The sequence below is a fragment of the Trichomycterus rosablanca genome, chromosome 10 (assembly GCF_030014385.1).
Source record: "Trichomycterus rosablanca isolate fTriRos1 chromosome 10, fTriRos1.hap1, whole genome shotgun sequence".
Taxonomy (NCBI): domain Eukaryota; kingdom Metazoa; phylum Chordata; class Actinopteri; order Siluriformes; family Trichomycteridae; genus Trichomycterus; species Trichomycterus rosablanca.
The window spans coordinates 20,383,216-20,455,304 of record NC_085997.1 but is presented as its reverse complement, the minus strand read 5'-3'; the positions used below and the strand labels follow the sequence as shown (position 1 = coordinate 20,455,304).

Below are 72,089 nucleotides of genomic sequence, written 5' to 3'. Positions count from 1 at the left end.
TTTGATAATGTTTTATAATATTATAATATATTATATATAATATTTTTCTCTACTGTCTACTAAGGCTTCCAATTGCTTACATCACCAAAATTCCTTTAATGGTGAAGGGAGTTAAATATTGTCCATTCTTAAGGGATACCAATTGGTCTTATAGTTCTCAATTTATATATGTGTATATATATATATATATATATATATATATATATATATATATATATATATATATATATATATATATATATTAGGGCTGTCAAACGATTAAAAATTTTAATCGCGATTAATCTCAGAATTTCATATAGTTAATCGCGATTAATTGCATTAAAAAAATCTGTGTAAATGTTATAGAAAACAAGGATTTTTAAGTGAAATGTTACAATTAAAATGGTGAACACATTTTATGCTAAATGTTCTTATGTTAAAAACTGCTGGGACAAGAGAAAACTGTAAGGGAGTTTTATTCACTCACATACTAGGCAGTAATACTATCCAGCAGAGACCCTTGACTGTATAAATGTCAGATTGTAGGTTAAAATTTATCCATCAGCAAACATTGTAGATCAGCGGTGCTTCAAGGTGGGATAAGGCGTAGTTATTGTAACAGACTTTTCTGTGGTTGTATCGTGACAATAGTTTGATGGACGTTTCTACACAAAGTGAGTGTGTTTTGACCCTTTGGGGCTTCCATAGTGCATGGAATAGCATGCTTGGCTAACGCGATGACTCTAGCTGTCCGCTATTCGGTACCGTAACAGAAAAAGTAATAAAGTGTTTTGCTCCCGACAATTTGTGAATACCGTGTATTTATTTTTTATTAAGCAAGTGCATCACTACGACGCTCGGTTACATTTGAGAAACACTGTCTTAATGAGAGATGCCGTGCACGGTCAAGTCTTAACACGAACTACGGATGACTCGCAGAGCCAAATAGAATTTGCGTTAACGGCACTATTTTTTTTTATTGCGTTAAATTGAGATTGCGTTAATGCGTTATTATCGCGTTAACTTCGACCGCCCTAATATACATATATATATATATATATATATATATATATATATATATATATATATATATATATATATATATATACAGTGTATCACAAAAGTGAGTACACCCCTCACATTTCTGCAGATATTTAAGTATATCTTTTCATGGGACAACACTGACAAAATGACACTTTGACACAATGAAAAGTAGTCTGTGTGCAGCTTATATAACAGTGTAAATTTATTCTTCCCTCAAAATAACTCAATATACAGCCATTAATGTCTAAACCACCGGCAACAAAAGTGAGTACACCCCTAAGAGACTACACCCCTAAATGTCCAAATTGAGCACTGCTTGTCATTTTCCCTCCAAAATGTCATGTGATTTGTTAGTGTTACTAGGTCTCAGGTGTGCATAGGGAGCAGGTGTGTTCAATTTAGTAGTACAGCTCTCACACTCTCTCATACTGGTCACTGAAAGTTCCAACATGGCACCTCATGGCAAAGAACTCTCTGAGGATCTTAAAAGACGAATTGTTGCGCTACATGAAGATGGCCAAGGCTACAAGAAGATGCCAACACCCTGAAACTGAGCTGCAGCACAGTGGCCAAGATCATCCAGCGTTTTAAAAGAGCAGGGTCCACTCAGAACAGACCTCGCGTTTGTCGTCCAAAGAAGCTGAGTGCACGTGCTCAGCGTCACATCCAACTGCTGTCTTTGAAAGATAGGCGCAGGAGTGCTGTCAGCATTGCTGCAGAGATTGAAAAGGTGGGGGGTCAGCCTGTCAGTGCTCAGACCATACGCCGCACACTACATCAAATTGGTCTGCATGGCTGTCACCCCAGAAGGAAGCCTCTTCTGAAGTCTCTACACAAGAAAGCCCACAAACAGTTTGCTGAAGACATGTCAACAAAGGACATGGATTACTGGAACCATGTCCTATGGTCTGATGAGACCAAGATTAATTTGTTTGGTTCAGATGGTCTCAAGCATGTGTGGCGGCAATCAGGTGAGGAGTACAAAGATAAGTGTGTCATGCCTACAGTCAAGCATGGTGGTGGGAATGCCATGGTCTGGGGCTGCATGAGTGCAGCAGGTGTTGGGGAGTTACATTTCATTGAGGGACACACGAACTCCAATATGTACTGTGAAATACTGAAGCAGAGAATGATCCCCTCCCTCCGTAAACTGGGTCGCAGGGCAGTGTTCCAGCATGATAATGACCCCAAACACGCCTCTAAGACAACCACTGCTTTATTGAAGAGGCTGAGGGTAAAGGTGATGGACTGGCCAAGCATGTCTCCAGACCTAAACCCAATAGAACATCTTTGGGGCATCCTCAAGCGGAAGGTGGAGGAGCGCAAAGTCTCGAATATCCGCCAGCTCCGTGATGTCGTCATGGAGGAGTGGAAAAGCATTCCAGTGGCAACCTGTGAAGCTCTGGTAAACTCCATGCCCAGGAGAGTTAAGGCAGTTCTAAGAAATAATGGTGGCCACACAAAATATTGACACTTCAGGAACTTTCACTAAGGGGTGTACTCACTTTTGTTGCCGGTGGTTTAGACATTAATGGCTGTATATTGAGTTATTTTGAGGGAAGAATAAATTTACACTGTTATATAAGCTGCACACAAACTACTTTTCATTGTGTCAAAGTGTCATTTTGTCAGTGTTGTCCCATGAAAAGATATACTTAAATATCTGCAGAAATGTGAGGGGTGTACTCACTTTTGTGATACACTGTATATATATATATATATATACAGTGGGGAAAATAAGTATTGAACCCATCAACATTTTTCTCAGTAAATATATTTCTGATGGGACTATTGACATGATATTTTCACCAGATGTTGGTAACAACCCAAGTAATCCACACATATAAAGCAGTCAAAACAAATAAGTCCATTAATTAAGTTATGTGAAATAAAGTGAAATGACACAGGGACAAAGTATTGAACACGCTTACTGAAATTTATTTAATATTTAGTAGAAAAGCCTTTGTTGGTAATGACAACTTCAAGACGCCTTCTGTATGGAGAAACTAGTTGCATGCATTGTTCAGGTGTGATTTTGGCCCATTCTTCCACACAAACTGTCTTCAAATCATGACGGTTCCAGGGGCCTCTTCTTTGAACTCTTTGAACTTTCAGTTCTTTCCATAGATTTTCAATTGGATTTAAGTCAGGTGATGGACTGGGCCATTCTAGCAGCTTTATTTTCTTTTTCTGAAACCACTTGAGATGTGTGTTTGGGATCATTGTCTTGCTGAAATGTCCATCCTTGTTTCATCTTCAGCATCCTGGTGGATGGCTGCAGATTCTTATCAAGAATGTCTCGGTACATTTCTCCATTCATCCTTTCTTTAATTATATGAAGTCTGCCAGCACCATATGCTGAGAAACAGCCCCACACCATGATGTTCCCACCTCCAAACTTCACTGTTGGTATGGTGTTTTTTGGGGTGATGTGCAGTGGCTTTTCTCCTCCAAACATGGTGTGTGCTATGACATTCAAAGAGTTCAATTTTGGTCTCATCTGACCAGACTATATTCTCCCAGTATTTTATAGGCCTGTCCAAATGCTGTGTAGCAAACTTTTAAACGAGCTTTAACATGCTTTTTCTTCAGTAATGGAGTCTTGCGTGGTGAGCGTGCATAAAGGCCATGGCAGTTGAGTGCATTACTTATAGTTTTCTTTGAAACAACTGTACCTGCTAATTCCAGGTCTTTCTGAAGCTCCAGGTCTTCTGATTATTCTTTTGACTCCTCTGTTAGAAATCTTGCGAGGAGCACCTGGCCGTGGACGGTTTATGGTGAAATGATGTTCTTTCCACTTCCGGATAATGGCCCCAACGGTGCTCACTGGAGCATTCAGAAGTTTAGAAATACGTCTGTAACCAATACCCATCAGTATGTTTTGCAACAATAAGGTTGCGAAAGTCTTGAGAGAGCTCTTTGCTTTTACCCATCATGAGATGCTTCTTGTGTGACACCTTGGTAATTAAAAACCTTTTTGTAGGCCATCAATTAGGACTAAACCAGCTGATATTTATTTGCACTGATAGGGGCAGGTTTGCTTTCTAAATACTGAGAGATTTCAGCTGGTGTTTTAGCTTTCCATGCCTTTTTGCACCTCCTTTTCTTCATGTGTTCAATACTTTGTCCCTGTGTCATTTCACTTTATTACACATAACTTAATTTTTGGACTTCTTTGTTTTGACTGCTTTATATGTGTGGATTACTTGGGTTGTTACCAACATCTGGTGAAAATTGCATGTCAATAGTCCCATCAGAAATATATTTACTGAGAAAAATGTTCTTTTGTGATACACTGTATATATATATATATATATATATATATATATTTATATATATATATATATATATATATATATATATATATATATATATATATATATATATACATATATATATATATATATTTATTTATTTATTTTCTTTTATTTTTTTTGTTACATTTGGAAAGAAACACTATAAGTAACACTGTCAAAGGAACCCGTGTGCATTCCAATTTCATCTTTTCAGTGCTTCTTTTACAAAAATGTATCACCCACTAGAGAGCTGGACTGAATGCATGCATTAGAAATAAAAATAAGTTTTAAATCCAGAAAATGCCTTTTCCTGATCCCCCAGGCTTTCAGCTTTCTGAGCAGAATGGCAAAGTTAATACCCAGTGACACAACACAAGCTGTGTAAAAAGCATGCATTCACCCACACTGGCATATACACTACACTTTAGAAAATACTATTTTGCCTATATAGTATTCTCATTACCCATGGCTTATGGCATGTTGAAATATAAAATGATTTTTTTTTTTCAGAAAGCAGGGTTTACAGAGGTCCTGCACTACAGGAATAAAAATCAGCATCTTAAATGTGTTACTTAGGATGTGTAACATAAAGATTTTAAACAGCCTTTTAGATGTACCTTAGAAGTATTTGCTAAGTGGGCATCAAATTCAGCAGTAAATTTTAATTCTCAGAGTATGTTGATTCAACCCAGAACTGTAACTGAAAATGTAAACCAAGGACAAACATGAAATATAAACAACACATTTGTGCCAGGAGTCTGTTTTGCCTGGATTATGGGAGAAAAATCATGTTTGTGATTAAGCAGGCCAATTTTATTTTCTCTGTAAAATTGGATTATTAAATGACACACAGGGTGGCACGGTGGCTCTGTGGCTAGCACTGTCACCTCAAAGCAAAAAGGTCCTGGGTTTGATTCCCAGGTGGACAGATCTGGGTCCTTACTGTGTGGAATGTGCATGATCCTGAGCTCTGGTTTCCTGCAAGACATGCAGTCAGGTTAATTGAAGCTACTAAAATTGCCCTGTATATGTGGTAGTGGGTGTGTTTGCCCTGTGATTAACCTATCTGGGGTGTTTGCTGCCCTTCGCTTGTTGGATTGTGCCCAATGTAGCCCTGAAGTGGTGGTAAAACTGACAACAAATGAACAAAAAATTAAACACAAATAAAGTACTAAACAAATGTAAAAAAGTTAACAAAAGAAAGCAGCACATAACATCACTGACACAACATAGAAGCAAGAAAGTGTGAGGGAGTGTTTTCTAATTAACACGTCATGTGTAAGAGAGAGGTTGTTGTTAATGTGGTGATGGGTAAAGGTTCTCCAGTGTGAGCCATGCTGAAAGCTGATTGATTTTTGAAGGAATGCTGTACTGGCAAAGATTTGTAGGTGTCGTTAGATGTCAAGAAACTGATACATCTGTAAATCATTTATCACTCACCAGCTGTTCTCTAAATATTACAGTGAGATAAGATATAACTTAAATCAAATTACTGAAGAAACTTTGGGAAAGTAAACATATGTGGACACAATTCATTTGCTCTTTTTTTCTACTCTTTTTTTCTACTCTTTTTTTTTAGTAGTCATGGCAGTCTTGAGGTTTCAATGTTCTAATAATTTATTTACAGAAAATGTACAATTGTAGCATGAGTACCATAGAATGTCGCTTGTTGCAAAATGGTAAAACACCCTGAACTTTACCATTTTAAAGAATGGTGCTATCTCCACTATGCTTCACAAAGGGGACAAGATTAATTTAATTGCATTGATAGACAATCCTTGACTGTAAAACTAATATGGTTGATTGATTGATTGATTGATGATAAATAAATAGATAAATGGATGGACGGACGGACGGACAGACAGACAGATAGATAGCCCTAACTCATCTCAAATGAACCAAAAGACAAGGAAAAGAAAGTAAAAATTTACATCAAGATCTCCGGGGGTATATCAGTGCATAAGTGACTTGCATATGTGTGAAGGTACCAGTGATGCAAAGGCAAATATCCGGATTTTAGAGAGACATATGCTGCCATCAATGTGACATAATTTTCTGGGATGTCCATGATTATTTCAGCAAGAATACCAGGCCTCACTCTTCACACCTTACAACAACGTGGCTTGAATTTCTCATAAAATTATCAATTCTTAATAATTAATGATTATTAATTTTTTTTCTATTTTATTTATGCATTTTCTCCCATTTTAGCGTAGTCAATTTGTCTTCCACTGCTAGGGGATCCCTGATTGCAGTCAAGGTGGGTATATTGCTGCTAAGCCCTTAGCGGAACCCTTTTTCATCTATGTACTCTGCATAGGTGCCTCTTTAACTGCCAATCAGGGTCCTTACACAGCGTTTGAAAACCCCACACACATAGTCCAGTCGTCCCGCCCTAGCAGAACCATGTCTGCTGCAGGCACTGCCAATTATGCCAGCTAGATGGCACCCAGCACAACGCCAAGTTTCAAACCAGGGAGTTTCAAACCAGGGAGTAGCGGAATATCCCACTGCACCACCTGAGCGCTTACTATCATTAATGATTATTGACTTAAATTATTTGTTTTGCATTTAGATTTTATTTTAAACATTGCTTAATTGTTTTCTGTATAATCAGAGGCAGTATTTGTTTTGAAAAATGGTAAAATCATACAATAACAGTGAAAGACTAATAACTTGTCTTGTATCTATGCTGTTTAGTAAACTTAAGTAGAATAATTTGGCTAAATCATTATAATTATAGAAATAGAACACTATTTGTGAATGCTGTTTATATCTTACAAGCCAATAAGTCATAATAGCAAAGCATTAGGAGTCCATGTGTGAACCAAAAGGTACCACATTGGTGCACTGGTTTTAAGAACAAAAATTCTTTACTTTGCCAGTCCATATGTTCATAATTAGCAAATAGAGAGTCTTGGTGTGAGAAATCATTGACATTATATTCCATGTACCAAGCAAGGGAGAAAAAAAAACTTCAATCACTATGGCATCATTGCTTTGCGATGGTTGGCTGCACAGATGGGTCAGCTTTCTCCAGTGTCCTCTGTCTTGTCCCGCTTGTTGCAGATTTTCCCCGATAATGAAATCCACATTGTAATGTTGTTAATCCAGCTTATTCTTGGTCTTACTTATCTTCTGAGGCAGTCCTGTAATTATAATGCCTGCAATGTTATTGTAAAGGTGCCTCATCACATGCCCAAAGAAACATAACTTGTGTCTCCTTATCTCTTTTTTCTGTAGCTCTTTTTTGATATACTCAGAATAATAAAATGAAACAAAATCAAAGGACCAGAATTTTTCTTTTAGTAATAAGGGTTGAGGCTGTTCTGTGATGTTTGCTATGACCTAACTAATTATTTACATATTTATTTTGTTATTCAATGCAAATATTAATTGGGAATACATCTGTATTCAGATACCTACCTGATTGCTGATTGCATCAAGAAAGCTGTACAAAGTAGTACAAATTAAGTATAAAAAAAAAGTCCTTTTGGATGCTCAGATAGTGCAGCGGTAAACACATGCTAGAACACTGGAGCTGGAATCTCGAATACATCATATCGAATCTCCGCTCTGCCATCCGGCTGGGCTTAGCGGCCACATGAACAACAATTGGCCTGTTGTTCATATAGGGGTGGGGTAGTAGTACGCCGGATAGGGTCTCCTCGTAACTGATGCAACACGACCTCTGGTGGCTGATTAATGGCGCCTGCACAGGGGCGGGGAAGGAGTACATTGATCAGGGTGTGTCTCTGTACACAGGGCTGATCCGCATTAGCACTCGCCTAGTGCAGGTGAAAAAATGCATACGGCTGCTGCCCACGTGTCGGTGGGGGCGAGGGTTAGCTTCGTTCTCCTCAATCAGAGCAGGGATCAGCATTAGTGGAGAGGAAGCGTGATGCAATCGGGCAATTGGACACGCTAAAAGTCGGGAGAAAAAGGGGAGAAAATGCATAACCAAAATACAAAAAAAAAATATTAATAATAATAAAGTCCTTTTAATGTGTTGCCAGTTAATATGTTACTATTAAATAATAGCTGTTGTGTGTGAAGGAAGTGGGCGGGAGCACTTTACACAAGTTTTGTAGATGAGTGAATCATTATTTCAGATATATGGGTAAATGTCATTTAAATGTCATCTAAGTCAAGAGCAAGCATCTAGGTGATAATAGACTAAATACAACTGCAACTTTACTAAATACGGCTACATCTTATCTACAAAAGAAAATCTATTTTTGAAAGTATTCTTTTAGTCTGTGCTGTACAGTAACACCTAAGTAAAAGCCATTAAAGCTGTAAACTATGTGTAAACCCATTTAAAATAGCAGATTTATCTATTTTAGTCCCATCTATTAATAACGGATGCATAAAAAACACCATACTACATTGTAGGCTTTAAAGACAAATAGCATTTACAGTATTCAGTGACATTGATGCATGGCTTTGTCACAGAATGACATTTTTCTAAATTGTTCTTTAAATGTTGATCAGTTAAAGCTGTTGGTATTGTAAAGTAAAAGCATCTCAAGGCAGCAACAGCTCAGCCAGTTGCTAAAGCATGTAGGATGTAAATATTGTCTGGCCTTTATTGCAACACAAGTTCACAACTCGAGCTTCTCTGGAGCTAATATTAGCACAAGAACAGCATGTTGTGAGCTTAATGGATTGAGTGGTTTAAAGCATGCTTCTGTCAGCAACACAGGTTCTGGTTATCTGAGGGTTTGACCTAATTTGCCTACAGCTGACTTCCTTTATGTCACATGTAAAGAAGGAATAATGTTTTGGACTTAGTGGTTAAGGCACTGCTTTGGTGGTTAAGGCACCAGACATAGGATGTGAAAAGGAGCAGGGTGTATGCGACTACAGGTGACATCAACCTGGCGTACTTCTTTTGGACTCAATGTACACAGAGCCACATTACGGCTTCCTCCACCAGCAACACTGACTGTAGGGTATGGAAATATTAGAAGTAGTTCAGCAGTAGCACTTGTACTTGTACTAGTACTTGTTTTCAGAAGCCAGTTGCAGACATTCTTTTATGGCTTCTGTGCAGAATGTGATTATTCACGTTGGATAAAATAATACCCAGGATGTTGATCCTGAACCATCCTGAAGCATTTTAATCAGCTGTTTAGTTTTCTTGAATTCTGTGGAAAATATGTTTTCAATTCTGGACTTATTCCAACTATCTACTGATAAGGCATTAATTGTTGAAGACTTCAATATTCATTATGAAATTAAGCAGCCTAATCAAACAGAAGAGCACCTTCAGCTCACGGCTGATACATTCACAATGTAACAAGGAGCGGAACAGGTCATTCATACTGCAATAAGCCTTTACAACCCCTCCACCACACGTCTTATCCGGCTACAAGGACAATGACAACCCTTTTTTTTTTTTGTTGAGTAGCAATAAAATATTTACTGTCTTGTGTACAAATACTATTATTTGATATGTCACCAATTTAAACACTTCAGTCCCCTTTGTTATTTAACAAACCTGTTGTTGAAGCTCTGTTCTTCCATAAATGCCACTGTTTTTGTAACTCTAAATACCTTGTATGCTGCTGCAACAAAAAAAATCTCTCAATAAAGTACTTTCATGTCTGCATGTCTGTCTATCTATCTATCTATCTATCTATCTATCTATCTATCTATCTATCTATCTATCTATCTATCTATCTATCTATCTATCTATCTATCTATCTATCTATCTATCATCATTTGTGAATATATGAACTGGGTTTAACATAATATTTGACTACATTGCTATCAATTTAAACATACTATTATGTCTGCAGCTGCAGTAATGTTCATTTTATAACCTAGCAGAATTAAAACTGTCACCATTAGAGCCTGAACAGGCAACCCAACACCTAGAATCTGTATTCTTCACAACCTTAAATAATGTAAAATCAGTTCAAATAAAATTATTAGAGATTGCCCATTGTATCCATGCTCATAAGCAAAAAGCATGGAAAGTAGCGCGTCAGTGGCAGTGTATCAGATAACATGAAAAGATGCACTTATTACCAGATTACTAGATTAAAAACACACTTATTTAACTTATTTAACCACTTCTACAGTGTTTTTCTACTCTGCGTTGACACTCTTTTTTTTATATTTTGTTTATGCATTTTCTCCCCTTTTTCTCTAGACTTTTTTTTTTTAGCATGTCTAATTGCCTGATTGTGTCATGCTTCCTCTACACTAATGCCGACCCCGCTCTGTTTTGAGGAGAACAAAGCTAACCCACGCCCCCTCCGACACATGGGCGGTAGCCGTATGCATTTTGTCACCCACACTTGGTGAGTGCATATATGCGAATCAGCCTTGTGTACGGAGAGACACACCCTGATCAACGCACTCTTTCCCCGCCCCTGTGCAGGCGCCATCAATCAGCCAGCAGAGGTTGTAGTGCATCAGTTACGAGGAGTCCCTATCCGGCTTAATACCCCACCCCTGTATGAACAACAGGCCAATCGTTGTTCATGTGGCCCAGCCGGATGGCAGAGCTGGACTCTATTTTTAAAACCTATTACCAACCTGAAGCTAAAGCCTGTAGGTATGAGACTGCCTTGTCAACAATGCCTTTTCTGCTTGACAGCCAGATTTTTTGGGAATCAGCAGCGACTGCACACAATGTCCAGAGCTCACCAACAGACTTTATTCTACCACAGACTGAGCTGAAAGATGAAATCTTCTTTATGCTTTTCACTTGCTATAACTTCTGTTAGAAGTAATAGCAATATTTTTTTTACATATCTAGTCTATTTAATTAAACTTTACTGAACTCAAGCATCCACTAGACCACCTAAGGCAGATGGGGCCCTGTTGAGTCTTGTTCCTCTCAAGATTTCTTTCTTGTAATTTTAAGAGGGCTTTTTCTCGCCACTGTTGCCCTTGGCTTGCTCATCAGTGGTTTTTGTTCCTGGAATCTGTAAAGTGGCTTTAAGACAACATAATTTCTAAAAAGCACTATACAAATAAATTTGACTTGTATTACAGATTGGAATGTTCCTGGTTCAAGCCTCCCACTGTCAAGTCGCCACTGTTTGGGAGACTCTTAACCCTCAGCTGCTTGCACTGTATTGGTAAAACCTTTTTTAAAAGAATTTTATAAATACTTTAATTAAAATGAGAAAATAAAACCTCTGCCTCATTCATATTAAATCTAGATGATGACTGTAAAGACATTACTGCCCAAAATTAATGCTCAATTTCACTGTTTTTGAAGCAAAACGAAAGCAAATACCTGTTTTCAGAATCATCTTTATGTGACACACGTGTGACATATTAATGCCCATGCTTTTAAAATTAGATGTTTAGGTGCCAGGTCCATAAATATTTAGCAATATAGCATGTAGGTTTGAATTTGGCAGGTGTGCGATATAAGATTTTTATGAAGATATATGAGATGCAGTGTATTGAATCTTTGGAAGTCTTTTGATAAAATTCATAAACTAGAGAAGTGAGCAAAATGATTGTTTGAATGGCTAAGGTATAATATATTTTCGCATTCATGACTGCTTCCAATATTGTCATGATTCCACTCAGTCTGTTTGCTTGAAGTAAAGGAAAATGCTTTGGTAAAGTGGTATATTTTAATATAGTGCAGCTGTCAAAAAAACAGTTGAGTGTGCTTTTGCATAGGAACCAGAAATGCTCTGATATCCTAGTGCAGTTAGTGCAGTTTTAGGCAGTTTAAAAAGTTTTAGGATCTCATATCACACACAATTTGTTTGATTATGCTACATAAAAAAAAGTATTTTTTTCTGGTCACTGTTTGCAGTTGGTGGGCGGCACGGTGGCTCGGTGGGTAGCACTGTCACCTCGCAGCAAGAAGGTCCCCAGTTTGATTCCCAGGCGGGGCGGTCCGGGTCCTTTCTGTGTGTAGTTTGCATTGTTTCCCCGTGTCTGCGTGGGTTTCCTCCGGGAGCTCCGGTTTCCTCTCACAGTCCAAAAACATGCAGTCAGGTTAATTGGAGACACTATAGGTGAATGGGTGTGTGTGTGTGTTTGTGTGTTTGTGTGTGTGTATGTGTGTCTGCCCTGCGCTGGACTGGTGCCCTGTCCAGGGTGTTACTGTGTGCCTTGCACCCATTGAAGAGCTGGGATAGGCTACACCCCCCCCCCCCCCCCCCCCCAATCCACGACCCTGATTGAATAAGCGGTTGAGATAGTGAGTGAGTGAGTATTTGCAGTAGGAGGTATCATTCATAGGGCCTATGTGCAATTTGCCTTTTTTGATATTGCTTGCATGTGAAGTAAAACAAAATGAGCAAACAATAGTAGTTACACCGATTTGTTTATTTGATCACATTTTCACAGATGCACAGGTAGCCCAACAGTGTAATCTCCTATTTAAGATTCAGGTTTAAGTCTTAGTCTGGTCAGACACTCTACAAATACAATTAGTTGTGTCTGAGGAAGGAAAAGGCATTGTAAAAGAATTGTAAGTCACCATCATGCCACTTTAATAGAAATGTCTGGTTTATCCACAAAGTTGAATCAGTTCATCTGGACACAAGTTTGTTGTAGAAAGGGGATTTTATGGATTTGTGTACCTGGATTATTGAGCATGCATCAAGAGATTCTGACTCACTTCGGTAAGTGTTGTCTGGTTTAGTTGTCAGCATGAATGGTTAAGGAATATAAGGAGCATAGCATGTTCCTCCATACATTTTAAAAGCTAATTAAATCTATTATAGCTTGGTAAAAAAAAAAAAAAAGTTGGGTCAGTGGCTGAGCTCCTCAGTGGCATAGGTCATGAGACTATACACAGTACACAATCATACACAATCTTGTACCTTGCTAGAGTACAAAAATCTTTTGATTGATATACACCGATCAGCCATAACATTAAAAGCACCTCCTTGTTTCTACACTCACTGTCCATTTTATCAGCTCCACTTACCATATAGAAACACTTTAGCTCTACAATTACTGACTGTAGTTCATCTATTTCTCTACATATCTTTTTAGCCTGCTTTCACCCTGTTCTTCAATGGTCAGGACCCCCACAGGACCACCACAGAGCAGGTATTATTTGGGTGGTGGATGATTCTCAGCACTGCAGTGAAACTGACATGGTGGTGGTGTGTTAGTGTGTGTTGTGCTGGTATGAGTGAAACAGACACAGCAGCGCTGCTGGAGTTTTTAAATACCATGTCCACTCACTGTCCACTCTATTAGACACTCCTACCTAGTTGGTCCACCTTGTAGATGTAAAGTCAGAGACGATCACTCATTTATTGCTGCTGTTTAAATTAGTCATCTTCTAGACCTTCTTCAGTGGTCACAGGACACTGCCCACTGGGCGATGGTGGCTGGATATTTTTGGTTGGTGGACTATTCTCAGTCCAGCAGGGACAGTGAGTGTAGAAACAAGGAGGTGGTCATAATGTTATGGCTGATCGGTGTATCTAGAGGACCCCCAAGACTTTTGGGATAATATTCTTTGAACTGATTAGTAGATGGTGAAACTTTTTGGAAGACATGGGTCCTGCTATATCTGGCGTAAAGCTAATAATCGCCATAATCCACCATAAAAACATAGCAAATGTCAAACATGGGAGTGGAAGTGTGACGGTCTGGGGCTGTTTTGCTTTTGAAGGACCTGTACGACTTGCCATAATTAAAGGAACGATGAATTCTATGTTCTATCAGAGAAAAAAAAAATCTTCTACCACTTACACAAACCCATTCTGACCAAGAAGATCTTCAGATCATATCAGTTTCCCCCTCTGACATGTGCAGTCAGCTACTGCTTCTAATGACCTGTCAGTGCTTCATGTGAACACCCCCCATTCCACTCGTGCCAGTGCCCAGACTTCCCCTCATACAAGGGCAGTTGTGTCTGTTGGACGACTGGCCAGGTTAGTAGTACTGCTGAGATTAAAACTTATGAGCTTGAGCTTAAACACCTATGGTTGTGTGCTGGCATGAATTATTAACTTGTGATGCTTACACAGTGCTTTATATAACAATCTAATCTAATATCTAATTAAAAATATTCAGTTCAATAAATAATAATCAGACTTACTTGAATTAGGCAGCTAGAGGTATTTATTTATATAGATTTATTATTTTTAGTGGCAAGTAGTAAAACTTAATAGAGCCAAAACATCCTTTTAAATTGAGTACCTGTATGAGAGTGTGTTCTGCATTGTAAGTCTGCTTACATAATTTTGCATTAATGTGTGCACTTGAAAAGCTTTTGGATTTAGTTCAGTTCATTGAATTACAAATCAGGGGCCCAAAGTTAAGGACTTTCATTTTAAAAACATTTCCTTTGTGAATTTATAACATTTATAACACTGATCATCATAACTTCCCTGCTTTCAGTTGTTTTAAATCATTATACTTTTAGTGTCTATGCAAATTTAAGAAAACAATGTAAGATTTTTGGCTACCACAATCCATTAGAACACCTTTCAAGGGCTTTGGCAAAGATTCCACATATCTCTCAAATAAAACTACATGGACTGAGTTACATTTCCCTCAGTTGGTGTCTAGACGATGGTAGTAGAAAGCACTGTCTAACACGTCAGTCCAAAATCTCCCATTTGTCTTTAATAAGGTTACGGTCTGCAAACTGTGAAGGTCATAGGAAATGATTAGCATTTTTTTCATACTCATTTAATTATCCAGGGATCCTTCATGCCCAATGGCTGATGCATTAGCAACATGGAAGATACCACTCCCATCAGTATAGAAATGCCAACAGAACTACTGCTGTACAATGACATTGCAGTGAAGCTTTCCAAAGCAGATAAGTAGTCACTGGTACATGACAGAATTACTGAAGTGGTGAACAAATCACCTTTTTTACATCTCCAAACATCTTTTCATATATTTATTTTCTCTTAATTGAGTTGCTTATCTGTATGTAAGGTGGATGCTTATTATTTGTTTTGTGTACCGGCATACTTAACAGTATTACTTGAGAAACTTCATACAGATTTCTAAGAAGTGACATAAGGTGTATTAATTGAAAATAATTTTTGAAGTATACTCACCTTGACAAAGATATAGTGTGGGTTGTGTTTCTGCCTTGTTCCTGGGCTTTAGTACTGCAAGAACACTCAAAAAAGTCATTGATAATGTAGTTTCGCAGGGTTATACTTAATCTGAAGATAAATCTGGAAAAAGTTGACTGTAAATGTATGCCTGCTTAAAAGAACGGTTAGAAAACATATACAAACTGTCGCCTCACAGCAAGAAGGTCCTTGGTTCGATCCCCAGGTAGGGCGGTCCGGGTCCTTTCTGTGTGGAGTTTGCATGTTCTCCCCGTGTCCGCATGGGTTTCCTCCGGATGCTCCGGTTTCCTCCCACAGTCCAAATACATGCAAGTGAGGTGAATTGGAGACACTAAATGTTCAAGACTGTGTTTGATATAACTTTGTGAATTGATGTACCTTGTGTAATGAGTAACTACCATTCCTGTCATAAATGTAACTAAAAGTGTAAAACATGACATTAAAATCCTAATAAACAAACAAACGAACAGAAAACATATGCAAGCTGAGAGATTTCGGTGCAAAAAAAATCTAGAAGTTTAACAGTAACGTTTGTAACTAATTTTTAAAGCGTTGTATGCCCAGGAGTTGCCAAATAATTTCCATACTTAAAACAACAGCCTTTAACTTCTATTACAGCAGTTCAATTTTAAACTGTAAACAAAGCAATTGAATCAAGGATATAACTAAAAGAATAAAAATCAATCATTGCACAAAGAAAATACAAAGCTTTTAATACCTCAAAAAGCCTTATGTGGGATCTTCTCAGTTACCATGTGGAAAGTGATGCATTTGCGAATAAATGAAATAGTAAGACCGCATGGGCTCAGTTTGTTTGGGTTTCTGCTTCTCTCTGATGGTCTTCCATCAGAATCAGGAAATAGCATTTCAGCTGAAGGATTGAGCTGAATTGAGATCATGTCTGAGCTTTGTGTTTGATCCACTGCTTCATAAAAAATTTATGTGTCCTGCAGCACAGAAATGGTATTATATGTGTACAATAGCTTCAATTCTTTGTTGCAGTATCTGTTCAATTAATGGCTTTCTCCTCTGTTCAATCAATATAACTTCAAATTTGTCTGTTTCTTACAGTGCTTATCAGCTGACATTTCTTTTTTTACTAAATGTTATACAAATATAATTATGTTACAAAAAATTCAATCTGTCTCAATTTACATACATTTATTTTAGTTCTTTGGTACATAATTTTTAAATGTTCTCTTTTTTCCATTGGGTAATGTAGTCCCCCCTACCTTCAGAAACATGCTACTAGGTGGATAATATAAGTTGGTAATAGGTTGCATAAAACCATACACTCTGTGTTTCCAGGACAGGCTACTTAGAATGGAGTGGTCACTAATAAATGAATAAATGAACTAATGATAAACACTGAAACAGCTAAGCTTATGAAGGACAATATCAGTGCTAATAAAATCATCAGGTAAATATAAAACTAATGTAAATTACTATAATCATATACTATGTTAAAAGTAGTCAGAAATCTACTCAAGTTAATTGAGAAGTTGTGTAAATGTAGTCTCAGCCATTATTCTCTCCATGACATTTTACATCTTATGCCAAGTTCACACTACATGACTTTCAAGGTGTTCAGATCGCTGTACAGTTCACACTACACAACTGGATCTCTTGCACTCGGGAGTCTTTTAAGTCGTTGTGTATTTCACACTACACAACACGATCTATCACCTTGAGGAATCGCAGGCGAGCCTATCTGGTCTCCCAAACTACATTTTATCATGAAAACACATGCAAGAAGTGACAAGGGGTTTAGTGATGCCACGTCCAAAAATGCACCTCAACAATAAGCAAACGATCAAAGTTGTTTGTGCGCTGATGTGCAGCGTAAAAGCAAGTAGAAAAAATAAATGAATCTGAGTGGATTGGGCTACACGACCAGCAGGGATCATTTGTTCTGTAGTGAATTGGAGGGGAGGTACATAAATATTGTTGTAATGCAGTGTTGGTATCATGGTTTGGCGTGGACGATAAGATCACAAAATACTGCAAAGCTGGTGTGTGTGCTGATGTATTCTGATAGAAATCATAATATGCCCCTGCCCCACGTTTTTAAACCCCCTCACCCCTTATCCTATGTTCTCATTAGCTGTAGTTCGACACAGCAACGCCTTTCACACTACACGATTTTGAGTCGGCGACAGGTCCAGATATTTGGCATGATAGATATTTTTCTTCAGTCTGCAAGCACTCGGCTAGCCACTCGGCTAGCCACTCGGTTCGAGTCGTTGAACAGTTCACACATAGTGATGGGGAGCCGAGTTTCGATCCCCGAGCAAACGCGAGTTGCTTCCGAGCTGGCACATCTAGCGGCGACCAGTCGGTGAGCGAAAATCAGGGCAAAAATTGTGTAGTGTGAACTAAGCATTAGGCAATCATTAAATGATTTGGCTTTGAACAACGCTGAAATTGAGCATAGTTATGCTCACAGTGTCTTTAAAACCCCATCAATTCACAACACATGCAAACCATTTTTAATCTAGGTAAGCAACCAGGTATCGAAAGTAAATGTTTTAGAAATTAATACTTTTTTGCATTCTTTCTCATTGGTATAAGAAGAAAATGTAGCTTAAATGCACCATTATTCAATTTTCCTTCCTGAACAAAGATTTCCTCTAAGTCTGCAGTTCATACCATAAAAGGATACATTTGTTTTTGCTGTATTGTTCTCCTTAGTTGCGAGAAGCCACTTTACACTGCTGTTTTGTTTCTATTTGTGGTGTCAGCGAGACTTAAGGAAACATTTCTGCTCTTTACACTTTAGGAGGCAGCTCTCTTTATTTGCAATTGAATGAAAAAGAGACCATATCTGACATACAGCAGATCCCTCCCACTATGCTGAACAAGAGAACAGAACAGACAGGTCACCAAACACGATACACTTAATGAAAACTGTAACTTACCTACTCAACATAACATGACCACAAAATACATCATGAGTCACATCATAACAAAACAACTGTTTTATAATGGTGAGTCAACCGCTCGCCACATACTATACTACTACCCATACTACTTTATATGTCCTACATAGTGTGTAACTAGACTGTTACTAATTAAAGGTCACTAATTAGACATATTAATAAGTACAGTAATGTGACAGTTGGGACGTGGTTGCCTTAAATGCCATTGTAAACTCCTCTAACAGGAAGCATAGATTTGATAACACAATTCAAACTTGCTTTGTTTTTCTTTCTATTAAGTGTTTGTTTCCACCCATTTTCACCACAGCAGATTCTACACACTATAATCTCGTAGAACAACAGTCTGCCCTCAAAAGACTAGTTTAGGAGAGTCTTAAACAAATGATTTTTGTTTGGTAAAGGTAAAAGGCTAGATTTAACAAAGAAACACATTATGTCAGAAGTCAATTTCGTGGTTTAGCAACAGCCCTATCAATTCGATCTACAGGAATAATGACAAGCAAACATTTGCTATTTTGAGTGGCAAATCTGGTTTAGTTTGGTGTTATTGGAAGATCTATAAAGGTCTGCTCTGCTCACAAAGATCCTTTTTTTGCTATTACAAGAGCCCATTCAGTGGATAATGCGGTACATTTATAACGATATGTTTAAAAACTTGTTCTTCCTTAAGTGCTCTGATGTCAATTGATTGTTTAACGTGATAGTTAAGTTAAATGCTGTTCATTATTTTTATTGTTAGGACTTGTCATGCTGCTCTATCAAAGCTAATTGGCTTCAGTAAGAAGCAATTAACATGTTTCTTCCCCTCTACAGATATAGCAATGAAAATTGGTTTAACAAGATGGATTGGCTTTGTTTCAATTGAGATTTTTTGCATGGTTATTGCAAAGAAAGACAAACTGAAAGAACTAAAACATTTACAACTATAGAAAGAATAAAGATTTCATCTGTTTCAGACCTAGGTTACAGCTGATTAAGTCAGTGTTAACACAATGTATAAAATGTCACAAAAATAGATCAGACCCGTAATGAAATTAGCACAGAGAGAGTAGTATTTTTTTTTTTTATGTAGATTTTTTTTAAAGTAAAATAATATTTATTTACATTTTCAGCATTTAGCAGACGCTTTTATCCAAAGCGACTTACACGATGAGCAATTGAGGGTTAAGGGCCTTGCTCAGGGACCCAACAGTGGCAACTTGGTGGTGGCGGGGCTTGAACTGGCAACCTTCTGTTTACTAGTCCAGTACCTTAACCACTGAGCCATCACTTTACCCCCGTATTTATGACAGTAGAATTGTATGTGAGTAGGGAATCAGCTAATGGTCCACACAGTCCTGGGATTAGTTTTACATTGAAATCAATAAATTATCATAAAGACTACTAAAAGGTATAGAGTACCAGTTCAATGTGCTAGGTTGTTTTAAACCTTCTTTGTGAAATTTGTGTTAGCAGAGGTCTAGTTGATTTATCATTGACCTATTTACACATATAATAACAACTTATAACTAGGGGAAAGGTCATTGTTGGGAAGACATAGTTGTGCATTTTCTCCCTAATGTCCTCCCGATTTAGCGAAGTCAAGTTGTCTTCCGCTGCTGAGGGATACTCGATTGCATCCGAGGAGAGATGTCGCTGCCCACGTCTCTTCCGACACATGCACAACCCTCCTCTTTTCGTCCCTGCATTCTGCACAGGCATCTCTTCCACCAATCAGGGTCCATACACAACGTATGAAGATCCCTCCCACACATAGTCCGGGTCATCCCACCCACACATTGTCCGGTCATCCCGCTCTAGCAGATACGGTGGCTAATTAGTGTCTGCTGCAGGCACTGCCAATTATGTCACTGTTTCGACGTGAGGTGCTGGTGTGTTAGTGGAATATCCCGCTGCGTCACCTGGGCAGTCTTTTTAAGTAAAATAGCATGTCTATTCATAAGGATAAATTAGTTATTTTGGGGTAATTTAAAGAAACTACTTAATGTGCTTTATTTTCTCATGAAATACACCATGGCACCTTAAGAAAACTCATTGACACTGGAAAAACCTAAATGTATGGATTGAACTCAAGTTGCTGTAGCACTACTACTGCTGCATTACTGTTAAAGACAGCTTAACAAACTTTGTGACACATCTGACATCTTCCAGTTTTCTTCCCCAATCATGTCTTTTCCAATTACCCAATTGCATTACACTTCACTTCTGCCGATGTTGATCTCCAATGCTGATTGAGAAGAGCGAGACTGTCACACGCCCCCTCCGACACGTGCAGTAGCCGACTGCATCTTTTCACCTGCACAAGGCGATGTAGATGTAGATCAGCTCTGTGTACAGAGAGCCACACCCTGTCCACATTATTCCTCAACTCTGTGACCGACGACAATATTTTTTACAGCAAAAATGTCATGCCTCCTCACACTATCTGGTCAAATGACTGATGCAGCAAACATTTGGCCTAACTTCTAAAACTGACTAAATCAGGCTTAAACAGTTTTAAATTGCACACTGTCTGCCTGTACTAACAAATGCACTCAGACAGAAAAAGATCATAAATAAAAATAATATTTGCTCTGCTCTGTAGAAATACCTTCTTTTCTACTTGTGAGATTCGGTTGGTAAAGAAATGCTCTCCTAGAAAGCTGAATAGGTGTTCATACCTGTTAAATATCCATGCTTTTTAATAATAAATTTATACTTGCTTAAGAGAAATGGACCAAGGTAAAAGCTTGCTAAATTAATGATTAGATGGTAAGGGCAAAGTCCCAATCATTTCTTCAAAGAAACATGTAGTCTCAAGGCACATAGTCTCTTAATGAACCTAGTGCAAGCTTATTCAAAACTTGCATGACACATTTCTACATTTCTAGAGTGAATTGGTGAAATCATGTAAAACATGCTGGAACCAAGCACCACATGCTAGGAAATACACATTATAGCTGGTCGTCTGTTGCTACATACATATATGTGATTTTAGAGCTTGTTGTCTTGTTTCATTACAGCCTAATATCCTGTGTTTTGCAGAAAGTTTCTCTTTGTGTTTGGCCTTCACTAAACATTTTACCCTTTGACTTTAATACCTGACTGAACATCTTCCACTCTTACCTTATCCTCCAAACCATCTCCCTTATTGTTTGTTTCCTTGTAAAACTATCTCCCTGTCCTAGATTTTTTCTTCACCCTTGACCATGGGTTGTTTGTGGGTTCACCTTTCTCAAGGTTGGACCGGTTATGGAAGTCTGAACATCAAGTCAGCAATAACTTTATACTTTATTGAAGGACCTGAACTGATTCACCAAAACACTAAATTTAGTGTAAATTTAGGAAGGATTTTTAGTTCAGTACAAATTCGAAGTTAAAAGAAAAAAAACGTTACAAACCACAATCTAGTGCAGGGGTCACCAACACTGTGTCCACGGGCACCTGGTTGCCCGTAGGGACTATGTGAGTCACCTGTAGAGCATGTTCTAAAAATAGCACTAATGATTATAGAGCTCCGTCTGAAAATTGTATTTGTGTTGGCGTTTTTTTTATCAATACTTGCATTGATGTAAATTTGAAAATGATTATACTGAATATAAAATTTAAAAAACAAAAATGTTTTATGTTTTAAGACAAACGTCCATCTCTTTGCTGAGAGAAGCAGGCGAGCGCAGCTACGATGTGGAGCAAGAAGCATTTTTTTATGAAGAATAAGAAAGCATTTTGGTTAGGAAGGTCCTGATGATAATAGCAAAAACTGTTTTTATGAGAACAATGGTCCCAATGTCATCTTCACTATCTTCGATGAGTACAATGGTTAGAAGAGTGTTGGCTATGTCTGGATCTGGTTACGTGCAGGTGGTATAGCATACAGTGCGACAAGTCCATAGACAGCAGCAGTACATTGCAGCTTTTTTCTTTTTTAAATCTTACATAACTAAGAGAATCTCTTTACATACACTGATCAGCCATAACATTAAAACCACTTCCTTGTTTCTACACTCACTGTCCATTTTATCAGCTCCACTTACCGTATAGAAGCACTTTGAAGTTCCACAATTATTGATTGTAGTCCATCTATTTCTCTACATACTGTTTTAGCCTGCTTTCACCCTGTTCTTCAATGGTCAGGACCCCCACAGGACCACCACAGAGCAGGTATTATTTAGATGGTTGATTATTCTCAGCACTGCAGTTACAATGACATAGTGGTGGTTAGGTTTTCAAATACTATGTCCACTCACTGTACACTCTATTAGATCCTCCTACCTAGTTGGTCCACCTTGTAGATGTAAAGTCAGAGAGGATCGCTCATCTATTGCTGCTGTTTGAGTTGGTCATCTTCTAGACCTTCATCAGTGGTCACAGGACCTTGCCCACGGGGCGCTGTTGGCTGGACATATTTTTCGTTGGTGGACTATACTCAATCCAGCAGTGACAGTGAGGTGTTTAAAAACTCCATCAGCATGTCTTATCCACTCATACCAGCACAACACACCATCATGTCAGTGTCACTGCAGTGCTGAGAATGACCCACCACCCAAATAATGCCTGCTTTGTAGTGGTCCTTGTGATCTAAATCATTTGCCCCACACTGTAGATGCATGTGGTGAATTTACAGTTACTGACTGTAGCCCATCTGTAGCTTCATACACTTTGTCACCTCCTTTTAACTTATCCATCAATGAAAAGAGACCCAGAAGAGAACTTCCACTGAGTACATTATTATTTGGAAGGTGAACAGCACTGCAATTACTCTAAAACAGTAATAATTTTCTAGTGCGTGTTGTACTGGTCTGAGTACATCATGTGCAGGGATTTTAAAACACATCAATATCAATGCTGGATGGTGGAAAGTGCATCATTGCAGTGTTTATTAACATACCTCAAACAAAATAACATTTGGGCCAGTGGGAGCCCTGTGTGGGGTACCTTTTAATTGGTGGATGTGGTAAAGGGGGTGTCAAAGTGTACAGAGCAAAAGTTGGGCAACAGTTAAAATGTGTAAACTTACAAAGTAAATATAAACAAGCCTAAAAGTGGCTAATAAGTATATTTGTCAACTCCTTTCTGTGTGGAGTTTGCATGTTCTCCCTGTGTCTGTGTAGGTTTCCTCCCACAGTCAGGTGAAATGGAGATACAAAATTGCCTGTGACTGTGTTTGACATTAAACTTGAACTGATGAATCATGTGTAACATGTAACTTGTAAGCCTTGTCATAAATGTAACCAAAGTGTAAAACATGACAATAAAATCCTAGTAATAAGTAAATAAGTGGACATGTGTGTTTTGCCCTGTGATGGACTGACTTTTTGTCCACGGTGTACTTTTTGTCTAGGGCGGAACGGTGGCTGAGTGGGTAGCACTGTGGCCTCACAGCAAGAAGGTCCTGGGTTCGATCCCTAATTGGGGCAGTCCGGGTCCTTTCTGTGTGGAGTTTCTTCCCATGTCTGTGTGGGTTTACTCCGGGTGCTCCGGTTTCCTCCCACAGTCCAAAGACATGCAAGTGAGGTGAATTGGAGACACTAAATTGTCCATGACTGTGTTTGATATAACTTTGTGAAATGATGAATCTTGTGTAATGAGTAACTACCATGGATGTAACCGAAGGGTGTAGAACAAGATGTTAAAAAATCCAAACAAACAAACATAAATATATATTATTTGTGCAATAATAATTATTATTATTTTTATGTCTCTACTGTGATAAGATACCGGTTGTAAGATATCAGACTGTTTTGTTTGCACTATTCAACCATGTGTATACAGTATATCCGTGTTGTTTCACCATGTAAATACATTTCTTTCTTATAATTTTAGCTTATTTTGTCATATGTCATTTGTACTTTTTTATATATTTTAATATTTTTTATCTTATTTTTATCTTATTATTGCTGCTGGTCTCACTGAAGAGCTACCAAACAAAGTTTCATTGTATAACTACAATGACAATAAAGTCTTATCTTATCATCTTATTTCTGTGTCTGATTACTAGAACCACAGAAGTTAATTAACTAAAAGTCTTACTGTGCATCACATGAAAGTAAAATGTAAACATAATTTGCAGTGTTCAATTAGCAATAATTGTTAGTGATATTTCCTTACAAAGCATACAATTTATACTCTGGATCTTAAAGAGAGCTGTAATTAAAGGTAATAGGCAAAAACCTAACACAAAAATAACACCACACAAATCCATTTAAAAGAATTAAATGTTGGAAGAAATGAGAATTAAGTGTTCCTACGACAGATGAACTATAAGAACTTTCAGACGTGGTTAGAATTTGCCTCTATTATATTTGATTCTTTTAAAGCTCAGTGGCAGGAGAATACTTTATTGGCTACCATAATGTCAGCAGTAGTGGAGAGTGGCAGAGGAATAATGGTTTGTAAGGGCTGTGTAAGCCACATTTACATGCAACCTGATTTTTTGTTAATAATCTGACTAATAAATCAGATTAAAATATGTCCATGTATACACATCAGTCGGAACTGACTAGTCCTGTCCCATTGTGAATACAATTTCTATCCAATTAAAGAAGGTGGATAATCCTTTAAATAGGCTGTTAAATAGAAGAATAACAGTCATGTAAACACCTGTATCTTATTCTCAATCTGAAATTTTTTATTACGTTTTTTGCAAGTGCATTTGCATCATAGCGGAAGTTTATAAAATTTACCCTGGAGGGAGAGAAGACCTGTTCTTCAGATGACGCAGAGTTTAAGCTGCGAACATTAAAAGATGCCAGGATGGATGGTGGTAAAGCTTGCAATAATAGAATAAAATAGAATGTCTTTATTTGTCATACATACAGTGTATCACAAAAGTGAGTACACCCCTCACATTTCTGCAGATATTTAAGTATATCTTTTCATGGGACAACACTGACAAAATGACACTTTGACACAATGAAAAGTAGTCTGTGTGCAGCTTATATAACAGTGTAAATTTATTCTTCCCTCAAAATAACTCAATATACAGCCATTAATGTCTAAACCACCGGCAACAAAAGTGAGTACACCCCTTAGTGAAAGTTCCTGAAGTGTCAATATTTTGTGTGGCCACCATTATTTCCCAGAACTGCCTTAACTCTCCTGGGCATGGAGTTTACCAGAGCTTCACAGGTTGCCACTGGAATGCTTTTCCACTCCTCCATGACGACATCACAGAGCTGGCGGATATTCGAGACTTTGCGCTCCTCCACCTTCCGCTTGAGGATGCCCCAAAGATGTTCTATTGGGTTTAGGTCTGGAGACATGCTTGGCCAGTCCATCACCTTTACCCTCAGCCTCTTCAATAAAGCAGTGGTCGTCTTAGAGGTGTGTTTGGGGTCATTATCATGCTGGAACACTGCCCTGCGACCCAGTTTCCGGAGGGAGGGGATCATGCTCTGCTTCAGTATTTCACAGTACATATTGGAGTTCATGTGTCCCTCAATGAAATGTAACTCCCCAACACCTGCTGCACTCATGCAGCCCCAGACCATGGCATTCCCACCACCATGCTTGACTGTAGGCATGACACACTTATCTTTGTACTCCTCACCTGATTGCCGCCACACATGCTTGAGACCATCTGAACCAAACAAATTAATCTTGGTCTCATCAGACCATAGGATATGGTTCCAGTAATCCATGTCCTTTGTTGACATGTCTTCAGCAAACTGTTTGCGGGCTTTCTTGTGTAGAGACTTCAGAAGAGGCTTCCTTCTGGGGTGACAGCCATGCAGACCAATTTGATGTAGTGTGCGGCGTATGGTCTGAGCACTGACAGGCTGACCCCCCACCTTTTCAATCTCTGCAGCAATGCTGACAGCACTCCTGCGCCTATCTTTCAAAGACAGCAGTTGGATGTGACGCTGAGCACGTGCACTCAGCTTCTTTGGACGACCAACGCGAGGTCTGTTCTGAGTGGACCCTGCTCTTTTAAAACGCTGGATGATCTTGGCCACTGTGCTGCAGCTCAGTTTCAGGGTGTTGGCAATCTTCTTGTAGCCTTGGCCATCTTCATGTAGCGCAACAATTCGTCTTTTAAGATCCTCAGAGAGTTCTTTGCCATGAGGTGCCATGTTGGAACTTTCAGTGACCAGTATGACAGAGTGTGAGAGCTGTACTACTAAATTGAACACACCTGCTCCCTATGCACACCTGAGACCTAGTAACACTAACAAATCACATGACATTTTGGAGGGAAAATGACAAGCAGTGCTCAATTTGGACATTTAGGGGTGTAGTCTCTTAGGGGTGTACTCACTTTTGTTGCCGGTGGTTTAGACATTAATGGCTGTATATTGAGTTATTTTGAGGGAAGAATAAATTTACACTGTTATATAAGCTGCACACAGACTACTTTTCATTGTGTCAAAGTGTCATTTTGTCAGTGTTGTCCCATGAAAAGATATACTTAAATATCTGCAGAAATGTGAGGGGTGTACTCACTTTTGTGATACACTGTACATACATACATACATACATATACAGTACAATGAAATTCTTTCTTCGCATACCTCAGCTTGTTTGGAAGCCGGGGTCAGAGCGCAGGGTCAGCCATCGTATGGGTTAAAGAGGGTTAAGGGCCTTGCTCAAGGGCCCAACAGTGGCAACATGTTGGTTGATAGGCCAAAGCCCTACCTACTAAGCTTACCACTGTCCCATTACCGCCATCGTTACTACCAGCCAGGCTACCACTAGCTCCCAATAATGAGTTGTTTAAACAAGTATTTGAGCAAATAAAGGAGAGTGAGTTTACACAATCTACAGGTTGCTCTTACTCTGACCGGTCATTGTTATGGTAATGTGTACAGTGGCTCTCTACAAATGCATATAATTTTTTATTTAATCACTTGTAGCGAGCATGTAAACAAAGATTTGTATCAGATTGTTGAGTAGAGCAAACATATAAACACCTCAGTCTTAATCTGTTTGGAATCAGATTAGAAAAATATATATAGTTTATAAAAATTGCCAGTGTTTCAGTAAAAGAAAATACACACATTCCAGAATTGTGCCAACAGTTTTGGAAAATATCTGTTTTTTCATAATGTCGCCTCCTGACCAGTGAGGTGTTTTTTTTTTTATGCATACTGCAACCCAGGACCTTACCTTTATAAAAAATCTTTCAAGTTTAGTAAAAGGGAAGTCTTTTCATGTGATAAATCTCTGGGATGACCAAGAACTTCTGGGCATGAAGTATTTTCCTCCCAAACTTCCTCCCAAAAAGTCAAAAATCCATAATAATAAAAGACAACAGGTAAAAAAGTGATATCTACACTAAACTAAATCTATATTTAGAATTTCCTCAGGCCCTGAATCGTGAAGTCACCTTCAAGAACCTCAGAAGCTTAATTACATCTGAAACTGTCATTTAAAAACTTAAAAGGAAAAACGATGCAGGCAATGTCACAGGACAAAGATATGCTGCTTAGGAATAGCAACATATCAGCTCCAGGTATCTGAGAGAATGACATAGAATATGTCTTTATACAGCATCAATAATCAATATTGCAGCATTATTTTTTCCTGGGGCGTGTTCTTGTCAGTGCTATAAAGGTTAAAGTGAGGCATATCAACACATTAATTCACAGTATACAGCAGGCTGTGCAGTCTAAGCTCTTTATATCTGAACATGCATTTGATACTCAAGCTATTTCATATGATTCACTTTCTTCTATGTAATATTGCCTACTTTGATGCCTTAGATAAAAAATGATCAGACATTCAGTTATAACTCTTTCTTGTCAAAAGGGAGCTCTGTGATGATTCTTCATTAATGAAGTTGTCACATGCATAAGGTTCGAATTGTATGTCAGTATCCTCTAGGGTTCAAATAATGAGAAAGATTTCTTTTAGAAAAAGAGATATAAAAACAGCCAAAGCCTTAAGCAAACAAAATTAGTAACCTTGAGACTACACAGTGTTAGAAGGTGGTATATTGCCTACCAACTGCCCCTGAAACAACATTCCTTTAAAAATGCACTAGTTCATCATGTGCTTATTTCACCACACTTAAACGTTTTGGCACCGAGGATACCAAGTGATTTAGTGTTTCAGCTTTTATTTTGTCCCATTCTTCCTGCAAACATGTCTTAATTAAGATGTGCAACAGTACGGGGTCGTCGTTGTCGCATTTTTTGTTTGAAAATTCTCCACACATTCTCTATTGGGACAGGTCAGGACTGCAGGCAGGCCAGTCCAGTACCCATACCCTCTTCTTTCGCAGCCATGCCTTTGTAATGTGTGCAGCATGTGGTTTTGCATTGTCTTGTTAAAAAAAAAAGTAATCCCTTGTCCATGTGGTTATATCAGCTATTGTTGAGTGGCGGTTCTTGATGCAGTGCCGTCTGAGGGATCAAAGATCACGGGCGTTCAGCTTAAGCTTGCACCCTTGGCTTTTACGCACTGAAATTCCTCCCGATTCCTTGAATCGTTTGATGATATTATGCACTGTAGAGGGAGAAATAGGCAAATCTCCTCAAATCTTTCTTTACATTGTTTTTAAACATTTCAATAATTTTCTCTCACATTTGTTGACAAACTGGAGATCCACTGATCATCTTTGCTCATCAAAGACTCAGCCTTTCCTGGATGCTGCTTTTGTACCAAACCATGATTACAATCACCTGTTGACATCACCTGTTTGGAATCACATCATCACTTAGTTTTTTCTTCTCATTACTAGCCCTAAATTGCCCCTGTCCCAACTTTTTTTGGAATGTGTTGCAGACCTGAAATGCAGGAATGGAGGTATATTAATAAATGAAATGAAGTTGAGCAGACAAAACATGAAATATCTTGGGTTCAAACTGACTGCAATAAAATAAAAGTAAATGTAAGGAACACTGCTTTTTTTTTTGTATTTGCATTTTCCATACTCTCCCAACTTTTTCTGATTTGGGGTTGTAAAAAAATCTCCTGCGGAAGTGCTATTCATTGTGTGAATCTAAAGCAGGCATGATGTATTCAAGTCAAAATATCAATTTTCAAATTTAAGCATTTGACAGAATTATGTGGCTATCCTATGCCACTAAAATAAGGTATGCACATGTATCTTTTTGTTAAAAATTTTCAGAGAAACCAAATGGACGGTTGTTGTTTAAATTAAGAAGTAATGTTGCAGTGGTGCAATGTATACAATCATACACATGGATCAATTTCTTTAGTAATGTTTTCATTAAACATCATAATGAGGAAAATGTGATATAAGCTCATTTATGTTTAGTTAGCAGTAGTTCTGTTGGCAAAGATGGTCAAGCTAGCAAGGTTAACTACTCATTGCAATTATGGTGAGCAGAAAAAGACTGACAACAGTGGCAAAACTTTCTAAATATTACAAATAAATAACCTTGAGAGGAACCAGACTCAACAGTGACTCATTTTCCTTGGGTGGCCTAAAGTACATTTGGAATATTAAATAAACAGATACTAGATAGTTAAAAATAAAATGTATTAGAACAGTAATTACAATCAATAAATATGGACAATTATTAGATGTTGTCATCTTTCAGTTCAGTCTGTGGTAAAACAAATTCTGATAGTGAGTTTCTGAATACTGTTAGTGCAGTTACAGCATATTTCTATATCCAGCAATCTAAAAGTAATGTCATTGTTGGCATTGCAGCCTTAAACCTGCAGTCTTCACCCTCAGAAAAGAAACGTTGCAGTACAAGTCCCGTACAAGTGTGTGTAAACTTTTTGTGAAAAGAAGTGTTTTTATTTGTTTTCCTAAAGAGATAAATCATTTATGTTATAATGACATGTTATAGGTAAGGCCCTACCTAAGTCACGGCCGTGAAAATCACGCCACGGACCGTGAAATGAGCCGTTTCCCATTAAATATGCAATCTGCTATAAAACTCAAAATGTAAGGTTTATGTTAAGCAATTTAATGTTTTTCATTTCCGTATGAAATATGAGGCGCAATATGCAATATGAGGTGGTCCAAGCAATCATATGGCTTCATAATTAAGCTAGTGTAACTGACTTTTCTGTGGTGTAGTGTACTGACCATGTTTGATGTATGTGTTAAAGTATTGAGTGCATTTTGTCCCTATGGGAAATCCATAAAGTGTGCTTTTCTACACACGTGATCACACACTCTCTGTAGTCTGTGCTCAAAAGAACAAGCCAGTGAAGTATTATGCTCCCGATAGTTTGTCTATATACAGTTTATTTCTTACTTTATAAACTCAGCAAACTATAAAGACACTTAATTACATTAGCAATCGGTTTGACAAAATGTCCAAGATGTAGAAATGTAAAGCACCTAAAAACACGACTCGGGTAACTAAGTTAGGAAAACTCCCAACCAGTTCTGTGGACGCAGAGGATGGTGCATCAAAACACTGATGAGTATTTTGGGAGCTATTAAGGTAGGCTGTACTGTGTATTGTAGCTTCCATTGATTCTATTATTTAATTCATAAGTGTTATTTAATTAATGCTGTGAAATGTGGCACTTTTCTTTAAAAGTGAATGAAATCTGTGATCTTTGAAAAAGAGGTCCATGAAATTAAGGACATTTTGGCCATGGAAACAATCTAAACAGGTCACAAATAAAGGAGAAATGACATTTGGTTATAAACATCTATTAATTAAGTCTTATCCTTATTTTGCTCATTTAAAAAATGTGATTGGGCCCAATGCACCACAGCCTGTTGGAGGAGACTTAAATACCACCCCGATGCACATAAATGATCCCATGAGGGCTCTAGAGTAGATTAAAGAACTGTAGCTGCAGGCAGACATAGCACATAGGAATTGCTAATGAAAGTCTAGCACATTTGAACTTTAAAAAGCATAGACTCACACATCTGCTCAGAGTTCCGATTCCATTATAAGGAATGTGTAACAGGGCGATTGACATCCACTGCTCCACCAGGAAACAGGAAGCATGAAGCAATGCCCCTTAGTTCAAAAAGAACTACAAAGACTGGTCACCACGGTGCTTGTTAGTCAAATTCACAACACCTGGACTTGGCACTATATTAGCCTGTTAACAGATCAATGCAATGCTGAGACCATAAGCCATTATGGTGACAGCAGCTTTATTGGAAAGATATTATAGTTAAAAAAAAAGCAAGTTAACTCCTCCTAAGAAAAGACATTTAGAAAGCTTAGTGTGTCTTTCTAGTGTGTTTTACTGTCTTACCTGAACAGATGTTATCATATTCTGCTTATTGATTATTATTGAGACTGATGTGGCAGTAATTTGCATTTTTTAAGATTTTAAGGGATTAAGCCGGATGGGGACTCTCTCTCAGACTAGTGCGATTACGACCTCTGCTGGCTGGTTGGTGGCGCCTGCACGGAGGAAAGGAGAGCGGTGGAGGGTGTGGCTCTTCGTACACAGCGCTGTACTGCACTGCACTCGTCAAGTGTAGGTGATAAGATGTTCGATTGCTGTGCACGTGTCGGAGGGGGCGTGGAGCAGCCTCGTCCTCCCCAAACAGGAGCGGGGACCAGCACTAGTGAGAGGATGATTGATGGGCAGAAATTAGATGCGCTAAAAGTGGGAGAAAAAGTAAAAAAAAAGTAAAAAAAAATAATAATAATAAACATAAGACAATTGCACATCCAGCATACAGCTTGTAACTTAAGTAGGGTCAGTTGCTTCCAACATAAAAACAATTTTGTAGGCCCTACTTAAATAAAAAGTAGTTTTTGCACATAAAGATAACAAAAACTGTGTCCAATATCAGAAAAGATAGAGCGACAGAGGGAGAGCTTTTACCTGTCTGTTCCTCTTCGTGGTATTTCACTTGACTTAACAAACTGCATTCATAGACGTTGAGATAATAAAATAAATGCGTTATGCTCTACCTTTAGTTTAATTGTTTTTACCGCATAATTTCTACAAAGGTTGCACATCATCCCTGCGGAAACCAAGGCACTTACACACAATTGACCCATGCATCATTTTTGAATTAGATCTTCGCTACTGGTTTCGTGATTATTTATTTCTAAACATTGTGGTTGGTTCCTAAGGTAAAGATAGCGGTAACGTGGTGAAAATGTTGAGCCATGAGTTAGCGAAGGAAAAGGCTGTGGAAGTGAGTGACACCATGACCAAGTAAGGTAGACCTGAGTGCATGTGATGAACGTAGTGAACGTAGCGGCATACACAGACAACGATGGGCTGTCTGTGTGTGTGTGCGCATGCATTCGTGCAAAAGAGAGAGCGAAGGATGGTGTGCTGATTCAAACGTACTCCGATAGTAACCTGGTATCCAAGGCATACTCGATATAACGAATTTAGCAATTTTCAATATTAATCAATATCTTTACTTATTATTTTCCAGTTTTCACCTTACACTTATGCAGCATTGACAGTGTAATTTCACAAGTTGCACTTATTGACACCAGGGTGGGTGGCATGGTGGCTTGGTGGGTAGCACTATTGCCTCACAGCGAGGAGGTTCTGGGTTTTGTTCCCAGGTGAAATGGTCTTGGTTCTTTCTGTGTGGAGTTTGCGTGTTCTCCCTCTGTCTGTGTGGTTTTTTTTTCTAGGAGCTCCTGTTTTCTCCCACAGGCCAAAAACATGTAAGTTAGGTGAATTGGAGATACAAAACTGCCTGTGATGGTGATTGACATTGAACTTGAACTGATGAAGGATGTGTAACCTGTAACTACTTGTCCTGTCATGAATGTAACCAAACATTTATTAACATATTACACTATATTGAAATCCTTATAAATGAATGAGATAATATTTACACCAGGGCTATTATATTACTAATTTTTACATTGTTATTTTTATATGGTGTTTAATTTTAAGTATTTTTTTTAAAGTACTAGTCGTATATTTAAATTTAGTTATAGAATTAGTTTTAGTAGAGGGATGACAATAGAAATGTTATGAGGGTGTTATTACAGCATATATTATTTAACTTATAGTTTTTATTCCACTATGATGGTACCATAAACCCCTAAATGTCATGTCTTTTAAATTTTGAAGAACAAAGAATTTGTTGTTAACAAGAATTGCACACAGCTCAATTTTTCTAAATCACTTCAGTTTGCATTTGTTTGTAGTTTGCATTGCTGTAGTTGTTGCAGCTGCAGTACATTTGTATGTAGTATACAGTGGCGGCTGCTGGTCTTTCAAAGAGGGGAAGCTCATTGTCGGCTTACATCATAAAATTTGTCAATTTATTTATATATAAATGTATAAATTCTCCCCTTTGTTAGTTTTCAAGAAAATGGCATGAAATGGGTTGCAGTTTGTCTGCGATGATACTGAAGCTCCCAGCGACAGCTGTCAATCAAAACAGGATTCAGCCTTTCAACTGATCCTCCAATCATCTTGCAGAAGCTCAGCGTCCAGACAAAATCGTGGCCCATGCAGCCCCATAGAAGCAAAGAGACGCTCAGCGTCTGCGGGTAAATGCATTGACGCTCCGGGAACGTATGAGTTAAGTTAACAAAATCGAGTCGATTTGTGATAAGTAGCTGATTCTGAACGAACTCGTCTTCAAGATGAACGTGTTCTAACGCATTTGTAGTCAATGAAATGTTAACACAACTGTACATATTTGACCATTTAATTTTTGACATTTTAGGGGACTTCCCTTGCAGTCTTACAGAAATCGCCACTGGTAGTATATCAGCCACTGTAGTAGGTTACAATGTGTCTTTTCTCAGAATTTCTCAGATTTTGTTTATATATGAGCCAGACCTGAAATTTAACTGAAATAGTATTAGGTCTCACCCAACTAGCCACTCTAGCAAGCATTTTACCTGTGGGTGCTTTAACATTTAATGCCTGCTTGGTAAAACAAATATGTGAAATGTGTGGAGTATCACACTGCAACAGCAGCATAAATGTTTTACACAATATTTTTGTGTCATGTTAAAAGTTAGTGAGTGTATAAGTCAGCAGCAGTCTCAATTCCACTGAGATTTCACTAAATGTGTATGTGTGGAGGGAGAAGGGTGGCATGTTTTTACTCATACTACAGGAAAAAAAAAAAGAAAAAGAAAAAAGAGTAAGAAATCCACCCATTAATTTAAATTGTTTCTATTTTTAAGTATCCATTTTCTTTAACGTCATCTAACAGTGGGTAATATGTAAATTATTGCTTTTAAATGTGATCTTAGCAAATAGATCCAGAAGAAAAATAGAACTGAATCTAATCTTTATTTAATACAATATAAAGCACAATCACAGTCGTTTGGACGGGACTATTATGTTGCACAGTGGTGTAGCAGGTAGTGTTGGTATCTCGTAGTTGTAGGTACCTGCATTTGAGCTTACTATTTGTGTGGAGTTTGTCATGATGTCTTCATTGCAGCTTGGATTTTCTCTGGGTACTCTGATTTCCTCCAAATTCAAAAATCCAAATCCAGTGGGTCAACTGTATACTGGTAATTGTCCTTAGATGTAAATTAGTGTAAATAAGTAAAAAGTTAAAGTACTTAAATTGGCTGGTGATCTCTTTAGGCTGTCTATACTACTTTCCACTGACTGTTTCTGACATAGATTTTTAGCCATAGTTGTAATTTTAACCTTACAACTTTGAATCTATCCAAAAGTTGAAATTAGCTTGGGCTTATGTTGAAGCGATTATACAATAAATGATTAAAAGAAGAAAAAAAACAAAGTGTAATATACTGTAACTAGAATTAACATATCAAAGTGTTTTCCCTGATATTCTACTTGCAACAGATCGTTTAATCAGACCCAAATCACTTAATTATGCTTATCATAGTGGTTGTTAAAGACTCATTTGTTCATCTATTATTTTATGCAGTCCTTTGAGTCATTATGTTCACCTGAGTGTTTTTATTCCTGTATATGTTATATTTTATACAAACCTGTGCTTTCAGTTTTCTTATGCTGTACTGAAAACCATTGTTGTATTTCTGGCTTTGCTTGCATTGTTATTTTATTCATATGTTTTTTGCAGCTAAGGTTTTAGTGTAAATTTTGGTACAGGAAATGTTATCTTTCTTATGGTACTGTAGGTATGTGCTTTGCTTTTGTCTTTTTTAATAACTTAGTATATTGTGTTATTTATGTGCACTTTGGTAACATTCAAGACAGAAACGGTAGTTACTCATTACACAAGATTCATCAGTTCACAAGTTTTAATGTTAAACACAGTCACAGGCAATTTTGTATCTCCAATGAGCCTGACTGCATGTCTTTGGACTGTGGGAGAAAACCGGAGCTCCTGGAGAAAACCCACACCGACACGGGGAGAACATGCAAACTCCACACAGAAAGGACCCGGACTGCCGCACCTGGGGATCAAACCCATTCCTAATAAGCTGACTTGCTTTAATTCAGAGAGTTGCTGTGCAGTTTTTGTATCTCTTGTATTGTTTTGGATGGTGGCTTTTTATTTAAGCTTTTCTTGCTTGTAGAAAAAATAGCTACATTATTTCTTTTCCTTACTGTGCCATGAAAAACAGACTATGGTGAATATGGTTGCTCTTGTCTTTATTGGTAGGCAATTTGCATGTGTCAGAGTTGAAAGTCGCTTATAACCAAAGCGCTTTTATTAACAGCCTTCTCTATGGGTGAGTTGCTAAGTTGTTAATAGCTGTTAAGACACATAGTCCTGAAAACTTTAGTGCTTAGCCATAGTTTTGAGTGTGAGTATTGATTTCAGCTCTCAGGGTTATTGCTGACCTGACTAGGCACTCTACAATCATGATTAGCTGTTTCTAAGGGAGGAAAAAGAATCTGTAAAGAATACAGAGAGAGTTGCATGATTATCCATATATGCTGAGATTTTCTGTATGAATGTAATGGCTAGTGTAACAGAAAAATCGCCAACGTGTGTGCTAGTCTGCAGCACTCCCAGACCAGAATGTCTGCTGTGCAACTGGCAGATGTCATCAGAATACAAAGAAAAATTGGGTCCATTACAATAGGAACAATATGCAGTAAGTGCAGTTATAGTAAGGTCTTCTAGTATCACCATCTCAGGTGTAAAGTGGTAAGCCATCTCAGAATAGAGGTGCCAAATACTATGAACATGTTGTTCATATTAATTTGCCTTTGGTTGCAACATTTTTTACTTGACCAATGCAATAGCGATGTTTGAACAGAGTATATAAAATAAAATAGATTCAACAAGCGTATATAGACGTAAAGTAATGGACATCTAAAAGTTGTGTTAATGTGCTAAAAAGCAGTAGCTGACATACTGGCATATCATTAGGTGTTGATAGATGACTAAACCTAGTTTAGCTAATTAGGGTAAAAATAGAATTGAAAATATATAAATTAAATCAGGATAAGTAGAACTGTCAAACAAGCATAGTCAGAACCTACTAATCATGTTGTGATTTGAAGAGTGGGTTTTTATTACACTGTGCCTCACATTCACATGAGGATTATTGTTAAAAGGTCAGAGACACAGACCTGCAAGTGCAGGCTAATGAGAGATTGTCTAGTTTCAAAGAGGTGTGTGCTTGGTTTAAAGACATGAGTAGCATTCAGAGACTGTTCATCACAGATATCAAAAAGTATAAACCCCATTTCCAATTTCCTGGATGGATTCAAATTGGGACATTTTGAAAATGAATAAAACAGGAATATAAATAAATTTTAAATATGATACCTACAACACAGTTTAAGAAAGTTGGGAAAGGGTTACATAACCTTTCATTAGTTTTTACACTTTTTAATCATTTGGGAACTAAACATACTAATTGCTGAAGTATTGAGAGAGTATTGAATTTGTGCATATTCCTGATTTACACAAGACTTTCAGCTACACAGCAGTTTATGGTTGCCATTGTCTGATTGTCCTCTTAATGATGCACTATAGATTTTCAATAGGAGACAGATATGGACTGCAGGCAGGCCAGTCAAGCGTTGTCTTGCTGAAATAACCTTGGACTACACAGGAAAAGACATTGTCTTTATGGTAGCATATGTATATTGACATGGAGTTTTAATTTACACCTCCGTGTCAATGGTGCCTCCAAAAATATGCAAGTCACCAAGCCTTGTGCATACCAGAACAGATGACCACAAGTTGAGTGGCAACAATTTTCTGAAGTGCCCCCAATACCATTCTAAGCCACAACCCATATTTCCTTGCAAACACTTAGCCTTGGGGGTCTTCTTTTTAAACCCAATTTTTGGGCGGCATGGTGGCTCAGTGGGTAGCACTGTCGCCTCACAGCAAGGTGGGGTGGTCCGGGTCCTTTCTGTGTGGAGTTTGCATGTTCTCCCCGTGTCTGCGTGGGTTTCCTCCGGGTGCTCCAGTTTCCTCCCACAGTCCAAAGACGTACAAGTGAGGTGAATTGGAGATACTTAATTGTCCATGACTGTGTTCGACATAACCTTGTGTGAACTGATGAACCTTGTGTGTAGTGAGTAACTACCGTTCCTGTCATGAATGCAACCAAAGTGTAAAACATGACGTTAAAATCCTAATAAACAAACAAATAAATAAAAGTGAGGTGAATTGGAGATACTAAATTGTCCATGACTGTTTGATATAACCTTGTGTGAACTGATGAATCTTGTGTAATGAGTGACTACCATTCCTGTCATGAATGTAACCAAAGTGTAAAATATGACGTTAAAATCCTAATACACAAACAAACAAATAAGCCTCATTTTTAATCCTCACCTGTATTAGTTGCTGATTGTCTAATGTTTTAAAATGTAACGTCTAACACATTTCACTCTAATTTTGCTACTGTTCCCAGCTTTTAAAATGTGTTTATTAAATAAAATTGTTTGTAATAACAAAATACACTCACTTTCTCACTCAATTCCTTAACCGCTTATCCAGTTAGGGTTGCAGGGGGTAGCTGGAGCCTATCCCAGCTTTTCAATGGGTTCAAGGCACACTGTAACACCCTGGATGGGGTGCCAGTCCATTGCAGGGCAGACACACATACACGCACACACACACATACATACACACACCCATTCACCTATAGGGCAATTCAGTGTCTCCAATTAACCTGACTGCATGTTTTTGGACTGTGGGAGGAAGCCGGAGGTCCCGGAGAAAACCCACGCAGACACGGGGAGAACATGCAAACTCAGAAAGGACAGACTGCCCCGCCTGGGGATCGAACTCAGGACCTTCTTGCTGTGAGGCGACAGTGCTACCCACCAAGCCACCGTGCCACCCCAGCAAAATACAATTAAGCAATATTAAAAGTATTGTCAAGAGAATTAATAAATCAGATTCTTGTTTATATTACAACAAGGCTTTGTATAAGAATAATTATGTTTGTTTTACATGAAATACATTTGTATTTACACATTTGCAGATGTATTTTTACATTTTACACATTAACTTTGCGCTGGGTAGTTGAGAGTTAAGTACACTGAATAAGGAATTCACAGTGGCAGCATGAGGAAGCCTGGGTTTGAACCTTCCAGTTAGTAGTCCAAAGCTTTAACCAATAAGCTACCACTGATTGTGATGTGACTTATTTGTGAAATATGCCCATGAAAAGTAATATAATGTATTTTTATCTTTTGAGTGTTAGGCAAAAGTAAACCAATGCATCACTCAAGTACAAAGTAAAAAAGTTTAAAAAATATTTTGAATTCAATTTTAAATTACAATTATTTTCAGGGGCAATATTTTAACAAAGACATTACATGATTACATTCTACATAATTGTATGTCTCAATTTACCTTATGCTTTAAATATGGAACGTACTTTACTCTTGTGTGATTTGTGCAGTTAATTAAAAATTGCACACTTTGCCTGCAGCAATATTAAATATTTCATTGTCCATATTGATGTACAGGCTTTGATTACCAGTCCAACTAAAATCATGTCCCAGGACAGAAAATAACCAACATATTTTTGTTTATATGTAATGCTATAAAATAAAGATCTTACTGCACACACACATACACACACATATTTATTTTAAACAATACTTACACAGCATATAAAGCTAAACTCTGAATATTCTTTGTTGTGTAGCTGTATTCCAAATGTCATTCAGGTGCTGTAGATCAGTGGTCCCCAACCACCAGGCCATGGACCAGTACCGGTCCGTGGGTCATTTATTACCAGGCCACACAGAAAGAATAAATAATTAGAGATCGCTACAGGAGCAATTAAATTTCCAAAACTCTTCAGGTCTTACTGTCTCCTATCACCACTAGGTGGGAGCAGCATCTCGTTGCAGCGAAAAAGGCTTAGGATTCACACTGATTTTCCATTCTTTATTTGCTCTATTTTAAATCCTCCCGCCCCCGCTGGTCTGTGAAATTCTATCTTCTTATATGACACCAGTCCGTGGTGAAAAAAAGGTTGGGGAGCGCTGCTGTAGATCACCGTATTCTATGTAGTGTATCTACAAAGTGGTTAAAAATGGTGGCTTAAATGACAAACTGAACAATGCACGATGCGCAATAATATTTTAATCCTCAATTATAAAAAAAATTAAAAAATATATATTGACAAAAGTTATATCCTTTTTTACCAAAGATAAATCTCTTTGAAAACTGAAGCTGATATAACCAAATACTGCCACTTCATTTCCAACAATTAATTTTGTATAAATACTGGTGCTGACATGGAGATCATATGAAAAAAAACACCTAATGATTAAGGTATTTGCAAGTTTCAGGATTAGACTTTAGCAAGAACTGGCTGAAATAAAAAATTTAGAAAATAATGTATTTTTTTTTCATACTCACAGCTGAACAGTTTAAAATGTAGATTTGTCTTACACAATAATGACAGCAAGGGTCTTTAGCATACATCCTGGCTGCAGCAGTATTGATCAGTTAATGAACTTGCTGCTTCAGTGGGCAGTGAAGCAGCGGGTGAGGATAAGTGAATGCATTGACATATGGTGATGCAGTAGGGTTCTTTGAGTGATTACTGTGGGAATGTTGTTGCTGCTGCTCTTTGTATTACAATAGTACTGAAGAACTCTGGAGTGAAAGACAGAAAAGCTTGAGAATAAAGTGCTGGCTTGACATCCCTGAACTTTGTTATTATGCCCTGATAAGTGGAATACCAAGGATATGAGAAATGGTACTTGTGATTGAATGCATAATCTACTTTTCTTCAGTGTTGTTCGCATACCAAAATATTTAATTCAGCAATTTAAAATTAACGTTGGGGCATGGATTATGCTCCCTTTAAAAAAACATTACAATGGTTGAACTTTTGACAGAATGTACCTTAACAGAGTGGATACCTGTCGTCTACGAAGTTGTGGGTTTGACTCCGGCCTTGACTGAGTACGTCATACAGTAAAGTGATTATTTTTTGGGTAGCCTAGTGGGTAGAGCTTTGGGCTATCAACTGAAATGTTGAGAGTTCGAATTTCTGCTCTGCACTGCAGCCACTATTGGGCCCTTGAGCAAGGCCCTTAACCCTCTCTGCTTCAGGGCCGTACAATGGCTGACCCTGATCTCTGACCCCAGCCTCCAAACAAGCTGGGATATGTCAAGAAACAATTTCCTTGTACTGTACACCTGTATATGTACACCGATCAGCCATAACATTAAAATCATCTCCTTGTTTCTACACTCACTGTCCATTTTATCAGCTCCACTTACCATATAGAAGCACTCTGAAGTTCTACAATTACTGACTGTAGTTCATTTGTTTCTCTACATACACTTTTTAGCCTACTTTCACCCTATTCTTCAATGGTCAGGACCCCCACAGGACCACCACAGAGCAGGTATTATTTGGGTGGTGGATCATTCTCAGCACTGCAGTGAAACTGACGTGGTGGTGGTGTGTTAGTGTGTGTTGTGCTGGTATGAGTGGATAAGACACAGCAATGCTGATGGAGTTTTTAAATACCGTGTCCACTCACTGTCCACTCTATTAGACACTCCTATCAAGTTGGTCTACCTTGTAGATGTAAAGTCAGAGACGATCGCTCATCTATTGCTGCTGTTTGAGTTGGTCATCTTCTAGACTTCCATCAGTGGTCACAGGACACTGCCCACGGGGGGCTGTTGGCTGGATATTTTTGGTTGGTGGACGATTCTCAGTCCAGCAGTGACAGTGAGGTGTTTAAAAACACCATCAGCATTGCTGTGTCTTATCCACTCATACCAGCACAACACACACTAACACACCACCAACCATGTCAGTGTCACTGCAGTGCTGAGAATAATCCACCACCCAAATAATACCTGCTCTGTAGTGGTCCTGTGGGGGTCCTGACCATTGAAGAACAGCATGAAAGGGGGCTAACAAAGCATGCAGAGAAATAGATGGACTACATTCAGTAATTGTAGAACTACAAAGTGCTTCTATATGGTAAGTGAAGCTGATAAAATGGACAGTGAGTGTAGAAACAAGAAGGTGGTTTTAATGTTATGGCTGATCTGTGTATATATGACAAATAAAGGCATGCTCCAATCAAGGATTAGCCAATGAGAGACAAAGAGATTTGTCAAGGGAAACACATTGTGTCTAAAAAATCCCTGTACTTACCATAAGTAAGTTTAAAACCAAAACAGTTTTGTAATTCAACAGTGTTAGCAATGCTGTAAATTGCCAATAACTGGAGGCTATTTAGGAAGCAGGTGGAATAATCACAGTGCAGTTTTAACTTTGGTACTGCAACCTGTCTGCATAGGTTTTTTTCAGATATTTCATCTCAGGTGGATTGACTGTTCTAAAAATTATTGTTATTCAATGCATTGATATGTCTGCTTAGTGCTTTCAGGTAGAGTCAGGACCAACAGTGAGTCCTATCAGGGTGAAGCGGAGTGTTAAAAAAAGAGCAGTAAGTGAGCGAGCGAGCAATCATTGTGCAAGTGTGTGTGTATGTGTGTGTTTGTTTAAAAATGTGTTCCAGTTTAAGGGTTTAGGGTCTGATTGTAATATTTCATGGATTTGAACAAGACAAATAAATGGGGCACGTGTACAAAACAGCTAAAACCCCCTTAAGGTGCTGGCACAGGAAGAAAATTGCAAGGTGGAAATGAAGACATAAATAGGAGCAGCTTTATTTTTTTCTGTTTTGGAAGACCAGAGACTACAACAAATGAAATAAACCAAACCACAGAACCACAAAACCACAGCCCAGGGCATTCTGTTGAATCCTAAACAAGGTTTGCTTCTCTGCTTTCCAACACTGCAGAGAAGTAAAGAGGAAGAGGTTTTTTATTCCAGTCCACACGAGATCCCTGTTGGCAACAAGAACCATTTTTAGCTTTTTTTAGCAGAATAAAAGTATTTCACTCTCTTAAATATCTGCTATCTACTCCGTAGGATCATGTCATGTAAAAGGGCAGTGGACTAAATGATGTACTTTTTTGAGAATGTGAAGGAAATTATTTAGAATGCCCTGGGTAAAGTGATCACATAACACAAAAGCTATTTGCTCCCAAATGTTCCTTTATTGATGTATACAGGCTCCATTAACACTACAATACTATTATTGTACTATATTGTTGTGTTGACCTTTAGTTGGTATAACTTTCTCCTGTTTAAATGTTTATATAATACAAACATTATCCTTAACACTGCTTGGATCATTTTAATATACAATCACAAATCAGAAAAGGTTGGGACAGCATGGAAAATGCAAATAATAATAAAAAAAAACAGTTTCTTACATTTACTTTGACTTTTATTTCATTGCAGACAGGATGAACCTGAGATATGTCATGTTTTGTCTGGTCAACTTCATTTCATTTGTTTATAAACATCCATTCCTGCATTTCAGGCCTGCAACACATTCCAAACAAAGTTGGGACAGTAAAGCACTTACCACTTTGTAATGTTGCCATTCCTTTTCACCACACTTTTGTTTTGGCACAGAGGATACCAAGTAATTTAGTGTTTCAGGTTTTATTTTGTCCCATTCTTCCTGCAAACACGTCAGGAAACATGTGCAACAGTACGGGGTTGTTGTTGTCGCATTTTTCGTTTTAAATTTCTCCACACATTCTCTATTGGGGACAGGTCAGGACTGCAGGCCAGGCCAGGCCAGTCCAGTACCCATATTCTCTTCACCCTTTTCATCTCATTAGCCCTAAATTGCCCCTGTCCCAACTTTTTTTAGAAAGTGTTGCAGGCCTGAAATGCAGGAATGGAGGTATATTAACAAATGAAATGAAGTTGAGCAGATAAAACATGAAATATCTTGGGTTCAAACTGTCTGCAGTCAAATAAAAGTCAAAGTAAATGTAAGAAACACTTCATTTTTATTTTATTTGCATTTTTCATACTGTCCCAACTTTTTCTGATTTGGGGTTGTATTATGCCTGTAATTGAATGAACAGGCTTTCAAAACAGCCATGACATTTCATAATATAATGTTGTAAAAACTAATCAAAATAAAAGAATACTTATTTAGAAATGCTTAAATTAATCTGCATTGTGATTGTTCTTACATAAACTAAATACATTTTACATCTTATGGTTTTTTACATTCTGACATTAGGCTGACATTAGGACAATCATGTATAACCAAACTTCCCTAACCCAAAATAAATAAACATAGAATTTACACTGTATGGAAACGGTGTGTTTATTTTATTTTGATAAATGCAGGTTTACAATCCCACAAAGTTTGGTGTGGAGATTCATTCAGAGAAGATCAATATCTTGTTGCAAAGTCTGAACCCTCGGTTTACCAACTATTTACATGCATATATAAAAACTAATAACTGATTTTAAGTAACTATTATTTTCAATTGCCTACAAAATTGCCTACATGAGACTAAGAAATGAAAATCTATAAAAAACTGTAATCTAAAAAAAAAAATTTAACACTTTGGCAGTAATTTAGCTTGTCATGTTTGGAGAAAGACAGGTTGTGGGTACAATCCCAAAAGTACCATAGCCACCGTTAACTATGAAAGTAAAATGGGGCTGATTTGGAGCTGCTTTTCTGAGAACGGTAAAGGGACATCTCATTAAAAGTAATATCAGTGGACCAATGTACCCAAAGAGAATTTAAATTTAACCAAATTTAATCTCAAGAAATCAAACCTGGGCATTTCAAGACAGTAAGACAACAACCCAAACTTAAAGTCAAATAAAGTTTAGACTGATTCCTTAAAAATAAGAAAAACAGGTGGCGCAGCGATAAAGTACGCTAGTGCACCAGAGTTGGGGTTTCGAATACATTGTATCGAATCTTAGCTCTGCCTTTCTGACTGGGCTGGGCGGCAGCATGAACAACGATTGGCTGTTGTTCAGGGTTAGAGGGTAAAAAAATTCGGATCATAGGTCCTCATAACTGGTGCAACTGCAGCCCCTGCTGGCTGACTGATGCTGCCTGCACAGGGCTGAGGAATAATGCTGATGGGGGTGTGGCCCTCCATACACAGTGCCTGTCAGTGTATGAACTCGACTCGTGCAGGTGAAAAATGCAGTCTGTACTGACTGTACGTGCCGGTATGTCAGTTGAGAGGCGTCCTCAGTCAGCGGTGAAGGTTCGAATCAGTATAGAGGACGCAATCAGGGTAATTGGACACGACTAGATTAGGGGAGAAAAATTGGGGGGAAAAGTGGGAAAAATAGAAAATTCAAAAAAAAAAGAAAAAAAGAAAAACTTTGCATGGTCCAGCCAGTCACCTAACTGTAATCCCCTTTAAAATGTTTGTGTATTTTAAAATTAATAACTGTACCTTTTCCAACCAAAATACATGTGTGCTGTATGTTTTAGAATGTTTGTTGAATAGAAATGTAGAAATACTCTCTGTATTGATACCATTCTGATTTATTTACATTTACATTTTCGGCATTTAGCAGATGCTTTTATCCAAAGCAACTTACAGTACTGTGACAGTATATTATCTAAGCAATTGAGGGTTAAGGGCCTTGTTTAGTGGCATCCTGGCAGTGGTGGGGCTTGAACCAGCGACCTTTCTATTACTAGCCCAGTACCATAACCACTAGGCTACAACTGCTCCTCCAGCCCCAACTGTTTTATCTGTTGCTACTGCAAATATTGTTAAACGTAATGAAGTGATTTTCAAGTCCATAGTTAAGCCACATGCAAAAATCTCACCAGGTACCACCCAGCAGTAACCACTTCTTTTTGCATAAAATTGATAAAACTTTTTCTGCTCTCACGACCTGCTTCTCAACACGGTATCTCTCCCTATCCCCTGTGCAGGATATTTACCTGTCTCTATAAAAAATGAAAGGCTGAATAGATGAAAAACATCTTGCTTTACTGCAATAAGAATGCATCGTAACTCTTTCCTCAGCCATGAGTGATAAAACACAAACACAATTGCACACAGGCACATAACAACGCACACTCACACAAGTACACATTTGTAATTTTGAAACCAGTGGTATCTTCTTCCTGCACTGTTATTGATTGAGTAATATTAAAAAAGACAGTTTTCAGCAAATTGTACCACATTTTTCAGATACAGCTGTTCCTTCAAGGCTTTGTGCAACATTTAATAAAAGAGGAGATAAAACAGAGACCAAGAGAGAGCGTTAATGTCCAAACATTTAGCTTTTACAAATATACACATTTTCTCCCAAACAGAAAAATCCCATGTTCATACATACAGGAAAGTAAAATGTTATTGCCCTTTCCATTTGCTTTTGTTACTGTATATTTGTCATTATCAGTCATTTGCATTTTTAAAAATGTCAGAAAAGAGAACAGTTAGTAGAAAGAACTTTAAAAACAGCACATTTTGTTTTTACTATAGGAAAAATATTTACCCCCCCCCCCCCCCCCCCCCCCCCCCCACACACACACACACATTACCATTGAGTTGTTTTAACATCACATTTAATAAACCAATTTACAATATTAAACTGGTCTGCTAATATAGCTGGTTGAACATAGCAGGACTAGAATTTAGCCGACTTCGCAGAACAGAAATCTCAGACTATTACATTTTTAGAAGAATTTGTAGACAGCTAGGGGTTCTTTTTACCTTATACCTATAAAAAAAATTCCATATTATAAACCACATGCAGTAGTAGTGTGATGTTGGTGGTGGGGGCAGGTGTTTTGTTGTGTTACAACCTGAACAAGTTGTTTTTTTGTTTTTTTTTTACAAAAATGGCAGTTTTGCCAAGAAGAGTGGGCAATTAATTCCAGTTCATCACTGAGCAACAAATGCTCACACTTTGATTCAAACCTTAAGGAAATTTTTAGTCACAGAAGCCAAGAAAACTGCTGCATAAATCTGCTTTGTTTACCAAATGTTTTATCGTGATTTACAGTAATATTATTCATTACATTACCTATTGTATTTGCAATAACTGCTTAATTCTGATAAGAGTCAAGGTGGGTCCGGCGCTACAATCAACCACTGGGTGCTGAGCAGGAGTAAACCCTGGGTAAAGCATTAATTGACTGCATGGCACCACCAGGAACCTGGACACCCTGAAGGCATGTTCAGTGAGGTACCCAGGTCCTAATACAAATACAGTGGTACCTTGTAACTCAACGTCCCCTAAACTCAAAATCTTTGAAACTCAACACCCTTCGTCATGAAATTTGTACCCTTAAACTCAACGTTTCCCTAAAACGTGTGTGACTGCTGCTTTGTTCAGTGCTTGGCTTGAGCGGTGCGGTAAAATTTCATCAAAGTGCAAGTATGAGACAAATCTGCATTTGTGTGGAATAACCATGAAATCCAGTCTGAAAGCTTCACATATATCTGTGTTTATCTGGCTTTTCCTAACTGTTTCTTTTTTAAACTTGTGTTACAGCTCGAGGTTCTGAGAAATTGTGAGATCCAGCTTTTAACTTATCGTTAAAATAAAGCTTAATATAACTTAATGTACTAAAAGAACGACACAGGAACACTAAACTTCTCTTAATTATTACTGCTCATAAGTTCTCTCCACTAATTAAGAAGCATAAGAAAACAATAAAGAACTAAAGTGCAGGTTTTATCATATATTTTATTGATTTTTAACTGTTTTTCAATTGTATTTCAGTGTTTTTAGATCATATTTGTGTTATTTTAAGTGTATAAGTGTCAAAAACAACCCCATTATTTCACATTAGCCTAAAATATACGCAGTTCCACGGGACCAGGGAACACATTAACAGGTTTTCCATACATCCTTATAGAAAAAAAATACCTTAAAACTCAATGTCTTTTAAACTCAACGCCACTCCCAGAACCAATTGATGTTGAGTTTCAAGGTACCTCTGTAATTGGAATTGAGGTTATTTTAATTAAACAGAAAGAACAGAAAAAAGAATAGTGAGAAGAGTTATAAATTTTTTTCCTAGCACAAAAGCATGCAAAAAGAATGCACCAGTTAAATGCTAATTCTGTTTTGACATTGCTGGTATAGAAAGAAGTGTTTTAATGGTCACAGGATGTTTTATATCTTGGTCTAAATATACAAAATGAACAAATGTATGTATTGTTAAAAATGAAAAAAAATAGCTATCATACATTTTAAGTTTTAAACTTTAATGCTATTTTTTTACAAATGTAATATATATTAATATTATTTGCTCACAATCATCTGCATTCTTTGTGAATCACCTGCAACATGCACCTTAAGTAAACACTAACATTAAACAGAATATGCAAATTAGGTTTTTTTTTATATTAAAAAAATTAGTCTATAAATGAGAAATATTGTGCTCCAAATGTTCAATTTGTTGTCCTATATGCTGTGATTAGGGTGAGAAAAAAATTTACACTTAGTGACAGGCATGGCGGCTATTTTTTTTCCCACATCCAGCATTTCAAGTGTTTCAATCAGACATTATTTTGTATTTCCTTGATGGGCTCACAAAATTATTTATAACCTTGAATGGTTGTAATCTGTGTGGGGGAAAAAAAGAAACAGTAACATGACCACCATACTTAAACCTTTTGAGGAAAGGCAAACAGTTGTTTAAAGTAGTGTAAATAAATGTTTTAAGCACTATACAATTATATTAATTTCTAAGATTTACAAAGAAGAGAACAAAGCTTGCATTAAGGCAAATCAATGGAGAAATTAACTGTTAAAATACACAGTCAAATTATTATGACCACCAGCTAATATCCAGAGTAACTGCTGTTTGCAGCACAGACAGCAGCTAGACAGGATGGGAGTGACTCACTAAGGTCCTGGTAGGTTGTCACAGGTATCTGGAGCCATGCTGACTGCAGTGCATCCCACAACTGCTGGAGGGTGCATGGGGCAGGATCCATAGAGCGAAAACGACCAACAGATGCTCAGTTGGGTTAAAGTCTGGAAAATTAGGAGACCAGGGTAGTACTTGCAGGCTCTTCCAACCTATGTCGGACATTTATAGCCATGTAACATGACTTCCTTCATGAGCTACGCGCTGCCGCCGTCAAAAATAGAAAGTACTAATGTGACTTGACTGTATAAGGGAGTAGTAAAAAAGAATATTTAAACCATTAGGGCACTTGTAAGAACCATTAATAACAGTGTAACAGGGTTTAATAATAGAGCAATAGCACCAAGAAAAATAATACTGTTAACTTTCATCATGAAGCTAATAACAAAAAAAAACCAAAACAAGGTAAAACAGATGTGAAAGCAGATTAAAAAAATACATAGGGAGAATGAACAAATGAAGCATTTTGATCAGCAAACTTAAAATAAAAGCAAACCTCCCTTACCAGCATAAATGTAGCATGTGAAGTAGGTGCAGCAGTGTTTATTGGCTTTTTAAACACCTCATTGTCAGTTCTGGGGTGAGAATAGTGCTGCAACCAATATTTAGCACCAACAGTCCTGTAATTAAAAACTGTAAAGATTAAAGAATAACACATATAGAACATGAAAAAAGTGCTCTCAGGGTAAGTGTTTGTAATAAAGAGGCCAGTAAAAGTATGGTAGGTGTATCTTATAAAATAATTATAAAGTAATTACATCTAAGTATTGGACAGATGTACCCAGTATACCTAATATTCACAGGGTTAATTTAATTTGCTGTTATTAACTAGTGAACATATAATAAACATCTAAGCCAAAATGGTTTAAAAATCTATAGGCCTTAAGACCTTTACACAGTAAATTTAGCTGCTCTCGAGGGACTAAAACTGATCCCATTTTTGGATAGACTAGAAATTTGCCAAAAAAACAGATCAGTGCATGATACAGGCAGGGTCTCTGATTATATAACGGTTTGGTACAAAAATTGCAGGAATCTTGAGCTGAAATACAGGTCATGCACTGCTGCACAGGGGCCCTTTGAAGGTTACTAAATTAAAGGTGACTTTTTAAACATCCTTTTTTGAGGTTGGATGCATGTCTTCAAACGTGACCTCCCATGCTGTTGATTGATGATAGAAGTCCAGCAATGCCAGCCGAATATCCATCATGCAAAGCCACACGTAATGAACGAATATGCACTCTATCAACTGTGCATATCCTAAAAAACTGTCAGTCACAATAAAACATATTCAAATTTAACAATGAAATAAATTAATTTAAAGGATGATTTAGCACCTGCATGACATAGGTCAGAGATAGAGCATTGCAGCTTAAAATAACAAAATAAAAGGCTCAGGTTCTGAGATTAATATCAGCTTCACTAAAATCTGGGTCTTATTTTAAGTTTATTAAAAATATAAGCCATTATGGATGTAAAATGTGTCAATCATTAAACAAATGTTAATAAACTATTAATGGTAAAAATGTTTTATACAAATAGACAGATAAAAACAAACAATGGATTAACCACACTAATAAAAAGCCCAGACCCAAACACCTACAAAAACTAAAGATCTATAACAAAGACAGGACTAGGTGACTATGTATGGTAATGTAATTTTGAACATATAGTACTTTTATATTTTTATAGTACTGTTTGTATTGGCAACATAAACAATAGATGTAGGAGATAACTGCCCAGGGCAAAAGTGACAAAAAGTTGGCACACATTAATAGAAGTATTTTTTTTCCTTCTAATTTTTTTGTATCCAAAGTGTCTTTTAAACTTCACTACAATAAAATTGATGTTAGACTATATAAACATTGTTCTAAATCCTCATACAAAATGGGACACTTAAACATGAGAAAATATAACTACAGTTCTTAAATATTATTTTTGTTTATTAAATCAAAATGGTTATGCACCTATATTACCCTATATAAATACCATATACTAACATGTGTTTGGATTCTTTAATCACTTTCTTTTAGTGTGATGAATAGAAAAAAAAGTAAAAAGTTTAACAAGGTTTCATTTTATGCTGTTTAATTTTTTCATTAGAAGATCATGAATTTCATATTTTGTACTTTTACTTTCATGTTCAAATTATTTTAATAGTGACATTGTGTACTGTTTGTTGAGACGTCTATTTCACAATGCTGGTGATTTTCTTTTTAGGTAAGTTTTAATTTATCAGAGCTGAAAATAATGAGGCTTTGTTTTCTCTTGTCTAAATAAGCCCATTTTTAATTACATTTAATTAACTGGTTGATTAACTACAGGGGCATTTGCTCTTTCACACAGGCCAGTTCTGTTGGGTTACTTTTTTTCTCCTAATAAATAATATGATAATTGTTAACAACTGTATTATATAAAATCTAAGATCTACAATTTATTCTGACAAAAATGCAAATATTTTTTACTGTATATTGTTAATGTGGACATGTCATGTATCAAACAGAGACTCTCATGAGCACCAACCCATTTTACTGTGTTAATTAACATCAAATAAGTCAAAGTACTTGAGAAACATAGTGATTTTACTCACACATTTTACAGTGGCAATTGTGCATTAAACTATAAACTTTATACCTGAATAAGTTGGCCTGTTTTGTAAAATGCAAAAAAAACAAGAATCTGTCATCTGTCAATTTTTCTGAACATCTATTTAACTGACAAAAAAAATAAATTACATTTACTATGTATTATATTACTTTTTTATTGTTTGGGAACCAAGGATGCTAATTGTTGCAAGTGTGCAGGTGAAATATTCCCCACTTTTGCTTAATACAATATTTCCAGTGCTCAACAGTCTGTGGTCACTACTGTCTGATTCTCTTCTTAATGATGCACTATTTATTTTCAATAGATTTGAACTGCACACAGGCCAGTGTAGCACATGCAGTCTGTCAATAATGTCATGCTGTTGTAGCATAGGTACAATTAGGCTTGGCATTGTCTTGTTTAAATAACCATAGTCTTCCTGGGAAAAGACGCTGCCTTGATGGCAACACGTCACTTCAAAATCACAATATAAGCCTCCACATCATTGTTACATTAAGACATATGCAAGTCACTAGTTTCGTGGGAGCTGAAGCCCTTTATACTAGAACAGATGTTTTTGGCTTTTGCACTTTTCACTGATAACAGTTTAGATGGTCCTTTTTGTCTATGGCACAGAAAACTCAACATTCATTTTTCCTAAAACCAAATTTTTCACTCTCATCTTGCATTTTACTCTGATGTGTTTCAGGGTTAAAATTCACAATTTGTTTACATTTATTAAATGCAATCAATTTGGTCAGCCAAAACATTTAAAGGCATAAGGTAGTTATTTAGGTAAAAATACAGGTTCAAATGAATGGACACATTCTTGTTTTAAGTGCATTTTAGGAAAAAAACAACTTTCCTGAAAATGGGGAGCATTTTGGGGTTTCATCAATATGAATAATCTTAGAGTCTGAAACCAGGTCCAACATAAGATTCTAGTGTTTCTAAAGGCACATGTACTCACCTATGTTTAACTACTTACACTACAGGAACAACAGTATTAGAACACCCCTTCTAGTTATTGAATTCATGTGTTCCAAGCACCCGGTTGCTTACAGGCATAATAAATCAATTATATAAAGGACATTATATGCCTACAACTTGCAGCAACAGTTCAGGCAAGGTTATTTTCTGTTCCAGCATTACTGTGCCCCTGTGCACAAAGCAAGGGTAATAAACAGGTAAAACTTGGTTTAAAGAAACTCCAGTAACCTGCACAGAGCCCTGACCTCAGCCCCACTGAACAGTTTTGGACTGAACTGGAACATAAATTGAGGCTTTCTTAATCAACATCAGTGCCCAGCCATAGACAGTTTTTTGACTGAATGGCCCCACTGTTAGACTGCTGTTATAGCTTGAAAGATCACATAGATGTCACTTTATTTACAACCCCAAATCGGAAAAGGTTGAGACAGTATGGAAAATGCAAATTTAGGGCTAGTAGTGAGGTGAAAAAACTACATAATAATGTGATTCCAAACAGGTGATTGTAATCATGGTTTGGTACAAAAGCAGCATCCAGGAAAGGCTTTGATGAGTCTTTGATGAGCAAAGATGCCCAGAGGATCTCCAGTTTGTCAACAAATGCATGAGAAAATATTTAAATTGTTTAAAAACAATGTAACAGTGCTTAATATCATTAAACGATTCAAGTAATCGAGAGGAATTTCAGTGTGTAAAGGCCAAGGGCGCAAGCTTAAGCTGAACTCAACAATAGCTCAACAATAGCTGATATAACCACATGGGCAAGAGATCACTTTGGCAAACCTGTGGCAAGCACTGCAGTATGGAGTTACATGCACAAATGCCACTTAAAACTTTACTGTGCAAAAAGAAGCCTTATGTTAACCATGTCCAGAAGCGGTATTGATGGGCTCTGAGGCATCTAGGATGGACCATCACACAGTGGAAACGTGTATTGCGATCATATGAATCAGCATTCCAGGTCTTTTTTTGTGCTCCAGACCAAAGACAAAAACAACAAGCTCACACTCAGGTGTACAAATTGGCCTTATAGTGTATGTACTGTACATAGGCCTTTTCTTATTTTTTAAAATGTTGAATGCTATTTTGAATAAATAATTTTCTTGCTGTTTTAATAATAATTATGTATAACATTCAATTCTACGTACTGCTTTTATTTAGTTTATTTTCTCTGATTAAAATACATTACATTTGTTTTTGCAAAAGATAAAGAGAGTTGGTGGCCTTGCTACGAATTCTGCATAAACAGCACCGGTCCAACTGCCTGGAGCTTTCCTTCAGGGTTTACCAACAGTTATGCCAATCAAACATTCTTTTCCAAAAAATCATTACACTGCACACATACACAGTAGTTGGAGGCAAACTAGAGAAAGCTGAAAATATACAGATTTAAAGATTTATGAAAGTTTTTCCATTGTTTGTGAGTGAGTCACAATGTATTTGTCAAATAATGTATTACAATTTTAATCATTTTAATGTATTTTAATAATGAAAATCCATTTAAATATTTTAGATTGGCTTTAAATTTCACATTATTAATCAGACTAACAAACAGTGGCCTTGTACAGGGGTAAAAATCACTTATTAAAAATAAACAACATGGCCGCTCAGGTGGCGAAGCGGTAAGCCTGCTAGCACACCAGAGCTGGGATTTCGAATACATTGTATCGAATCTCAGCTCTGCCATCTGGCTGGGCAACCACATGAACAATGATTGGCTGTTGTTCACAGGGTTGGTAAGTCGGACCAGGGTTCCTCATAGTTGGGGAATAATGCCAATCAGGTGGCGGCATATGAACTCACCTTGTGCAGGGGAAAAGAGGCAGTTGGTACTGCTGACGTGTCGAAGGGGACATGTGTCAGTTGCGAAGCTCCTCAGTCAGCAGTGGAGAGTTGTATTGGTGGAGGTGAAGTGTAACCAACAGGGTAATTGGATACGACTAGATTAGGAGAGAAAATTGGGGAAAAAAATTCTGAGAAAAAGAGGATTAATAAATAAATAAATAAATAAATAAACAACATTCTTCCAACTTTATGCCAACAGTTTTGGGAAGGATTTTTTTTATTTCACCGTGATTGTTACTTAGAGTGTGTGACTTTCATGGGAATGTGCTGACAAAAAAGGAAAGTATACTGAAAAGGTGGAGGGAGTATTGTGAGGAGCTAATGAATTAAGAAACCGAGAGAGAAGGTTGGATGACGTAGAGATAGTGAGCTAATAAGTGCAAGGAGGAAGTGAGAGCAGCTATAATGAGAATGAAGAGTGGAAAGGCAGCTGGCCCAGATGGCATACCAATGTTGAGATGTAAATGTTTACGATAGCATAGAATTCCTATGGAGTAATTAACTAGATTGTTTAACAAAATCTTTAAATGTGAGAGGATGTCTGAGAAGTGAAAAAAACCTTAATTGTTGATTTTTTTTTTAAGAATAAGGGTGATGTGCAGAGCTGCAGGAACTACAGAGGCATAAAGTTGATCAGCCACAGCATTAAGATCTGGAAAAGAGTAGTGAAAGCTACTAAGAGTAGGTTAAGACAAGAGGTAAGGATTTGTGATGAGATTTGATGTATGCTTTGGGCATGTTGAAGAAGTAGTACAGGAAAGGCCAGAGGAAGTTGCATTGTGCGTTTAGATCAAAAGAGAGAGGAGCTATGGAAAATTGTGAGTGGCTGAGAGGTATGTAAGCCTGGTGCAAAATATGTATCAATACAGTGTGACAGCAGTGAGATGTGCTCTAGGAATGACGAACGGGTTTAAAGTAGAAGTGGTACTTCATTGAAGGTCAGCTTGTTTGCAATGATCATGGACAGGCTGACGGACAAGACTAGGCAGGAGTCTCCATGGAATGTGTTGTTCTCAGAAGACATTGTGATTTATAGCAAGAGTAAGGAGTAGGTTGAGGAGAGCCTGTAAGAATAGAGGTATGCATTGGGAAAAAGGGGAATCAGAGTTAGCATAAGTAAAACACATGTGCGTGAATGAGAAGGTTAGCGGAAAGGTTAAGTTTTAAGGAGTTGAGGTGATGAAAGTGGACGGGTTTACAAAGGTGTCGTGTGCACAAAGTGATGGAGAATTTGGTAGAAAGGTAAAGAAGAGAGTGCAGGCAGGGTGGAATGGATGGCGTAGAATAGCTTGAGTGATTCGTGATACAAGGGTATATGTCAGAGTGAAAGGGAAAGTTTACAAGACAGTAATGAAGTCTGCTATGCGGTAGTGACAAAAAAGAGAGCTGGAGGTGTCAGAGATGAGGACGCTGTAATTGTCCTTAGGAGTAACGCAGATGGGCAAGATTAGGACTGAGTTTATTAGAGGGACTGCACAGGTTGCATGTTTTGGAGACAAAGTTAGTAAGATTGAGACAGTTTGAGCATGTGCAGAGAAGGGATTAAACAGGGGTGTCAAACTCATTTTCACCGAGGGCAACATCTGCATTATGGTGGCCCTCCCAGCTGTGATTGCAGTCTGCCTTTTAAGTCTTGTACAATTTGTTGTTTTTCTTGGAGGCTAAATTCTGTGTTTGGTGTCAAAATGCCAAATTTATACTTCTTGAAGCACAAACTTGTATTCACTTTCCCATCTTTCATTAAATTACCTCCTTCTGCTTCAACTTTCTCTTCTTGTACATTTTGGGATTATTTGTAAATATTTCTCAACATCATCTAGTGGCGGGGTGCGATCACTTTGCAGGTCACAAAATCGGCATGAATTGTGAGAGTCAGTTAATGTACGATTTTACAGTGTATTTTAAGACAACTGTTCTGCCCTCGCCAAGTTTTCCCCCTTTCTCAGCCAGACAGACAGACAGACAGACAGACAACTCCCTCCAAAATACAGTTATGTTGGTTTTATTTGCTTCTCAACTTGTACACTGTGTGCATCAGAATGGAGTAAAACTACCAAACGTAAAATAGCGCTAACGTGTTTTGTGTAAAAATACTAATTGCTATAGTAACGGTGACAACCATATTTAATTATGGAATTACGGTAAATTTGTAACTGAACCTCTGTAACATACTTGCTAAACATTTACAAACAACTGAGAATATAAATGTCTACTACTTACAGACGATGCTTCTGTATTGAATTGCAAGAGAATTAACTTCTATTTATTATTTTTTACGCTACTGACTTTACCCCGCGTTCTTTTGCTGCTAAAACGTAAAAGTGACATGGCTTCTTAGCAAAGTTAAAGTTAGTTGCCATGACTACAATGTCAACGGTTGCTGCTTAAAGGCGCAGGTGTCTCATTAAATTATAAGTACGTCTCTGTAACTACTCAAACCATAACAGCAATCATACGCCTTTAAAGCTCTGACGTGGCAGGCCGGATTTGGCCCGCGGGCCTTGAGTTTGACACACCTGGATTAGAAGGATAAAAGAATGGTGCTGAAGATAGAACCACCAGCCAGGAGAAGGAGAGGAAGCTCAAAAAGTGGTTTATAGATGCAGTGATGGGGACATGCATGTGGTTTGAGTGACAGATGATGATGATTAGGTCAGGTCAAGATGGAAAGGAATAATCAACTGTGACAACCCCTAATGGGAAGTTTGTTTATTGATTTATTTAATCATTCATTGTATTATTTTAATGATATATTAGAAGGTGTCCTGTACAACACAAGAGTCCTGTAAATCAGGGTGGGATGGTTACCTATGTTTAATAACTATGCAGCATTTTGTATACTCTATTTATGTCCCTGGGGGTTTCCTCTGGGATTTCTGGTTTTCTCTCACAACCCAAAAGCTTGGCGCTAGGTGGATTGGCTACTCTTAATTTCTCCGTAGCTTTGAGTAAGTGATAAATGAGTCAGTGTGTGAATGTTATGTGATAAATTGGCACCAGAGTGTATTTATATATGATTGCAAACCACAAATCTTTAAATAAATACAGTTAATACATTTAATCTGATTCTAATGAACAAAATGTCACTGGTTTATTAGATGGTGATTAAATATAAGTAATAAGTAATAAACTTTAGACATTCTTGTAATCCTCAGTCTATTTAATTGAGTATTTGCACAGTTGCACACTATATATTCACACAGTTAATATTATACTTCATCATTAAACTCAGCAGTGCCACTTGGCAGGGGGCATCATAAAGAGCAGACAATGCCTACAAAAATGAGCTTGATATTTTAGGCAAAAAGCAAGCTCACTTAGCTTCATAATCTTTATCTATCTTTGATTCAAACACAGATTTGTGAACCTTCAGGAGTCACAAACCATAAATTATGTGCAACAGTATTGCACACCATAAATGACCTAATATTTATTCTGACATTCTGATGTTTTTAAAAGCTTTAAGTCACACATTTTGCAATTACATTGCTTTGTATGTATGTATGTATGTATGTATGTATGTATATATATACAGTGTATCACAAAAGTGAGTACACCCCTCACATTTCTGCAGATATTTAAGTATATCTTTTCATGGGACAACACTGACAAAATGACACTTTGACACAATGAAAAGTAGTCTGTGTGCAGCTTATATAACAGTGTAAATTTATTCTTCCATCAAAATAACTCAATATACAGCCATTAATGTCTAAACCACCGGCAACAAAAGTGAGTACACCCCTTAGTGAAAGTTCCTGAAGTGTCAATATTTTGTGTGGCCACCATTATTTCCCAGAACTGCCTTAACTCTCCTGGGCATGGAGTTTACCAGAGCTTCACAGGTTGCCACTGGAATGCTTTTCCACTCCTCCATGACGACATCACGGAGCTGGCGGATATTCGAGACTTTGCGCTCCTCCACCTTCCGCTTGAGGATGCCCCAAAGATGTTCTATTGGGTTTAGGTCTGGAGACATGCTTGGCCAGTCCATCACCTTTACCCTCAGCCTCTTCAATAAAGCAGTGGTCGTCTTAGAGGTGTGTTTGGGGTCATTATCATGCTGGAACACTGCCCTGCGACCCAGTTTCCGGAGGGAGGGGATCATGCTCTGCTTCAGTATTTCACAGTACATATTGGAGTTCATGTGTCCCTCAATGAAATGTAACTCCCCAACACCTGCTGCACTCATGCAGCCCCAGACCATGGCATTCCCACCACCATGCTTGACTGTAGGCATGACACACTTATCTTTGTACTCCTCAACTGATTGCCGCCACACATGCTTGAGACCATCTGAACCAAACAAATTAATCTTGGTCTCATCAGACCATAGGACATGGTTCCAGTAATCCATGTCCTTTGTTGACATGTCTTCAGCAAACTGTTTGCGGGCTTTCTTGTGTAGAGACTTCAGAAGAGGCTTCCTTCTGGGGTGACAGCCATGCAGACCAATTTGATGTAGTGTGCGGCGTATGGTCTGAGCACTGACAGGCTGACCCCCACCTTTTCAATCTCTGCAGCAATGCTGACAGCACTCCTGCGCCTATCTTTCAAAGACAGCAGTTGGATGTGACGCTGAGCACGTGCACTCAGCTTCTTTGGACGACCAACGCGAGGTCTGTCCTGAGTGGACCCTGCTCTTTTAAAACGCTGAATGATCTTGGCCACTGTGCTGCAGCTCAGTTTCAGGGTGTTGGCAATCTTCTTGTAGCCTTGGCCATCTTCATGTAGCGCAACAATTCGTCTTTTAAGATCCTCAGAGAGTTCTTTGCCATGAGGTGCCATGTTGGAACTTTCAGTGACCAGTATGAGAGAGTGTGAGAGCTGTACTACTAAATTAAACACACCTGCTCCCTATGCACACCTGAGACCTAGTAACACTAACAAATCACATGACATTTTGGAGGGAAAATGACAAGCAGTGCTCAATTTGGACATTTAGGGGTGTAGTCTCTTAGGGGTGTACTCACTTTAGTTGCCGGTGGTTTAGACATTAATGGCTGTATATTGAGTTATTTTGAGGGAAGAATAAATTTACACTGTTATATAAGCTGCACACAGACTACTTTTCATTGCGTCAAAGTGTCATTTTGTCAGTGTTGTCCCATGAAAATATATACTTAAATATCTGCAGAAATGTGAGGGGTGTACTCACTTTTGTGATACACTGTATATATATATTCGTTGGAACCGGTGAGGGCGGGAAGAGTAGTATTTGTCATGATTGGTCCACTTCCAATAATCCACAGCTGCACCTTGTTTAGTGGTCATGCTCAGGGAATATAAGTAGACAGCTGTCGATTCTACAATTGGAGAATAATTTGATTTTGCCTTTGCCCTGTTGGTTTGTTCCTAGCTCATGGTCTTTTGGTTTGGTTTGACTTTGGTTATCTTGCTGATGTAGATTTGTTTGCTCCTGTCTGTTAGCTCCTGGCCGTTAGCTCTTGTTCGTTTGCTCTTGCTCATGTTTAGAAGTCTTGTTAGTCTTGTTTAGTGTTAGCTTAGGATTTAGGTTTGGTTAGGTTCATGTTTCATGTGTTTAGCTTTAGCTTTGTTCATGTATGTATAGATTAGCATTGGCATTTAGCTTAGGTCATGTGTTAGTGTGTCTTGTCTTGTGTAATCCTGTCTTGTGTTTCGTTATTATTAAATACTTTTTGAAATCATCTCTGCATGTGTGTCCGCCCTCTTTTATTACATCTAGCTCAGTATTCGTTACACCGTCTGATTTCCACCTTTTTGGATCGCTCAAAGAAGCTTTAAGGGGAAGAAGATTTTCATGTAATGATGATGATGTAAAAGCAGCGGTGCATCAGTGGCTACACGCTTACCCAACAACATTTTTTGCTAATGGCATTAAAAAGTTGGTACGACACTAAAAAAATGCATCAGAAGGTGACTATGTAGAAAAGTGATGTAATTTGTTTTTGAAATTCTTAATTAATAGCATTTAAAAAGGTTAAAAAAAATTTTTTTTGAAGAACCCTCGTATATACAGTGGAGTCAAAAAGTATTTAGTCAGCCACTGATTGTGCAGGTTCTCCTACTTAGAAAGATGAGAGAGGTCTGTAATTTTCATCATAGGTACACTTCAACTATGAGAGACAAAATGAGAAAAAAAAATCCAGGAAATCACATTGAAGGATTTTTAAAGAATTTATTTGTAAATTATGGTGAAAAATAAGTATTTGGTCAATAACAAAAGTTCAACTCAATACTTTGTAACATAACCTTTGTTGGCAATGACAGAGGTCAAACATTTCCTGTAAGTCTTCACCAGGTTTGCACACACTGTTCTTTAAAAATCCTACAATGTGATTTCCTGGATTTTTTTTCTCATTTTGTCTTTCATAGTTGAAGTGTACCTATGATGAAAATTACAGACCTCTCTCATCTTTCTAAGTAGGAGAACCTGCACAATCAGTGGCTGACTAAATACTTTTTGGCCCCACTGTATATAACCAGTTATAACCATGACCTTTATGTTTAAAAACTAAGAAAACTAACATACTGTAGATATGAACATCAAATCCCAAAGCCCTTGAAAATTTATTTCAAGTTAACCCCATTTCTATTTACTATTTAAACAGCCAGTACTTTTCCAGTACATTTTTTTCCCCCCACAAGATACCTTAAGTGGTTAAGGTACCTGGATTTTGTAATTAAAAGGGATGTCCACATACCTTTGGCCATATAACACACTGTATGTGTACCTCTAGACATCAAATGCATATGTGCTGGCTTTATTCATCTTTAGTAAAGGTAGCCTACTGAGGGTTTATCTCAAGGTGATTATAGTTACCAGTACACATTTTGCTTGTTTTTAGAATCCTGGGATTGTGGTGTTATATGGCTCTTACACTGTCTGCTGCGCCACTGTGCCATGCTTCCTTTTTTATCTTATTGTAATTTGCTACCAAAGAAGCCTCCACTTTTATGAGAGGGCTTTCCACTAGATTTTGCATGATTGCAGGAAATTGCTTTCATTTAGCCTCAAGAACTTCTTTATGAACCTTTATTCATCCATCTGTCATGTGACACATGGAATGACTGTAAGCTTTACACCACTTGCTTGGAATTGCAGTGTTAAAAAGCTTACTTTTTTGCATCTACTCAGACATTATTATTAATCAGACACAACAAGTGACATTTGCTTGTGTGGACGGCTTTTGGCATCGTGTTCTGGCTTATGCTCTGTCCATGGTGTATACTTGCCCTACACCCAGTGTTTCTGGGTAGACTCTTGGCACACAACCCTTTTAAATGTTAGCAATTAGTGTAGTTAAAGTCCATTAATAGTAGGCTTGACTTTATACTTCTGTTAATGCAGTGTTACCCAGTGTTCACCAAACTGCTAATTTCATCCATGATCATTCAGAGGACAGGATTGTGAATTGTGAAGTATCTCTGCATAATTAACACTATGCTTTCTGTGAAGAAACTGAGCAACCATTATTAATTTACTGTCATGTTGTCTTTTTCACATCCATCTAGTGAAGAAGCTCATGGTATTCCACATAAGAGGATGGCAAAAAAACACCACACAGTGTAATCAAAACATTTATCAAGCAAATATGTTATACCAAATTAGTATTAACTGACCCACTGGGGAGCTCCAGCACAGTTTATGTAAAGTAGGGCATCAGCTCAAACAAGAATAAAAAGAAGGTGCACCAATGGTTGTTTTTCCTTCTTTTACAAGAAATACCCTATTTATAGTAGAAAGGGGAGCACTGTAGTAATGCAGCATGTTGTGCAAGTAATCTAGGTTCGATCCCTGCCTCCAGTTATGTGTGAGCCTGGTCTCTCTGTGCATGTGTTGAATTCCACCAGTTGTCCACTAGTGGTGGTAAATTCGGTTCATTTTATGGACTCGGGTTAATCTGAGTCACTCAGTAATGTGATCCGGTTCACTTGGGTCACTTGAGTCACTTGAGTCACTTGTACTGACATTCTGATTGTGATTGATTTACTGCATGAAAATGCATCCAAATATCACTTGTCTTCCGTGCACTCATCTTCTGTAAATAAATCCTTCTCTCTTAATTCTTTTGTCAGTGACAAGTTGACACTTTTTTCTAAGTGGAATCTTGATCAAGTGGGAGAGGGGGGTGGACTCACCTACCAATCAGATGGGTATATTAATGGGTCAAGGGTTTAAAATTACCATGGGAGCTATGATACTCATTAAGTGGTACAGTACTATAAAGTAGCCTGTAAGCATTTGCATTTTAATAATAATATAACTATATTTTGTTGTTGTTTTGCTTACAAGAAAATATGCTTCATAAATAATCTGTACCACTAATACTGATAATAATAGCATGTGCATAAAATCAGCTACATATCGAACACCGGTGAGTTTAACCGCTTGTTTAATGAAATACTTAACTTATTACTTAGATTCACGGACTGGAGTGAAGCCGGTTCAGCCAAATAATCTGAGTCTGCTGTGTTTCGGTGAGCCTTCTCACTCGCCTTGTGTACTCAGTAGCCAGTCAGAGGACTCACAGGATCCGGGTTAAATGAGATTTCGGACCGTGATTCCTGATTCAGTACAAAGATTCGAATCATTAACCCGGGTGATTCAGGAACCGCCAGCTCTATGGTCCACTACCTTGATAAACATGCTGGTGGTGGTGGATTTGGTTCTAAGGATGTACCTATGTGTAAGTCCTGTGAATTTTAGTGTTCCCTGTGATATTCTCTAAATCCACCCTAACCCTGTCCATTGTAAAGCAATTGCATTAAAAAATTCTAACTATGAATGGGTGAACTATAAAAGTACAAGGAAACTGCTTTCACCTGGCTGTAACAGAGGAAAGAGTTTACATTTTCTCATAGAGTCATTTAACATAGCAATTGTAGAGCAGAATCCTGAGGTTTATGAGGAACATTAGGCTTTCCTCAGGGCAATTGCTATTTCCTTTAGCTGCTGCTCATGAAACTTACTTAGCTAAGAACTGTAGAATAACTGCTCTGCACAGAGTGGAGGAATTATGGACCAGTTTAAGCTTTTCATTTTGGACTAACACCATGGACTGCCTAAAGGAAGAAAAGAATGAGCATTTTCTCTGAACTCCAGGACACAAAATACAGTGGAGCTGCCCAAGTCACGCTGCAAAATCTAATTACATTGTATTCAGTAGTCCAAGCTAACAAATCACTAAAGGCCTATGCTGCACTCTACTACAAAACCATAGCTTATTGTCCTAAATGCTTTGCATTATTTATTTATCCATAATGTAAAATAATCTTTTTATAGATTTTGTGCATCATAAAACAGGACAAAAACAATATTTGACATCTGTGTATTGACTGCATGCTATTTATAAATTATTTTAAATTCTCCAAACTTACACCATGGCAAATCTCCATACAGTGCTTTTTTCATTATGACTGATCATGGCATTAATATTGTTTAAGGAAATATGTAGGGAATTGCAATTACATTTGTCAGTCTTTTTAAATACATAAATAGTAGTGCTGGGCGGTGTGACGGTACATTCGATATACTGTATGGATTTTTTAAATAGCGCTATACCATAGCATAGCTAATACACCAGCTGTAGGCTTCAATAGGATGCATATCATATAATATTGTAATATTAGCCAGATAGCGTTAGCATGACAGTGTTAACAGATGAGAGAGGTTTCCTCAATATGATGAAAAAAAGAAACAAAAAGAGATAAAGGATGAAAAGAGGAAGACCAGATATGCACCGGAAAAACCTGTCAAAGAAATGAACTGTGTCAGCAGTTTTGAACGAACTAAAACACTATATACTGTACGGTTTGTCGAGCCACGGCTGTTGCAAACAACGACATTACAAACGCAGTAACAATCCACATATGCAAGGACACAATTTACTATAGACAGTCGAGAAAGAAGCTTTCAGAGCAATAATTAAAACAATGGATTCCAGGTATGTCTTACGGGGCTCAAATACTTCTGGTCAGTTGCTAAACCAACGTTATAAGCGAACTGGAAGCGGAGATATATAAAGTCGTCCACTTTTCTACCATAGATCTGTGGTCAACTTGTACAGCGAAGTTTGCAAACGCCATTTTATTTGTTAAAGGGAGAGCTAAGGGTAATTGTACAATACTTAAATATTAAATAAACAATATTATAATAAATAGTATTTTTTGCAACTGTTTCACACGTACTAATTCCGTCATATATTGTGCCATTTTGTGGGGCCAAGCAAAGCTTATAGTACTCAAAACATTCATTATATACATGGTGAAATTAAAACTTTTTATATTCTATGTACTTATGACAGTAGAATAAGCCACAGACATATAAAAGTCCCAGTCATAAAAAAAAAATGAAAACGTCAGAATCTTAAAAAACACAGTAATACAAATATTTGGTCATACCGCCCAGCCCTAATAAATAGTATTTATGAGCTATGCATATCTGGATTGATTGTTCTGCTCTCCAGGACAGATCCTTTCTAGCTTTCTGAATCTACAATATAATGAAATCTGTCATGCGTTGTAACAATACCAATAAATGTACACACACTGAAAATCTACTCTAAATTATATTGTATTTTTTAATGCTTGAAAATAAATGTAAACTGGTATTTAAAACAGTAAACATATACAGTATACATTTTAATATAAAACACTATTGTAAAATATACATACACTTGCTGGGGATATGTGTGCCATGACAGCCTCATATTTTCTGACTAAATGACTGGAATGCATACTTTTTTTTATTTTTATTTTTTTTTATTATATTGCTGGGTAAGTAATATGTATGCTGCTTGTTAGATTAATAATGTGGTAATATATAAAGCTCTAAATTGTCATTTAACTGTGTAGTATAATGTCCAAACTGTGACTTTTTTTTGTCTGGATGGTCATTAGAAGCTGTTGGAACACCAGTGACACCAGTGACACACAATCATGTAAGCTTAACATTGGCATACACAAAAACGCTTTTTTGTTTTCAAAACTGGCACCCTAAGGCTTGTTGCTAATCACATGGACAGTGAGAAGGCAGTGCCTGGTGCTTTCTTTATACAAGGTGATATGAAGCTAGCTTGACTGGCGACAGTGTCACTTATGTTTTAACAGCTCATGAGCTACCATTGCCCTTGCCAATGAAGGTGGGATGCATTTTTATTTTATTTTAATGTGCATATGTCCCAATACAGTACGACATTATGACAGTACCATGCCTGGTACTGCTAATGTAACAATGCAGTGTAAAAAAGTGTAAAGCATTACTGCAGTACTTAAAACAGCTTCATTATATCAATGCTGGAGTCATAAGAGTATAATTACAATTACCCACTTGAAAATTAATCTATTTTTTGCTTCTGCAATCTACTTGTTATATACATAATAAAAGAGACAATAACATTAGGCAATGTGAAAAAAACCTACTTTAGAGAGTAATTATATTCTGCATTATCTCATAATGTAGAAAAAAATATTACTTTAACTCTCAAGTGAGTGGAGAAAAATCTCGTACCCCAAGTACACTAACTTAAAAAATTATTTTCTTATTCTTTAAACTAATTGAACATTTAATATACAAATACATAAGTGTAAAAGACTGGGTAGCTGCAAAAATAATGTTGTAATTCTGCTTCTTAATAAATATCATTCAATAAAAAGAAAAAGGTTAGGGTTAGTGTTTAAGGAACAATAAAAGTTACAGCAAAGATCAAATCTTATAGTGAAAGCCTTTATATTTCTAATAGAGAAAGAGAGAGAGCACAAAATGTGATGGAAATGCATATTTACATCCATCTATGGTTAATTCTAAAATGTATTTAGGCATAGAAAGAGTTTAAATATAGAAACAAATGCTTCATTAGCGACTAAATGCTTAAACCCCTGGCAAATCTCATTATGCATACATAAAGCTGGTGGAAGCTAATGGGGAGATTTAGGGAAAAATAAAGCCATTTAAATAACATGATATCTAGTTCTTTGTGCTCATGGGGATAATTTAATAACTATAGCAAAAGTTGTTGCTAGAAGTGCTAGAAGTAGAAAACAGTATTTGTTCAGACTTGACTTCTGCCCTTCATGACTTAGGCTTCACTGCTACAGTTTTGGCTTGAAGAAATCTCACCCAAATAAAAGTAGTCAGCCCAACTCATATCACAATCAATAATATGTATAAATAATTGCACATACAATTAGAAGAACCATTGGGAAGCATTTAACATTATTTATTTGTTGTTATTATTATTATTATTTGCATCAGTGATGTATAAAATGTGCCCGAACTCCTAATAACAAACAAAATCAGTTCTGCAAAATAACACAGATGTCTGAACAAATTATTTAATAATTTACAATTCTGTCAGAAAATACAGTCTAAACACCTTGATAAAATGTTCATTAACAGTAAATAGTTTCCATTAAAAAGCTGTTAAAAGCTTGTTAACAATCCGCAATATAATTGTCTACAAATGGAGGAAATGTACAGTTACTACACTAGAAGTGTCTAAAACATGCTAACTTACAGTATCTGTTCATGTGTAACTAGAAAAAATAGGAAAAACACAGAATAAGTTTACATCTGAATGTTCTACTACATACAGTGTATCACAAAAGTGAGTACACCCCTCACATTTCTTGGATATAACTTAGAGTAGTCAGTGTACAACTTGTATAGCAGTGTAGATTTACTGTCTTCTGAAAATAACTCAACACACAGCCATTAATGTCTAAATAGCTGGCAACATAAGTGAGTACACCCCACAGTAAACATGTCCAAATTGTGCCCAAATGTGTCGTTGTCCCTCCCTGGTGTCATGTGTCAAGGTCCCAGGTGTAAATGGGGAGCAGGGCTGTTAAATTTGGTGTTTTGGGTACAATTCTCTCATACTGGCCACTGGATATTCAACATGGCACCTCATGGCAAAGAACTCTCTGAGGATGTGAGAAATAGAATTGTTGCTCTCCACAAAGATGGCCTGGGCTATAAGAAGATTGCTAACACCCTGAAACTGAGCTACAGCATGGTGGCCAAGGTCATACAGCGGTTTTCCAGGACAGGTTCCACTCGGAACAGGCTTCGCCAGGGTCGACCAAAGAAGTTGAGTCCACGTGTTCGGCGTCATATCCAGAGGTTGGCTTTAAAAAATAGACACATGAGTGCTGCCAGCATTGCTGCAGAGGTTGAAGACGTGGGAGGTCAGCCTGTCAGTGCTCAGACCATACGCCGCACACTGCATCAACTCGGTCTGCATGGTCATCATCCCAGAAGGAAGCTGACGCACAAGAAAGCTCGCAAACAGTTTGCTGAAGAAAAGCAGTCCAAGAACATGGATTACTGGAATGCCCTGTGGTCTGACGAGACCAAGATAAACTTGTTTGGCTCAGATGGTGTCCAGCATGTGTGGCGGCGCCCTGGTGAGAAGTACCAAGACAACTGTATCTTGCCTACAGTCAAGCATGGTGGTGGTAGCATCATGGTCTTGGGCTGCATGAGTGTTGCTGGCACTGGGGAGCTGCAGTTCATTGGGGGAAACATGAATTCCAACATGTGCTGTGACATTCTGAAACAGAGCATGATCCCCTCCCTTCGAAAACTGGGCCTCATGGCAGTTTTCCAACAGGATAACGACCCCAAACACAACCTCCAAGATGACAACTGCCTTGCTGAGGAAGCTGAAGGTAAAGGTGATGGACTAAACCCAATTGAGCACCTGTGGCGCATCCTCAAGTGGAAGGTGGAGGAGTTCAAGGTGTCTAACATCCACCAGCTCCGTGATGTCATCATGGAGGAGTGGAAGAGGATTCCAGTAGCAACCTGTGCAGCTCTGGTGAATTCCATGCCCAGGAGGGTTAAGGCAGTGCTGAATAATAATGGTGGTCACACAAAATATTGACACTTTGGGCTCAATTTGGACATGTTCACTGTGGGGTGTACTCACTTATGTTGCCAGCCATTTAGACATTAATGGCTGTGTGTTGAGTTATTTTCAGAAGACAGTAAATCTACACTGCTATACAAGCTGTACACTGACTACTCAAACTTATATCCAAGTTTTATTTCTATAGTGTTGTCCCATGAAAAGATATAATAAAATATTTGCAGAAATGTGAAGGGTGTACTCACTTTTGTGATACACTGTATATTGGACAGAGTTTTGTAAATACACTGACCAGGCATAACAATACGACCACTGACAGGTGAAGTGAATAACACTGATTATCTCTTCATCACGACACCTGTTAGGTGGGATATATTTATATTATATTATATAATATATATTTTATCCTCAAAGTTGATGTGATAGAAGCTGGAAAAATGGGCAAGCGTAAGGATTTGAGCAAGTTTGAAAAGGGCCAAATTGTGATGGCTAGACGACTGGGTCAGAGCATCTCCAAAACTGCAGCTCTTGTGGGGTGTTCCCGGTCTAAAGTGGCCAGTATCTATTAAAAGTGGTCCAAGGAAGGAACAGTGGTAAACCAGCGACAGGGTAATGGGTGGCCAAGGCTCATTGATGCACGTGGGGAATGAAGGCTGACCCGTGTGGTCCGAACCAACAGACTGTAGCTCAAATTGCTGAAGAAGTTAATGCTGGTTCTGATAGAAAGGTGTCAGAATACACAGTGTATTACAGTTGCAGGGCTGTTTTGGCAGCAAAAGGGGGCCCAACACAATATTACGAAAATGGTCATAATGTTATGCCTGATCGGTGTAGATTCGACATGATCAGACCATGTAATGAGTAATTACCTAAAACAGTCACGTTATGATGCACAGCAACATAGATCCTGGGTAGCTAGATTGGATTCTGATCTCTGATCTCGCTCTGTGTGGCCTGTTTCATTGTGTCAGTTCTTCAGTCCCTAGGTGTGAGTGAGTGTATGGGTGAGTGTGTAAGTGTGATCCAGTTATGGTTGGTGCTCTGTTCAGGCTGTATATTTGTGCATAGTTTTTTTCCTGTGACAATTGACACCGACCAAGATAAACTGCTTAATGAAAATGGAATAATGAATACATTTATGTACAGTGGTACCTTGTAACTTGACGTCCCCTAAACTCGAAATATTTGAAACTCGACGCACTTCAGGGAGAAATTTGTACCCTTAAACTCAACGTTCCCTTAAATTCGACGTGTTCAGCCTTAAAAATAAATTCTTTTATTTCATATTTACAGTGAACAGCCACTTTGTTCAGCACTCGGCTTGAGTCATGCAGTTAAACGTCATCAAAGTGTGAATATGAGACAAATAACAATCAAATCCTTTGTGTGTTTAGCTGTACAGTACTTTTCTCACCGTATCACTTATAAACGTGTGTTATAGCTAGGGGTTCTAAGAAATGGTGAGAATCAGCTTTTCCGGTTCTAAAACACTTATCGTTAAAAAAGCTTAATGTGGTTTAATGTACTTAAAAAAAACGACACACGAACACTAAACTTCTCTTAATTATTACTGCTCATAAGTTCTCTCCACTAATGAAATTCCTTGCTTGTCGTTTTAGTACAATAAGTCTAAACAAAACCTGCACTTTAGCTTTACTTCTTTATTGATTTCTTATGCTTCTTAATCGTGGAGATGCTTAATCTTGGAAAGAGCGTATTCTGTTTAGTAAAGGCTCATTCATATGAGAAGCGACAAAATAATTTTTTCATCTTATATGTGAGTTATTTTCAGTGTATAAGTGTCAAAAACAACCCCATTGTTTACATTAGCCTAACTTTTATCAGCTCCACTTACCATATGGAAGCACTTTGTAGTTCTACAATTACTGATTGTAGTCCATCTGTTTCTCTGCATGCATTGTTAGCCCCCTTTCATGCTGTTCTTCAATGGTCAGGACTCTCCCAGGACCATTACAGAGTAGGTATTATTTGGGTGGTGGATCATTCTCAGCACTGCAGTGACACTGACATGGTGGTGGTGTGTTAGTGTGTGTTGTGCTGGTATGAGTGGATAAGACACAGTAGTGCTGATGGCGTTTTTAAACACCTCACTGTCACTGCTGGACTGAGAATAGTCCACTAACCAAAAATATATCCAGCCAACAGCGCCCTGTGGGCAGCATCCTGTGACCTCTGATGAAGGTCTAGAAGATGACCATCTCAAACAGCAGCAATAGATGAGCGATCGTCTCTGACTTTACATCTACAAGGTGGACCAACTAGGTAGGAGTTTTTAATAGAGTGGACAGTGCATGGACACGCTATTTAAAAACTCCAGCAGCGCTGCTGTGTCTGATCCACTCATACCAGCACCATGTCATTGTCACTGCAGTGCTGAGAATCATCCATGGTTTTAATGTTATGGCTGATCGGTGTATGCAGTTCCACGGGACCATGGAATGCATTAACAGGTTTCCCATACGTCCTTATGGGAAAAAATACCTCAAAACTCAATGTCTTTTAAACTCAATGCCACTCCCAGAACCAAATAACGTTGAGTTTCAAGGTACCACTGTAATTTAAAAAGGTTTACAAACTCTACTTGCAGTGTAGTATAATGCATTAATACAAACCCTAGATTATTATTTCCAATGCAAATGAAGAATAAAGGAATCAAAAAGCAATTGTGTTAGATCAAACTCATCAGTGTTTTCCATCAGGTGAGGTTCAGTGCAATGAGCAGATGGTCAGGGACATGACAGTCTCTGCTGGTATCACTGGGTTATTTGGTTTGAAAAGATATCACACAACAGATGCGAAATATCAACACCATGTGTCTCTTTGGGAATTTGATTCGATTGCCACCGTAAAAAGCCAAAAAACAGCTTTTAAAATAAGCTGTGTTTTAGCTGAATATCAACAATAAAGAAATAATTTTTAAAAATGAAAACCGTATTTTTTCAGTATGATCACAGTGACTGGAAGGAAAAGGTCTGTTTATTACTACACAGTTGGCAACGTGTTTTAAATAAACTGTTCATTTAAAGAATCATCAAAATCTGTGTGTGTGTTTTGCTGTCATAGCACCACCAGGCTCACCAAGGTATCAGGAGCTTTCCAAATGGGTTGCACCCTCTGCAAATATTCCCTGCATGCAATGAGCAAATTTCTCCTTGGGAGATGAGCTATTATAATTACATAGATTAATCTTGTGTTACCCAGCTGCTCTGAAATCGGTTAGTCACAGTCACCCGGGATTTTCATATTCCATCCAGCAGAGTCCTCTGCTTTAGTGGGACATCTTTTTTCACCACTTTTCAAGACTGAATGTATGCTGCCAGACATTGGTCCGAAGGTTTAGTGGGTGAGCTGGTGGGAGGTGTTATAGTCATTGAGATCAGACATTGCGTCTTTGCCAAAAGAGGTTTATGGGTACACACATGAATTCACATCAGTTCATCAATATGCAATTGATTGGCACTGGTTCAGGGACTCTTGAAAGCAAGCCCTGGGCAAAAAGCCCTATTGCTCATCTCTAAGAGGTGAAGGGAGTGCTTTAGTGCTGAGTGCACTGCTTTGTGTGTAGGAAAACATTTGTCCTTTTACTATTATTGAGATAATTGATGCATTAACTGGATGTGATGTTTACATCCATTTCACTTATTTTCCACTTCATTTTTGTTAGGATAGTTGTAATATAGAAGCATGATTAAAGCATAACAGCACAGTGGCAAATAATAATAATAATAATCTATTGGTAGCTAGAAGTGCCAGGTTATGACATATAAACCTGTGTCCTATTGGCTAAGTACTAAAAGGTCAATGATAAACTACACACCACATTTCCAGAACTGTGGTTCTATTTGGTCAACATTTTAATTCTTCAATTTTACTACGGTCTTTTAGGAAGACTTGCACTATAAAATCATACATTTTAGTGGGATTACAGTCAGGAGATTTGGCTTGGTCAAATGTTGAGGGTCTCACCTGTTCTGGGACTATATTTTGTTTGTTTTGACATACAGGTTTAGGGTATTTGCTATTGGTATGTAGGTTTTACACTCAAGAGATGTTAAATAGCATATTGTTATATATTTTTTGTAGAATATAGCTTTTTTATTTAGGGGTACAGTAAAGAAGCAAAACATCATTCTAAACTAAAACTTATTTCAGTATCAGTAAGTAATAAAGGCATATGACAACAAAATTTAAAATCTGATTATGAGCATTTTTCCTTAACATGAATCATATTTTTAAATCATGTTTTAAACATTGTACTGTAAATAGTTTAACCCCATAGCCTACTATGGAAGGTCTTTCTTAGCTTATTGTCCAGGAAACGAAAAGACAGGTACTGGCAATACTTTGTAAAAGCCCCTTTGGCAGCAATTACATCTGGATTTTGGCAGTTTATCCAATTCTGCATGATGCAGATACTCTCAAGTTCAGATTGAATAGTAAGTGTCTGTGACTTCCACCTTCAGGCTTATCCACAGATGTTAAATGGGGTTTAAGTCT

At 37.7% G+C, this 72,089-nt stretch overlaps 1 long non-coding RNA gene across 3 annotated transcripts; it reads right to left on the bottom strand.

The window, feature by feature from the left end:
* Positions 1 to 42,207: 42,207 nt before the first annotated feature.
* Positions 42,208 to 56,025, bottom strand: LOC134321839 (uncharacterized). 3 transcript variants are annotated; one of them, XR_010013930.1, is made up of 5 exons: positions 55,936 to 56,025; positions 53,674 to 53,810; positions 48,800 to 48,914; positions 48,271 to 48,537; positions 42,208 to 42,391 (listed from the first exon to the last, which is right to left on the bottom strand). It is a non-coding gene; the product is annotated as an uncharacterized LOC134321839 (long non-coding RNA). The 3 variants fall into 3 exon arrangements; XR_010013928.1 differs by lacking the exon at positions 48,271 to 48,537; XR_010013929.1 differs by lacking the exon at positions 42,208 to 42,391 and having other exon boundaries at positions 47,722 to 48,537.
* Positions 56,026 to 72,089: the final 16,064 nt, after the last annotated feature.